The 60,349-nt window shown below is 36.4% G+C and overlaps 9 protein-coding genes across 9 annotated transcripts in view; 5 read left to right on the forward strand and 4 right to left on the reverse strand.

Annotated features, from left to right (window-relative positions):
• Positions 1-359, reverse strand: part of EV154DRAFT_481540 (uncharacterized protein) — a gene marked incomplete at both ends in the record, with an annotated part of 4,023 nt that extends 3,664 nt beyond the window's left edge. The window contains 2 exons of the mRNA XM_051598394.1: positions 1-175; positions 237-359. The exon at positions 1-175 is cut by the window's left edge and continues 29 nt beyond it. Coding sequence (XP_051457556.1) covers positions 1-175; positions 237-359 — 298 coding nt within the window. The remainder of the gene's footprint in view (positions 176-236) is intronic.
• Positions 360-3,599: 3,240 nt separating this feature from the next.
• On the forward strand, positions 3,600-6,001 carry EV154DRAFT_588843 (uncharacterized protein; the record flags this gene model as incomplete). Its single annotated transcript, XM_051606840.1, has 3 exons — positions 3,600-3,701; positions 3,768-4,205; positions 5,678-6,001. The coding sequence occupies 3 exons, from the start codon at positions 3,600-3,602 to the stop codon at positions 5,999-6,001; spliced, it is 864 nt and encodes a 287-aa protein (XP_051457557.1).
• Positions 6,002-6,115: 114 nt separating this feature from the next.
• Positions 6,116-6,417, forward strand: EV154DRAFT_563623 (uncharacterized protein; the record flags this gene model as incomplete). Its single annotated transcript, XM_051605796.1, has 2 exons — positions 6,116-6,335; positions 6,389-6,417. The coding sequence occupies 2 exons, from the start codon at positions 6,116-6,118 to the stop codon at positions 6,415-6,417; spliced, it is 249 nt and encodes an 82-aa protein (XP_051457558.1).
• A 5,482-nt stretch (positions 6,418-11,899) lies between these two features.
• On the reverse strand, positions 11,900-12,904 carry EV154DRAFT_481543 (uncharacterized protein; the record flags this gene model as incomplete). The annotated part of the gene is made up of 3 exons (XM_051598395.1): positions 11,900-12,493; positions 12,616-12,702; positions 12,881-12,904. The coding sequence occupies 3 exons, from the start codon at positions 12,902-12,904 to the stop codon at positions 11,900-11,902; spliced, it is 705 nt and encodes a 234-aa protein (XP_051457559.1).
• A 1,119-nt stretch (positions 12,905-14,023) lies between these two features.
• EV154DRAFT_481544 (uncharacterized protein) lies at positions 14,024-14,865 on the forward strand (the record flags this gene model as incomplete). The annotated part of the gene is made up of 5 exons (XM_051598396.1): positions 14,024-14,043; positions 14,144-14,181; positions 14,464-14,525; positions 14,597-14,676; positions 14,721-14,865. 5 exons carry the CDS (start codon positions 14,024-14,026, stop codon positions 14,863-14,865), a joined length of 345 nt encoding a protein of 114 aa, XP_051457560.1.
• An 8,391-nt stretch (positions 14,866-23,256) lies between these two features.
• Positions 23,257-23,871, reverse strand: EV154DRAFT_420865 (uncharacterized protein; the record flags this gene model as incomplete). Its single annotated transcript, XM_051595974.1, has 2 exons — positions 23,257-23,704; positions 23,762-23,871. 2 exons carry the CDS (start codon positions 23,869-23,871, stop codon positions 23,257-23,259), a joined length of 558 nt encoding a protein of 185 aa, XP_051457561.1.
• Positions 23,872-36,726: 12,855 nt separating this feature from the next.
• Positions 36,727-37,881, forward strand: EV154DRAFT_563633 (uncharacterized protein; the record flags this gene model as incomplete). Its single annotated transcript, XM_051605797.1, has 1 exon — positions 36,727-37,881. One exon carries the CDS (start codon positions 36,727-36,729, stop codon positions 37,879-37,881), a length of 1,155 nt encoding a protein of 384 aa, XP_051457562.1.
• An 11,362-nt stretch (positions 37,882-49,243) lies between these two features.
• EV154DRAFT_481547 (uncharacterized protein) lies at positions 49,244-50,257 on the reverse strand (the record flags this gene model as incomplete). Its single annotated transcript, XM_051598397.1, has 3 exons — positions 49,244-49,665; positions 50,092-50,155; positions 50,195-50,257. The coding sequence occupies 3 exons, from the start codon at positions 50,255-50,257 to the stop codon at positions 49,244-49,246; spliced, it is 549 nt and encodes a 182-aa protein (XP_051457563.1).
• Positions 50,258-50,572: 315 nt separating this feature from the next.
• Positions 50,573-52,158, forward strand: EV154DRAFT_481548 (uncharacterized protein; the record flags this gene model as incomplete). Its single annotated transcript, XM_051598398.1, has 7 exons — positions 50,573-50,621; positions 50,759-50,828; positions 50,964-50,977; positions 51,033-51,064; positions 51,143-51,247; positions 51,556-51,676; positions 51,731-52,158. 7 exons carry the CDS (start codon positions 50,573-50,575, stop codon positions 52,156-52,158), a joined length of 819 nt encoding a protein of 272 aa, XP_051457564.1.
• Between the last annotated feature and the right edge of the window lie 8,191 nt (positions 52,159-60,349).

The following is a 60,349-nucleotide window of genomic DNA, read 5'->3' on the forward strand; positions in this document are numbered from 1 at the left end:
TTGAGGCTTCCTTCAAGCAATTGTTGATGATGATTAACACTTCTGGCAAACCAAAGATGGCCTGTGGCTTTTCTTTTCTCCCGAAATATCCAATTTTAGAAAGTTGGTAAATGTACTGATGTACAACAAAGGCGAGGTTAGGTTCAAGTTCTAGGCTGGGATTATTAACTTTGGCCTGCATTACAGAATAAAAATTTGTTAGATTCTTCCAGCAACAATTATCATGGATGACTTACGAGACCAACTAAATGTGTGATTTCTCTAAACATTGTACCAAGCTGAATCTTGTCTTCAACTCGACCTATTCCGGTAATAGAGCGATAAATAACATAATTCTTTAACACATCTGTAAAAACCATGATTAGTTGTATGTTGTTTTAAGCAATAAATAATGCTATTACCAATATTGAATGAAAATCTAGTGAATGGTTCCAAAGGGGGTTCTGGAGGTACTTGTTCACTTCTTTCGGCATTTTTATCTTCAACAAATTGTCTATAGAGTGCATCCGGAGTTCAATAGTATAATTTTTTTTAAGCAGGCAGGTACTTTCCAATCAATCCAACCTTTTTTTTTCATTATTAAATTTTTTTTTGCTCACTATTATACGTTTTAAATGATAATTAAAAGAGTTCCACACAATGTTTTTGTGAGAAAACCAAGACAAATCCCCATTTTTACAAAGTGATTTTAGGTGAGGGGGCTTCAACTTGTCACATACAGCCAAAATTTGAACCAATTTATTTATTTTAGCCAATAGGATTGCTCCGGATATTTAATTCACCGTTTCTGACATTTAAACTAAAGCATCTGCCGCCAAAAATCTAATTACCGCCAGCTGACATACTTAAGCTGGCAAGAACTGGTGCGATGTACTTAGATGATTAAGTTTACAAACAAATTTAGACTTGTAATTAATATTCTCTTTGCCCAAAATTAATAAAAAAATGCCGTTATTCATTTCAGGTTTTTAAAGAAAGAAAAAATTGTTAAAACGCAACGATCTCTTATCGGATGTTCTTATTGACGGACAAAGGCTTTAGAATGTTCACTAGCATTTTTGTACTGATTATAATTCTTTGAAATTTAAGAATCTTGTAGCTTATTATGTTTTTATGCTGTAATATTAAGCGCGTTATACTAAAGTAAGCAGAAGGCAAATGTCCTTTCTTGGAAACATTTATGACACTGATCATCAAATCTAAAAGAATTGAATCACTGCGTTACATAATCTGATTAAATTTTTATGCTGAAGAAACTCTTCAAAATGTTCCCCGTGATTTTGATACTAATTAGAATCTTTTTAAAATTGATATATACATTAAAAATATTATTTTGAATCTGTTCTTGCCACCGCCAACAAAAAAAAAGTACATAAAGAATGAGAAATATGTCTTTCAATATTCCATAGCTTAAAAGACCAACTGTAACATAGGTCACTCCAATCCGAAGGCTGATATAAATAATTTTTTTTTAAAATGCTCCTCGTCATTTTGATACTAAGTAGAATCCTTGTTAATTGAAGATGTAGCTTATAATATATGTTTTAAATTTGTATTAGTCAACGCCAGTTGCAAGAAATATCCAAACAAGGTGCAAACTCCTTTTTAAGTGTCAATAACTGTCCCCCAAAATCTTTTATATTTTAAACGCAGCAAGGTTTAGCTGCTGTATGGGAAAAATCTTTGAAGTACTTGCCATCATTTTTGTATTAAGTATATTCTCTTTTAATTAAAAGAGTTTATTTGTAAATATATGGATATGTTATATTAGTCTGCGCCAATTGATAAATTGACTGAAAGATTAGTAATATTATATCAAAGTTCCATACGAAACTCTATAGGAGTTTGAATCATATAATTTTTAAGGTTTGGGATTGAGTGTTTAATTTTTGACGTTTTGCAAAGTTTTTATCATCTATCAAAACAAACAATAACATATCCAATGTCTAAATCAAGAAAAAGAATGAACCAAGGAAAAAAAGTTAGAGCTGCAACGTTAGAGAAAGCTGCAATGCTTGCTGCTGAGGCTGCTGAGGCTGCTGTGAGAGAGTTCAGCGATGTTGAAATTCAACATTCCGAAGATGTTCAAGGTGATGTCGAAGTTATGCCCATCTCGTGGAAAAACTCTAGTGAGACCACTGGTGCGCAGAGCTACACGCGTAAAATTAAATACGCACGCGAAACTATCAGTCGAAAGAAGTCTGCTTGGATAAAAGCCGCTGTGGGCACACGTTCCTTGCCCGATTTTTTCAAGTTGACAAAACAACTTGCACCCATTATGCAGACGAAAAAGAGGCCACACAAGTCCAGATTTCCTGATGAAGCAACATTGGAAAGAATCAATACAATGCTGCCACTCATTGATCCAAAATTGGTTCTTTGTAATGCATCTATTGGAGAAGAACATATGGAAGGTGTCACTCAGTATCTGAAATACAAGATCGTGAAGGAAATGATGGTGCTTCTTTTGGCGGGTGAAGCGTATTCTGATGCAGCAGATCGTGTGGTCAACAACTGCTGGCACGATCCATCAAAATTTTACCGTTTCCGCGTAGCCCTTATTTGGTTGGGGCTTTACTTGGAGACCGGAAGTATCCCTCTCCACCAACAAGGAACGCATGCGAAGAGGAGATCAATCCTGAGTGATCCTTTTGTGAAAGAGAAATGCGTGGAGTGCATTCGTGGCCAGAAAACCCCATTTACAAGTATCCCGGCTCTTCGACTTTATTTAAGACAGCACGTCTTACCGGAGGTCTTGGCCATGACCACGGAAGTACAGGTTGATGCAGATGTGATTGTAAATGATGAAGTACATCCTCTGTCAAATATGCTTTGTCAACTCACCTGAAGTCATGGGGGTTTGAATACAAGACAGGTAAATACAAGATGCAATTAATTAATAGTTATTAATGGTTAAACTTTAATGTTTTTTTGTGGTATGTGCATAGGAAAAGATCAATGCTACTTTGATGGACATGAACGGCCGGACGTCATTTCCTATCGTATTAAGTGGGCCCAACAAATGATGGAATGGCACAAACGTATGGAAACCTATACACTCGACGATGAGAATTCAGAACCAGTTCAGCCCAACCTGAAGGAAAATGAAAAGAAGATGGTTTTAGTTACTCACGACGAATCAATATTTTATTCAAATGATTGTAAAGTCGCTCGTTGGTGTGCGAAGAACGAATCCATGATCATTCCTAAGAGCCAATTAAGATCTGTTATGGTTAGCTCGTTCATGTGTCCTTGCCATGGAACAATGAGAGGTACCGTCAATGGTATTGAAATAACTTCAAGAGTTATTTTTCTTCCTGGTAACAGTAACAGCAATGGTTATTGGACGAACATTGATTTAACTAATCAATTAAAAGATGTAATTCCTCCTTTTAATCAATTACATCCTGATTGTATTGGTATCTTTGCCTTTGACCAGAGCTCTAACCACAAAGTCATACCTGATGATGCTCTTGTTGTCTTAAAGACGAGTTCCGGTGTCACCGAGTATAAAGATACAAATAAGTATAGGTTTTTGGGATACCACTTTTACTGATAAGGAAGGTTGAGTGAAGGCCCAGCCCATGTACCGGACAGAGATGGTGAATCTGGAAGCCGTGAAGAAGATTGTTGCTACCGGAAGGGCAAAGCAGCAACCAATGTCCTTTAAAGACCTCCTGTATCAATACAGGCTTCCAAGAGTAAATATTTGAACTTAATACATGATATGAAAATCTAAGTTTCAATTATTTCATTAAATTTTGTAGGCAGGTGAGGTCTTCAGAGGTACGCTCATTTTGTTGAGGGAGCGCGACTTGTTGGACAAGAATGCTTCGCTGAGCAAGGTATGCCCTTCTGGTACAGTTCATGATCCTGCTGTTCGACCTGGCAGCTGTGCGGAGTACCTGGTCTCTCAGCAACCTGATTTTCTGGCGCAGAAGAATATGTTGGAGACTGTGATGTTCGAGGCTGGTCACCTCTTTACATTATACCCAAAGTATCACTGTGAGACTAACTGGATTGAAAGACATTGGGGTGCAGCCAAAAGATATTCACGTATGATGAGTGATTACTCCTTTTATACTCTGACGTCTAGAATCCATGAGTTTCTGGACAATGATGAGGTTGTGCACGGTCCTAAAATCAATAGACGGTATTATAACCGTGCCTATAGATGTATCGATGCGTATAGCAAGTGTAAAGATGTCATGGAGGCTGATGAGATTATCAGAAAGCTTTCCAAAGAATATCGATCACACAGACGTGCTTTTATTCCATTAAAAAAAAACGAAAAAAAAAACCTTAGACTCCCCCCCCCCAAAAACAAAAATTAGACTCCCCCCAAAAATAAATAAACATCCTGAAATTTTTTTTCTTTAAAAAAAAACCTTCCCCCATATAAAATCTGGCTATGAATTTATTTCCTTTTCTATTGTTTGTACGAGTCCGAGTTAAATCTTTCAAAATGTCACAAAATTGATTTTGCTGTTGAACTCCGGATGCACTCTAATCCTTTTTATTTTGTTACAGGACAAGTGATGAAAATGGAAGTGGTGACACAGAAATAACGAAAAGTTTAGTGAAATTTTAAAAATTCTTTAGACATTGGGTGGTCTAATGGAGATATAGTTCTATCTCTTTATTTCTTATGTAAGTGTACTGTATTAATTTTGTCTAATACCAAATAAACATTGACTATTAAAATGTGATGACATTTGATTACAGAAATCATTATACAAGAAAAAAAAGGGGGGCGAGAGACTACATACCTGATATTGCGTACAATCAGGGATACGCCCTTTTTTTATTCTGCATTACTCCTTTTGTAAAAAAAAGTTGATTGTCTGTGCAAATTCAAAAAAAAGGAAATCTCGGTAAAAACCCAAATATAGCAAAAGACGGCTTCCCGAATCCTGCTGTACACATCTTTAAATTACTCCTCACGCAGTTCCAAAATACATGTGGGAGACACTTTGACTATTCTGGCTTTGCGGTCGGTAATAGTAATGGAGTTGGGGAGGTGTCAATCTTCACGAGTTGCCATCTTTTTCTCTTTTTTTTTACTATTGCTCATGACATGTTTTAGTGTTCTTAATGGAGAATGGGGGTGCCATGGCTAATGAGTCTTTTGCAAGAGTGCCACTACTTTATGACGTTTGTTTACTTGATTATACTTTTCATTTGTTTATACCATGTTATAGTGAAGGTGTCTTTGAACAAGGAAAAAAACGGATAATAGTAAAATGAGGTTACCACAAAAAACCACTTTCCAATATCTTTAAAAAAGGCACTCGATGTATAACAAAAAAAAATTATGCGCACCAAGATCGACGCTGTGCACGTAATGATTGGAAAAAAAAAGAGTGTTTATGCAGTGCGATATACCCCTTCTCCTAAACGTATCGCACGTAAAGATAAATCATGCAAAATACTTTTATTGAAAATTGAAGTGATTCATTGTTTTATAATCGGTATAAAAGCAATTGAATTGGATTACCTTTATTTCCTTCTTTATTATTATCTTTTAATAAATTCTATTTCTTTCAAAACAAAATCTATTTACTCCAATGCCATTCAACAGTGGTAAGACCTTTTTTTAATTGGAAAGAATGAAATATGTATCCCAATTTTAATCCTCTTTTTTCCCCGTAGCTATTCCTACCAAGTCTTTTTCTAGCAAGAGAGTTCATACTGGATCTTCAAGCAACAAGGTAAAGTTAACCACGAGCAAGAAGTCATGTTCGAAAAACATGAATTCAACGTTGGCAACACGCCATCCACCTCCATGTCCAATTCGGCCATGACAACAAGATCACCTATGCTACCTATGCCTCATGCAAATAGGATGCCCGTCCTTTCGGATGATAATGATGCTATGGATATATGCCAAGAGCAATCTACGAAAAGAGCTATCCCCATGCCAGAGTCACCAATTGCTAAAAGACAAAAGGCAACCATGCGAACACCACCTGTCGGCACTGTTTTTGGAAAGGCCTTGTAGGGAAGCCTTAATCAGGGCATGGTGCCTCGTCTGGATGTTTTTTGCGCTGCTCTTTCTTTAAACAAACAAGCACACACCCTTGTTTTGCGTTATTACGTATCTGACATTTCGTCCATGTTGCAGTCCAGCAGAACGTACGTCGCCGTGGATCTGGTGGAAATATTCCATTTTGAAGATGCCTTCTCCATATTGAAACTGGCAGAAAGAGATGACAGCGTTGAGGTCCGGGTCAAGATCAGAAATGTTCAGGTGGATAACCGCATCCAGTACTTTTGCTTGGTCTTTCCTGTTCCTGACGACCGACGTTTGGCATTCGCTCAAGCCATGGTGAATGGTAGGGTCCAAAACCCATTCACAAAGGTTGGTATATGGCGTACAAATGTGTAGTATATGCCAACCTGATGATGGATGGTTGAGGAAAGGGAAGCTACTCACTTTCATCAATTACTCCACCGGGCCTTTTTCGATACTTTTCGTATCATCCCATAAATTGGAGCTGATGGTAAGTTTGTTGTAGTGAAGGGCAAGCTGCTCTTTGCCCATATTCCTCCAGGTTGTCAAGAATAGTTTTTTTATAGTAAACAATCTCTTTTTCATTTATAAATAATAAACAATCCTTTTTCTGAGTGATGCTCCGGTGAGTATTTAATAAAATCTTAAAAAAAAAATTTCTTTTTCTTTTTATAAACCTAAAACCCACTACACATTACTACGAATACCTGGCTCTTTTAAACTGTAAAGCAGCTCGTTAGAACTGCCGATTTATAAAGACATGGAATCATTTCAACGATGCATCAGTTACGACGCAAATAACCAGACATACGGGGAACCTTTATTAGCATTGAGGGATTTTTTGCTGGCGACCGGTGGAGTGAATGTTTGTTTTCTAATTGTCGACCGGCCGATTGACTGGTCGTCATTTAAATCTTGACCGGCAGGTGGGCCGGTTGTTATTTAGACTCCATCACCAACAAGTAATGATACCAACACAAAATATTCGTCATCTCATAACCCGCCCTCTTTCGTACAGTCAAAGTAGCTTGCAACTGGTTCAAATGGGACGTAAACATTTGCAAGTTATCCGCCTGCAACAACGTCTCAAAGGCATCTTTTGTTCCAATTCTTTTTGTTACAGTATCCAACAAGGCAGCACGATTCGCCAACACAGAGAAGTAAGCGTCAGTCGTATTCTTACGCATTATTGTCACGAGCTTGATCGTCACAAGATGCATCTCCGCGTCATCCATGACATTAGAGACTTTAGGGGACTAGATTTTCAATAATTTTTACACTTTTTTTTTTTGGTAATAAATATTGATGTCATCGTAGATTTGCACTTTCCTAATAAAGCGTAACATATAATCCAATAACGTCAGACATTTATGAATCAGCGACTTAAATATAATGATAACATGAACTCATGGCATTACTCTCTTTTTCTTCTCAAATAATCTTTAAAACAATACATAAAAATGTCTGAATATATCATTAACATGTGGAGAAATAATTTAACCAGTGCCTACAACCGGCTACGTGAAGTAGAGGAACAGACTCTAGAAGAATTCGAAGACGAATATGAGGACGAATATGAGGACGATTTCGAGGACGGTTTCGAGGAAGATATGCCATCCACGATGTAGAATGATGGTCAACGTCTATATATCCAGTCCCTCACTGACGAGATGAGTATCCATCTATTTAGATTTACGTATCAGCAAATACAATCTGTAGTGATCAGCATGCATCTTACTGAGAGGATTACCTGTCGTGCAAATACATCCCAACAATTTTATTGGGATACCATTGAGGCATTTGCTATCATGCTTCGTAGGCTTGCCTATCCGTCTGGATTGATTGATCTTGAACTCCTTTTTGGTATAAGCTACTCGACTATTTGTACGATATTCAATGAAATGATTGTATTATTGTATTCGAAGTAAAACGAAGGTATACGTCTTACAAGAAATCATTTACGACCTTAAAACTTGAGACGATTCAGCGAAGCTATCATTCAGAAAGGCTCGCCTTATACTGAGGTCGTTGGATTTATAGATGGAACTTTGAATGCTGTGTGTAGACCTGGTGAAAATCAAGGTAGTGTATACAACGGTCATGTGAGAGGGCACGGGTTGAAATACCAAGCAGTTGTAACTCCTGACGGTATCACTGTTAGCCTGTGTGGACCATTTGCTGGGGCGATTCATGACATGAACATGTTGGATAGCTCAGATATCATTAGCGAATTAGATGAAATCTTGGTCTGTAAAGATATTGGCAATAAATTCGACGCTCTGTATGGTGATCCCGCATATCGGCCATCATCTTGCCTTATTAGACCTTTTTTGACTGGTTTGGCTCTAACAGATAATCAACGTACAACAAACGAAATGATGTCCTCAGTCAGGGAATGTGTGGAGTGGGAGTTTGGGCATGTCGCAACTCTGTTTGCTTTCGTCAGATATAGACCAGGACAAAAGGTGTTTCTAAGTCGCGTTGGAATGTTCTATGTTGTTTCAACCCTTTTGAAAAATATACATACCTCTATTAATAATGGAAATCAAACCAGCTTTTACTTTGGACTATCACCTCCTACGTTACAACAATATATCGACAGTATATCTAATATTTAATAAATTTATTTAAGTCGTTTTGTTTAAGTTGATACATTTTTTGACGTATTTGTTGAGGTGGTTTTGGGGGGTAAGGATAGACAACCTGCGGAGGGTATTGCTGAGCGTTGGCTTGAGACGATATTGCTTTATTTACAGATGTCAACAAGTTATCTTCAAAGATCTTTTGATTTATCTTAATGTCATCTGCAAATTTCTTTTGGCTTGCCTCTACAGCCGCAATTGTCTCCTCTTTGCCTTTGTTGATCAATCTTTTAACATCGCTCAAAAAAGCACGCTGGTATTGTATCTGCTTTTCCGATTCAGCAAAAGCAAAAGCATACTCATTCTTTCGTGCTTCCTCTACTGCACGCTTTCTATCAAAATGTTTTTGTTGTGTGAGACGTTCCATCTTGTTGTTATCGTCTTCGATCACATACATCTCCTCTCTTGCCTCTGGCTGCTGAGATATCTGTGGGTGCTTTTCTTTAATCTCACGTTTAGTTGCCTTTATTTTTTTGTTCACTCCTTTGTAACGACTGAGAGCATAACTCTGCCTGGGCTTCTCTTTTTTTTATGCGGGCAGAGCTGGCCTGAGCATCTTCTTCATCCTTGTTCGTCTCGACTTCAGTCATCTTAAGTTTAATCGATGGAAATCATTAAAACCTTGTAGTATATCAAATTTTTAAATTAATTACCTCATCATCCATTGAGCTCAGTCGATTCTCGAGAGTCGTTTCAGAATCATTTGTACCACTGGCAAGTCGATCCGCATTTTTCTTTTCTATTATTTCTTTTCTTGCTTTCTTCAAATAGTTTCTTAATGAAGTCAAACCAAGAGACCTCAAATGAGGGTCTCCTTTGTTGACTTCTTGGAGAACTAAATCCCATGCTACTGTTACATTGTTTTTTTTTTGTCAAAAGGACGATGAGATATCCTGGCCTCAACGGCTGCCAATTTTCTACTTTCTGACCATTGACCACGTTTCTCAGTAGACTTCGACCCAGTCAATTTACCTTCTTGAATAAAATTGATGTTGCTGTCATTGTTGCTATCATTATTGCTGTTTATATTGTTGTCTTTGTTACTGTTGCTACTGCTGTAGCCGGAATTGTTAGGTTCTGTGCTTTGTCGGGACATGTTTTATGTTTATTAAATGATAAAAGTAAGAAAAGACGACTAAAATCATGAAATTATAGACTCATAATAATGCAAAAATCGGTGCTAAAATAATGTAATATTAACAGTTACAATTGGCTTATTTCAAAGAAAGATTAGTGAAAGCGTTTTCACTAATAGTGTAAAAATTGATGAAAACTTACACTATCTTGTGCAACATCGGATTTCAAAATCGTGAAATTTACTTATTAGTACAGTGAAAATTAATCCCCTAAAGTCTCTAATAATAGCAATGGTGCTAGCTGAATTCCATTTTGAGTGCGTGTATGTGGTATCCGAAACTTAAAAGTGGTAGCAGTCTCCGTAACATCAGCAGTGGCAGTAGCAGGTACAGCCGGGGAAACGGCGGCAGCAGCAAGAACGAGGACAGGAACCTCCTGTTTTTCTGAAACAGTAGTATCATGCGACGGTTGATACCATAGGCTACACGATTCGGTGTCACTTCAAAAATTGGTGATTGATAGGGTTTTTGTTGTTGTTTTGATTGTTCAATTTAAAAAAAATTAAGGTAAGGAAACAGTAAAAAAATTTTATTCTGTATTTTGGCATTTTAGTAGTCCATTTTAGGACCGTTTATTTCTGGAGGCTTCACATTCGATGCAAACAAATTTTTCATTTTTAAGCAGTAGATTAATAATAGATTTATAATAAAAAAATATGACAACATTATTTTTGACAGAATTCAATTTAGGAAAAAAATATTGATAAAAAAATATTTAAAAAAAAAAAAAAAAACGGAGCTTGTCCATATTAGTACATCTCCTATTTAAGATCTCAATATATTTTGTTTCATGTCAGCAGCCTAAATCATACAAATCTGAAAATTCTGGTCCGTTATCCGTCAAGATCCAATAGGTTTGGGTACTCTTGTCCGTTATCCCTCAAAATCCTTTGATTTCAGGGTACTCCGGTCCGTTATCCCTGAAAATCCGTTGACTTCAGGGTAATCCGGTCCGTTATCCCTGAGAATCCGTTGACTTCAGGGCACTCCGGTCCGCTATCCGTTGTTATGCGATACTTCAGGGAATTCTGGTCCGTTATCAATACAGATCCGACACTTACGGGTTCACTGATTACATTTAACTAACAACCAAAATAGATTATAAGCAGTTGGAAACGGTTCAAAAATGGTTCAACCATTCTAAGCTTGTCTGGGAATTATCTTAGTTAATTTCACATATAAGATAAAACGCAAATCATATCGGAACGTCCTTAAACGTGCGTTGTATTTCAAAAACATATATACGGTGACCTCTAAACTATCCTAACTGGTTGAGGTTATTGTATTTGGACATCAATGATATCATCGGGTCGTGTGTTATTCTACACAACGCATGTAGGGCAAGAGAGGAGGTAGGATTCGATGGTGTGGTTCTAGAACCTGCTGGTCTTCAAGTTGGAGAGCAGGTTGAAATAAGTTTTATAGGTAACATTGCCCGCTTGCGCATCTTTAATGCAGCTTTTCCTTAAATATGTTAAGTATTAAATTATTTTTAAAAAAACACGTTTATTATTGAAAACAAAAGCAAACTATATTTTAGTCGATGTTATGAAGTTTATATTCATCGGACGAAGGACAAGTGACATCAAGTAAGTCTGACGGAATAGGAAAAACCGTCGTAACATTGACATCGATCGTCATCTCATTCGCAGAGGGGGTGGAGGTAGTGTCGTTGAGGTGGGTGCTGTTGGAAAAGGTGCTGCTGACGACGATGTTGCTGGTGTTGGTGTTGTTGGCGTCGGTCCTGTTGTAGGCACTGGTGCTGCTGGCAGAAGGACTGTTGAACTGATAGTCATAGACTTCAGGAATTCCATTGACATCAGGGCGGAAATAGTGGCTGATGTTGTTGGTGTAATGCTTGCCACCGTTTTCAAACGCATTGTAGCTGGTGCTACGGCTGCTGCTGCTACCGTTGTTGTTTTTGGGACAGTCGACGTTGTGATAGGTGCTACGTCTGCTGCTGATACCATTGTTGTTGTTGGCATCGTCGAGGTTGTTGTAGACGCCATTTTTGTTGTTTTGGCACCGTTTTTGTTGTTGCTGTTGTTGCTTGAGCCGAAATCCCCTCTCATTACCCTCAGCATCTGGCGCTGGATATCCAGACTGGCCTACATCTGATCAGCGATGCGAGACTGCACCTGTTCCTGTCTCTCCAAGGACTCTAACGTCTCACCAAAAAACATTCTCGAACGAGCAAGGTAATTATTGAACGTTATACGCTCAGGCTCTCCGAGCTCAAAACAACGTGCCTCAATCTCATTCATTGAGGTAACCAGATACTCCATCGTTCGGTTGACGGCTCTACTTCTACTAGCAGCCCCACGAGTCACACCCTCGTCAGCACCATTGTCTTCGACGGTCCTTTCTTGTCTAGCACCGACAACTTGGCCACGAATATCGATCGTCTCTCTTGCAAGAGAGGTATACACAGTAGGTAGGATTACAGTGGGCACCTCACGGGTGGCGTTCTCCATTGTGACATGGTGAGCCCAGTTTTCAAATGGTGCCGTACCAGTCGCACTCAACCTGTCATTTCGATATCTGAAGGCAGCACATAGAGCAGACCACCTAGACTTTAAACCACTCAAAGGTATTTTTCCATTGGTGCTGGAGTTGGAGTTGAATGCGTGCAATATGACACGGTACAACTCATTTCGTTCGGCTAAAGTACGAGTGGAATACAACCGGTTGTTGTAATTAGACTACAATTCAATCAGAGCAAAGGTCCAGGCCGAATTCCAGTTGGAGCGAGTGTAGCTCGTATCTGAAATATCATAAGTGGCAGCAGCATCCGTGGCATCAGCAGTGGCATCAACAGTCGCACCCGGATAGCAGGGGAAACGGCGGCAGCAGCAGGAAAAACGACAGGAAACTCCTGTTCTTCTGAAACAGTAGTAGCATGCGACCGTTGCTACCATATGCTACACAATTCGGTGTCACTTCAATAAATTGGTGATTGATAGGGTTGTTGTTGTTGTTTTGATTGTTCATTTTAAAAAAATTAAGGTAAGGAAACAGTTATAAAATTTATTTTGTATTTTGGAATTTTAGTAGTCTATTTTAGGACCGTTTATTTTTGGAGGCTTCACGTTCAATGCTAACAGATTTTTCATTTTTAAGCAGTAGATTAATAATAAAAATATATGCAACATTATTTTTGACAGAATTCATTTTAGGAAAAAAATATTGGCAAAAAAACATTTTTTTTAAAAAAAAAAAAAAAAAAAAAAAAAAAAAAAAACGGAGCTTGTACACATTAGTACATCTCCTATTTAAGATCTTTATATATTTTGTTTCATGTCAGCAGCCTAAATCCTACAAATCTGAAAATTCTGGTTCGTTATCCGTCAAGATCCAATAGCTTTGCGTACTCTGGTCCGTTATCCCTCAAAATCCGTTGATTTCAGGGTACTCCGGTCCGTTATCCCTGAAAATCCGGGGACTTCAGGGTACTCCGGTCCGTTATCCCTACAGATCCGATACTTAAGGGTTCCCTGATTACATTAAACTAATGACCAAAATAGATTATAAGAAATTAGAAATGGTTCCGAAATGGGTCAAGTATTCTTAACTTCTATGGGAATTATCTGAGCTAATTTCACATATAAGGTAAGTAGCAAATCATATCAGAACATCCTTAAACGTGCGTTGAATTTTAAAAAGGTATAAACAGCGCCCTCCAAAGTATCGTAACCGTTTAAGACTTTCGTATTTTGTGAAATGACATCACATACTGATTCGTAGGGAGACTTTCCAAACATTTTTATTTTTCTGTTTTTTGTTATTATTAAGTTATGGATCCGGTTAACAGCGCTTCATAGGAAATATATAAGCTATTATCACTCTTATAAGATGTTAAACCCTTTTTTTCCATAACCTTTACTGAAACATTTTTATTCAAAACATGTAACCCATTTTGAGTCTACCACATTTTTGCTTAGTCCAATGCTGCTCTAATCGTATCATTGCTTTGGAGACTGGTTTTAGTAATTGTGTATTTAACAGAGCTAGAAACAGAATTAATCAAGACGACTTGTTCATCTTAGTAGGCCTGTGAGAAGTGGAGCGGGGCAAGAGCAGAACAGAATAATTATTAAGGTGAGGACCAAAGAAACAGGCATTATATCAATTAGTATTAACATATATAAAATGGATGAGAGTAGAAAAAGTTTAATTCAAAGAAAAAGAAAAAACAGATAAGATCTTGGATACAGAAATAGAATTAAATAGACATGACTACAGTACCCGAGGAGTGTGTGGTGACCTAGCAAGAATATAGCCATATTAGATCTGACAAAGGCTTATCCACGCTAATACCATTTGTGATATAAGCTTTACAATAAATGTCATAGTAAGAACTATAAGGATATTACATCGCAAGTCCAATATAGTACGTCTGAGAAATAATTCAAATATAGTTTAAAGCAAGGAGATTTAAAAAACTTCACATTTATTTGAACAAGACTAAAGTAGTACTATGTAATAATCGCATACATTTTTGGTTAATCTAGGATAACTTCAAGACAGCACTTGAGATATGAACACAGCCGACAGTCTTTTATATAAATACTGGTACATTTCGTTTATTATTAAAAGACAATCTTTTAAATAGTCTCAAACTACTCCGATAGTCTTTTTATAATTTTACTTTACCTTAAAACATAACGTTTAGTAAGGAGTAGGATACAAATTTGCCGCTGTGTATTCCAAGTATATATTCAAATATTTGAAAGGGTAATCCGGAGTTCAAAAAGGTAGTGGTAACACGATAGAAACCCAAAAAGCCCTCAATTCTATATTTTTAGAACATCGAAAGAAGTGAACATAGTGGCGGACTATGTGGTAAAAACCCGCAACATGTGGTAAAAACCCGCAACATTTGGTGGTAAAAACGTCTATTTTATACCACCGAATGTTGCGGAATTGTAGTTCATTTACCACCCGATGTGGTAAAACTCCAAAATTATACCACCAAATGTTGCGGGTTTTTGCTACATATTGCGGGTTTTTACCACCTATTGTTGCGGGTTTTTTCCGCATGTTGCGTAATTATACCACTCGTGGTACTTACTAAAATCCACCTGTCGCGTCTTTTTACCGCAATATAGCGTCCTTTTAGACAAAACGTAGTACATCACTTTTAATTATAATACTATTGATACTGATGGATCTTATACATTTGTGCAATCAAAAAATAAATTATATAAGAAAGAAGCAGGATTTAAATGAAAAAGTTTTTATTTTATTCAATGTTTATTTTGTATTTTACTTTAAAAATAAGGCAAAGGTTTTGCCGGCTGTCTAACATTGTCGTAAGTTGCCGTGGAGGAGGGAAAAGAGTAATACCCAATTTAAAAAGGAGAGAAGTTACTGTTTAAGCATTACTATAAAACAAAGAGAGAGTGAGTATCATACAGCAGTCTACTGTAGTTTTAGAGAATTAAAATTACGAGGGGGTTTGATGATATTTCAACTTTTTTTTTTCTTCCAATCATGTAGTTGAGTGTGTATTGGTGCTTAAGTGTGTAATTAAGTGTGTTTTTGTTTAAGAGTGAATAGACTTTTGAAAATTATTATTTATTGTAATGTTTTAAAATTTGTATTGTTATTTATATGGTTATTAAATGAGTGATATATATTTATATATTTGTCTGGGTTAATTATAGATTGTAGTAGTTGTATTGACTATGACGTGTAAAGTGTTTGTTCGGAATACTGAATCATATCAATAGCATCAATATTCACACCGAACTTTCTTTTAATTCTAACTGGTAGATCTGCGCCAAAAAAATATAGATCATCTGCTTTTCTTACTCGAGACATTGCTACATACATTTGACCATGAGATACCATGTCATCTAAGTGAATAGCCACAGAGTCGATTGTAATGCTTTGTGCCTTATGGATTGTTGTAGCAAAAGCAGGGACAATTGGAAACTGGGATCTCACATAGCTTGTGCCTGGAATAGATCTTGTAATTCTTTGAATCCAAAGTGTTTGGTGGCTACCGTCAGAGTTTTGCTTTAATAATAATACATTCTCTTCGTCTACTTCTGATATTGTTGCCAAAGTACCATTTACCCAGCCTTGGGAAACCCGCAAGTTTTGAAGGAGCATGACCGGCATGTCGATTTTTAATTGTAATTCTTCAAGAAGTCTTGTTTCTTTTAGAGCCCTAGCAGCTGATTTTCTATTACCGCCATTGAAAGTATCGATTGATGGAATTGACATTGATTCGCCTGCAAGATTACAAAACTCCTTAATGTTTGCTCTGTCGACATTTTTTCTAGTTGTGTAGAGGCGCAAACAGTTGGCAGGAAGGTCACTTTTTAATACTGTCCGGGAATTGATGAACTTAATCACTTCTTCGTCATAATTACATACACGGACTTTGTTTAGAACATTGATAAGAACTTGATCAACTTGGCGAATTGGTGTGTACAGTGTAAACTTGGTCGAATAGTTGTATACAGCTGATTCCCAGATTAAACCTTCATTGATACATACGGGTAACAACTGTGCGACATCCCCAAAAAAAACTGTTTTTATGCCACCCATTGCTGCTGCTCTTTGTGTTGTTCTAATCAAAGCGTCATTCATGATATTCAAAAGCTGATTACTGATCATAGAAAACTCGTCTACTAATAGCATAACTTTTGGGTAAAGTTTTATCATTTCATCTAGCTTCACATAGTTGGGTTCCTGCGACGAAGGCCCCATTCCAAAAAAACGATGGATAGTAATTCCGCTTACATTGAATGCAGCAACCCCAGTAGGAGCCATTTTGAATATCTATTAATAAAAAGTTATTTTAGAGCTGTGGATCAAAAGATAAATACGCTATCACTTTACCTTGTATCCTTTTATCTTGTAATGTCTTTCAAACATCTTGAGCAAGTAGGATTTACCGGTACCAGCCGCACCAGACACAAATGTGACAGAGTTGTGAGCCAGCTCAACATTTACTCTATCAAAGATGCTTTTTTGAGTTTCATTAGCATTGGTGTACATAATTTCGAGTTCAGATTGAGTAACGTCTAGGCCTCTTTCAAAATCGTTCACGTCAGATAAGTTGCTAATATCGTAAGATCGATTAATATGAATACCGCCATTTTCAGGGCCGAGTGAAACCAAATGCTCAAAGTAATCTATAATAATAAGCTATTAGTTGACTTTTTTTTATTTTTGCGGTATGTATATTATTACCTCTCCAGGATGCATAGCTACCCTTTTTTGCGATAAAAGTAGTTCTAAATATAGGCTTATTGAGGACGATTTGTTGATAGTAGTATTTTTCGCCATTGTTCTCAGACTGATTAAATGTTCGCCAGAATGCTTGTTTCTTGCGTAAAACGTATTTGGTTTTTTTGGAGAATATAAACATGGGTAAAGGATCTGGGAAAAAGAAACGTTCAAACAGACCACCATTTGATCTATCAGTTATATTGCCTTCATATGGGGATTCGCGATAAAAGCTATAAAATTGGGTGATAGTCAAGTTGCGGCCACCATTGCGCTGTTCATATTTTTCTATAATACGTTTTAGCTTTTGATATCTTATTTAAATTTACATAAGAAAACTTACCAACATGAGTCCGAGTAAAAATCATGGCACTGTTAGGATCAAGGTCTTTGATATCACGTCGTAATAGTCTTCGCTCATCACCGGGCAAACTGGTATGTATAAAATTTACCACTCTTGAGGTTTGATGTTTATGCCATCCCATAATGTCGTATACAGCTTCTACAGCGCCAACAATTCTGTTCTTGAAGTGCTCTTGTCGGTCTTTTCGTTTCGAATTTTATAGTTACCCGAACTGCCTTTGTTGCTGATTTCAAAAACTGCATCCGTTTCGTTTTTGGCCATGTACTTAGCAAGGTATCTCACGGCTGCTTCACCTTTGTTGTACTGTATATCCATGTTTGCTCTCCAGACACCTAGCAAGTAGGGGTTGTACCCATTAACCTTCATGTCTTCCACTCCTCTTTCATAGATACAGGCATCCCCCACAAATTCAGGTCTTTGGTGCTGGCTCTTTTGGATATCCAAAGCGACATTTACCAGTGACATGCAGTTTGCAATACCTAAAATGTATATATTAATTTTTTGTAAAAGAAACGATGAAAGGATTTTTACTTACACATCTTGACATTCATGAATTTGATGTTTCAGGACCAGCCTATGCATCAAAGGATCATCATTAAAATTTTTTGAGTACAACTTGCAGGTAATTACATTCAAAGCAATCAATTCCTCAACAGATTTTTTTGTCCAAAGAACGCAATGAATATGAGGGCTGCCTCGATCCTGTATCTCCAATACCCAACTATAATCGTCAATACCTCCGATTGTCTTAGCAAAATGACCAAGCACATACTTGTCAAAGAATCGACGCCATTTTCGATGAAAGTGATTGGAAAAAAGAACCGGATCATCCCAAGGGTACTTAGTTCCAGTAGCTGCTGAGAAATCATCACTAAAATCGTTACAGCTGAAGGTCAAAAAAAGTTGTGGAGAGCCAAGATTTTGAAAGACAGTTGACAAATTCAGATAATTTTTTCTCTTGTAAGAAAACGATGAACGGACAATATAGGGTACGTTAGAAGTAATACTTTTGTTGTAGGTATTAGTGGAGGGGTCAATTACGTCGCACTGCCTGAGATTGCTTCTTCCTTTAGTACTCACAACCAGTCGATTGGATGACGCAATATTATTTCTTTCGATACAATCCAAAAGAAAAAAAATGAAAGCTTGATCTTGGGCAAAACGACGGTCAGCCATAAGTAATCTTAATCGTGTGTATCCTTTCAATGTTTCGTTGAAGAGTGTAGCCTTTGCAATTCCACCATGATTTTCTGCTTGAGACGTGTTTTCTTCGTTTGGAGTGCACATAGAAAAGTGGCCTTGGCATTTGGGATACAAGTAAGGAAACATCAAAGCAAGTAAACTTTCTGTGGACAGTCGAATGTAGGATCCAGTGGAGCCATTCTTTCCAATAATTAAATCAGAGAATTCAACACCAGCAGCCTCGGGATTGACATTGTTTTCAGCAAATAAACAATTGTCAGGCCATTGAATTTGCCCGTCAATTTTTTTGACACCGATAAACTTTGAGCTTTCTTTAATGTGGTAGTTTACAAGAGAAAACATCAATGGCGGAAGTTCATATCTTTGTAAAAGAGGATGAACATTTTTCAAAGCTTCATAAGCAGTAATAACCTTCTTCTTGTTAATGATTCGAGGATCACCACGCTTATAGTAAAGTCCAAGGGTGCTACCATATGCCATTTCAGCAAACTCAAAATTGTGTTTAATCCCAACAGCACCAGAGAGTTCATAATGACCAATATAACCTGATTGAATGTTGGATTTTCGTGTAATTTGAGTCATTAACTTTATAGGAGAGAGTGCACATCTTTCACGGTAATTAAGACCTTTAGTTTCCTCCAAGACATCACCTATTAATTATGCTACTAATTAGTTTTGAAGTTCACTGTATTTCTAACTAACTCTAAACGTACCAGGGTAAATATAAATTGGAAATTCAGTTTCCTCCATCATTAAATGGTCTTTACAAACCATGTATGTAGTTGTCCCTCTGTCATCAATATTTGTCAAAGGAGTGACACCCCACTGGGAACAATTACAGGAATCAATGTTATCTATTTTACGATAGAAACTTTCTTCAGGATAAAGTTTTCTTAAGCAGACGCAACAGACACCATCAGGTTTTTTAGCAGAAAAGGCTTGAAAATCAAGAATTTGTTTTCGTTCCACATGAGAAAAAGACATTAGAGAATTGTCTTGAACACGGAATCTGGACATGAAGTCTCTCATATTTGAGCTTGTAGACATTTTAGCGCTTATTGTAATTATGTATAATTAGAAAAGTTTATTATAATTGATTCACGGTTATTTATACTTTTCATGGTTTTTTTTTCAGGCACAATAAGTTGTTTGATCACCAATATTTAAAATTAGGAAATGTTTCATGTTGATATGTTTATTAAAAAACAAATATAAAAAAAAATAGAAAAAAAAATTAAATTTCCATGTTATTGGAAGTGGCAAAGAGGGCAGCGTCGAAAGGGAATAGTATCATCAGGCAAGATCGGACAAGATCAGAACTCTGACAGGACATTGGAGGTCTTAACTCCAGGATTTGGAACTTTTGTCACAACTTTCTTTTCCGCTCTGGCTACGCCTGAGTTCTTTTTCAATCGCTTGACGATTGATTCTTGGACCGCGATGGGATTGAACATTGGCAGCAAGAGTTTCATTACAACTTTAATTTTTGTTAGTAAAATCTGTGATACTGAAAACTATTTATGGGTTGGAAATTTGCTTACCCAAGTCCTCGAAAAGATCCTCAAGGGTCTCACAAAAAGATTCCTTGGAAATCTCCTTGTTTTTTCCCTCTACCAAGTGGATGTTGTTCCAGTTGTCCCAGACATACTTAAACATAATAAATTTACACTTCATGTACTCCACGGATGAAGGGTAAATATCTTCTGAGGCCGGCATACAACCCGCAGAAAAAGCAACACCAATTACATGACCATCATGATCAACTTCCCTAATTGGAGAGACAGAAGTTACTCCAATTCTTACCGAAGCAAAAGCCTTGTTGGAATCGTCGAACGTGTAGGCCGAGACGTTTAGACTCCCTAATAGTATTAAAATAGACTCTATCAGTAAAGCGAATTTCAAAGTGAATTGAAATCATATATTACCAATTACTCTATGGGAAGTTCCCTTTCTAAAAAACCTCAAAAAGTAGAACATCATGGGATAATTGAGGCCAGATACCACGAACACAAGTCTCAAACTGGCATCAACACCTTTGGACTCGAGCGAAATCGATTGTCCACTCAAAACTTTCATTTTTGGGACGCTTTCAGTCACGACAACTCTATCACATGTAGCTGTTACCATTTTTCTTGAATTAATTAATTTTTAAAGATGAATAGCAGCAACATTGCAAAGAAATGGTTTTTTATAGAAAAATTGCCATGATTTGTAAAACGTTACTTGTCTCAATGTGTTATGTAGCAATCTAGTTCATACAAAAAAAGTAGCACGATGTGAAAAGTTGATAGTAATCGAAGGTAAAGAATTTCTTTCTGTCATCACAATGAAAATTGAGGATTAAGATTTAGCACTGACTTTTTCAGACTTATGTGTGTTTTGCGTATTAAGAATTGAGTGTTTGGTCGTCATGAATTATGTGTGTATTTTGTCTTAAGAGCCCATTTTTCTATTATCGCTAAATTGACGTAAAGCTATTAAAAAGGGGCATCCGATTTAACATTGTATTAAAGCATTGAAGTTGTATTCAAGTTTTGAAGTTGTATTCAATTATCTGAAGTTGTATTCACTTTGTTTGCAGTCAATCTTCAGTCCCTTTCGTTATTCCTTTTTTTTTTTTATATCTTACTTTTTTCTTTTGGGTAGCTTATTTTCCTTCTTTACAAACTTTTACCTTATTAGATACTAAGGTAACATTATTCATAACTATTTGTACAAATTGATAGCAACGTTTATCAGCTAATATGCAGAGTTACGTTACAATAATAATGTATACCAGTAAAAAATTCAAGAATTTAGTTAGTGCCACTATATTGCGCAATGCTAATTTTTTGTGATAAGCAAAAAGAAAAACAATCATTTTTGCAAATAGTAAGTTGTTCTAGAAATCAAGAATATTTAGTGCCCTCCTTTTTGTTTCGCTTCTGTAATGATTTGCATATACAATATGGTTGGCGTTATATTGCTTTTGTGTAACTTTGATCCATGTGCTTGACTACTTTGTGTAATTTCAATTTTTAGCTTTAGACCAGAATTGGAAAGATATATTTTTTAATGTAGGCACATATAGCTCATGGGAAGAAAAAGTATATCTTGTTTTTCACATGCCAGGAGTCTGTGCGTCAGAGAAGAGTGAGCTGTGTTACAATAAAATTAGTATACACGAGTTGGTAATCATGATAACGATTTTTTTTATTGCATGATTCTAGGTAGTAAACTAATTGTAATACATTTGTCACATTAGGTATATTACAGATATGTTATGAGTTGCTGTATGTTTTTAAAAAAATTATGCAAGATATTGGAATTTACAGTTATATCGAATATTGCAATTACTAGGACATTGATAATTCAAATAATTTGAAACAGCTATTTGTTCGTAGTAATTTATATGCATATTTATTGAAAAAAAAAATGGCTATGTTTTAAAAACATACTGCTCCATAGAGCCATAACTCTTTTTGGATTTATCATTCTTATTAACTCCTGCCTTTTCTTTTCCTTTCGAACTTTCTTTTGTTCTACTGTTCCTTGCAGGATGTTTACCTTTGTTCCTAATTTTATTTCTAGGCATTTCGGAAGAGTATTCATTATCTGACGTAGAATTATCAGGATCGTTTGGCTGGTCGTCATGATATGGCACAATTTCTTTGTTCGAATTTATATCCGTATCACCTGATTCTATAGATCTTGTATTATAGGATTCATATGATCCTGTATTACTGTTGATGGAAATGTTTCTCTTTCTTTTGCCATACTGAATCAATTATAATTGTTAGTCTGTATTGATTGCTTTAATGTATGTTTGCTATCTCACGTTAGATTTTTTTATGACTGATGGCCCAGGATTAAATTGCCTTTGGTAAATCTCAGAGGTTTCTGAAATAACATCCTCTTCTACTTCTAACAATCAAAAGATAAATATTTTGTAGTAATACGCTACACATCTTATCAAGTTTGTCATACCTTGTGAATTACTGATTTCTTCTTGTCGCACACTAGACATTGATCTATTGTCAATAACATCTGCCTTTTTGAAAAATTTTGAAGACGACATAGTACTTCTTGAATTTGCAATGTACATATCAAGATTCTGTTGAGCTGTGTTGCTGCTACCAAAGCGGAAAGGCCTTGTGGTAGACGAGCCTTTGCTTTTACCAGAGGAAGAACTGTATTGGCTGCTATTTTGAAGGTGAGATTTTTTTAATGCAGCAATAATACTCAGAGTATTACTACTGGACAAAGTAGATTTAGACGTTTGGCTTGAATTAGAACTATCATCGTCTAAAATGATTCTTCCAAATTTTTGGAACCTCCTATTGGGGATGTTGGGTGGTTGTTCCTGAGAAAAGGTATCGGACCTCCCAGGGATTTCACTTTCATTTAAACGTGAAGTTTCGGATATTTCATCGTCCACTAATGATACATTATCAAAGTGATGTCTTTCTTCTTCAGAATCTTCAATAATAATGTCATTTACCGAGTAGCCATTTGTAGTTCCGCTTCCTTGGGTATCACCCATCATATCCACACTTTCATTGTTTTCCTGAGTGTTAGCATCCGATTGGCTTTCGATTTCATCGTTATCAGAGTGGAGGAAATTTCGATTATGTTGCATATTAACATCTACAGCAATTTCTTCTTCACTTTCATTTTCTAGATATAGTAAGAGGTAATACAAGATGGTATCAAAACCCGCAATTTAGAGTTACACATGATGATCTTTGGTAGCGTACCTTCAGTTGCATGAAAATCGGGAGGACCAAAGGTTTGATTTACGGAAAGGTTGACCATATAGTAACCATTCTTAACACCTTCTTCAAATTGGTTTGGAGATATGTCGGGATGTACCATTCTTTTCATGTGTTCAGGAATTAATGGAATACATGGCAAAATAAATGCAGAAAGACATTTCAGATGAAACTTTTCTTCGAAAATAGTACCCAAAAATGAATTGCCAAGTGCTTGTTGTTCCATTTCACCATTTACGACCATCATCAAGGGCTCTTTCTTTCCCAAAAAGGCATGGAGATCAATTTGAAAGTAGTCTCGAACGCATTTCTCTAATAAAACTATTGTCGTAATAACTTTGACACTGAATTTACTTTTTTTTTATCAGACGTTAATAAAAGTTTAGACTTTAAGGATTAATGATACATACGCGGAAGAAGCCTCATACAGGTGTATAAATGCCTCATTGTTATCTTCGTCACATACTACGGTATGTGGAAAGCAAACGCCGAAAAATGTGGAAACGATGGATTGAACCATATGCAATATATTAAAGTGAAATATTATCAAATTAGCAAAAGCAGTAAAAGAAAGCCGAATTTTCTTGGATACTTTTATAAGTAATTTTAATTCGACTCGTATGCACCAATAGGTTTTAGCCCACGTTGAGAGCTTTACTAACAGGTGCCACAGTTGATACATTCATGGTTTTCCAAATGATCGAGTTCAAACATGTAAAAAACACAATAAAATGTAAAATATAATAACAGCAAAATAATCGAATCAATATTATACTGCCTGTTTTTCTGAATAATTACATCAATAATTATTTAGAATGACTTCACTTTAAAGCTGGTCTTTGTTGGAGAAAATGTTTATTTAGGTGAATTTTTAATGTAGTACCGAGTCAATGAACCTTATATTTTTTTCATCTCAGCAAAAGCGTCTAATTATTTGGATTTAAAAAAAAATGTGTTACGACTATAAAAGTTTGATGACAGATATGCTTAAAAACTTTGGCAATCATACAAAATAAAAATGCTAAAATAATAGTCTTCATCTATATATTAGTAAAGTTTTTTTATCAGCAAGGCAAATTCTGCTTACTCAAAACGATAGCCTAAAGTGCCGATTATAATTGTAAAATAATCATAAGTTGAATCACGTTTATTGGAAATGTGCTTTTTCTGCTTTTCTTCTCTACATATATATTTATATATATATCAGTGGTTACTCTTCAGTTAACATTATATTATAATCAATGTAAAAGCTTCAATATTCTATAGCTACAGCATGTGCAGTGAGTATTCAGTGCCAATTGACAGAAATAGCTATGAAATCGATTTATCATTAGCATTTGTGGCATGAGATAATAACACTACTCTTAACAGTACACAAGTATATGAATAATGGCTTTAAATGTGTGTGTGTGTATCGGTTTTGTAATTTGCAATTTAATTATTTTTTAAAAAAGAATGTTTCGGCCTTTAAACCTTCTATTTCGACTGTGAGGAATACAAAAAGCTGATTGAGAAGTATAATTGCGACAAATAGCAATTCTGATGTGCAATAATTGATTTAGAAAAAACTTGTCTTCATTTTAAACAGAACTTAACACAACTACTGTTACCAATAGAATAAATATGAGCTGCTTTGAATTCTAATTTAAATGCAGCATTGAAACCCGTCAAAACGACATAAATTTACCAGATATACAAGTTGTTACTTATCTAATATACAGCACAATGTAAGCTTTTGTAACTTACTCAATGACTCCAATAATATAATGCATAAGGAAAACCTGAATTAACTATTCCACACAACGTGGAATATGGTTTTTATTGGCTGCAGTGGTTTACACTGTGTGTTTGTGGTTAACGGTGACAGATTAAAATAACTATTATTCTCCATACAGACGGCTTTGGGACAAAGTATTTTTTTAGGCCAGCCAACCTTTTTCCAAATTTTAATAAGATTTACAAAGCAGTTGATAACTTATTCTTCATGTATTTTTACTATGAATACAATGAATCAGAGATTATTTTAATTTGAGCATTAAACACTGGATCGATCTTACCACCTATTTACTGCCTCAAAAAGTATCATAATTTCAAGCTTGAAAGATTTGGATTCTTTTATGTAGTTAAATTGCGTTTGCTTTGAGTAGTAATAAGATAAATTTAAAGTGCAAGTTAATGACAGGCTATTATTATTTGCCATTTGTGACAGGTAGTTCTAAAAACATTTATCCACTGATTTGACTTTGGTTACCTCTTTTTTTTTAAATCGTTGATTAATAACATTAAATCATGACTATAATCACGTTTATCATTTTTTTTATCGAGACTTGATACTCACTTAACAGTAAGTAGAGATATTACGTATAGGAATTAAAATTAGCTTTACATTTACGCTGCAATCATAGAGTATAAAGATGCTTATTTTATCGTAACAAATTATGAAAATTGACGCACTTAAGTGGTTGCTATGATTTGTTTATAGACTGTTCATTATAAATGACTGAGTAGAGAAACATAAGCAAAAAATAAATAAAAAGATCTATTAGGTTTCTTAAATTTCTTTCTAGAAATTATTTTCGAAAATCTGTGAAAGCAAAAAATTAAGCGGTTCAAAAACTGTATGATTGTTGATTTAAGAATCAGGTATACATGGAAGGAAAAAAAAAGCTTTATCAACTCGTTAAAAAAGGCAATCTAAATAAATATTATGTTTTTTTACAATTAGATTCCTCAACACTCTTTAATTTTTATGCGCTCTTTACCTTATCTTATGTAACTTTCTTTGCAATAATATAGTTTGAAAAAAGAAACATTCTACATTATAATGGTGCTTTATAGTGTTATGTAATCTAAACGTCAGTGTAACATAAATTTCTATATACGTCGATTTTTAGAGTGCATTTTTGGTCTTTGTATTGAGCTGAAACTTTGCATATATCTTTAAAAAGCATTTATAAGACTTGGTAAAAGTCCCAAAGTGTCTAAGTAAAATCCTGTTGACATATACCAATTTATTGAATTTTGGTCGCCGTATATAGAAGGTATACAGATGACCATATACGGCGAGTAAATTTTGACCCCCTGGGATTAAGATCGTATTAAGCCACATTGCGTATCATGGTTTCAAGAAGCTATGGTCTTAGTTACAGGTTAATCCTGTAAAAATTGCGCTTTTAATCCTTGTTTTTATTTTTTTAAAAATTTTACTCGACATAGATAGAAGGTATACAAAGCCTAAAAAAGGACTAGTACTTCCTTCGGAAGTACCAAAATCTATAAAAGGCGATTTTCCAAGCAGGAAGGTTGAGAACAACTTACTAAATGTTAATTTATGTACATATCAGCTCCAGTTTGAAAGGGCACACTTACATTCATAATATCCTTTGCCACTTTCTATTGACTGGCCCAGTTGATATAACACTAACCAAACATCCACCAATGTATACAGAAAACATTCGCGAGCCCTCGAGAGATGTAGCAGCATATCGACATAAACAGTTTTATCAGCCTAAACGAATAAAACATTGCAGCCTAAAAAAATTTTATAGCCTAAAGCAAAATTTTACAGCCTAAAAAAAATTTTACAGCCTAAAAAAATTTTTTTACGGCCCAAGAGAAGAATTTTATACCAAAAAAAAACATTTACTACCTCAATCCGCCGTTATAGCCCAGAGACTAATCTATGCACTCTATTATTATACAATTTATTAGAGAAGACGTATTGGATATTCATATGACTATTACCTTCAGCATATGGCGGATATGTACACATAAATCTTAGGCAATTTAAAATATACAGAAATAATAAATATTGGTGTTTTGTACGCTACATTTATTTACGGTATATATTTTAGTATTGTCTACTACTACATGAAGGACAGTACTTACAAAATAAAAAAATGTTGGCTACAAAAAAAAAGAATACAAACAGGAAAGAAAGGCAGAAAAATTGTCATCCGCAAGTTTTTTATTTATATGAATTATTAAAAGTGCGAATTAGCCTAAAAGATTCTTTAATTATTGACAACCCTTCTTTTGCGACCACGTCTGGCTAATGGAGTATCTTTTTCCAAAGACACATCATCATTTTCTCTACCAGACTGCTCTTCATTGGGTATAGAGAAACTCTCTGATTGCTCTAGTCCGTGACCAGGAGGGATGATCTCTTCATCATCGGACAAAGAGCTTGACTTCTTTTTCGACACTCTCTGCAAAACAAATATTACATTAGTTGCTTAACAATAAACGAACTTCCTTTATTATAATGTACGTACCTTATCTCCCAATGTGTTTGAGCATCACTAGCCAGCAGTATTTCAGCTCCCCAGTGATCCAAGCATTGATCCTAACCTATCTTACCTCTTCTAGCCAGCGCTTCCAAAGCAAGGATATACTTCATCTTGAGCTCACGGGAATGCATACCCCATGTCTTTATGCTACGAACTGGGTTTGACTGGACCTCTGCCTCTAATTGTGTGATGCATGATTTAGCATAATCGCTCAATACACCATACTAGGATTTCAATTCCACGTTCTTCATTTCAATTTCTTCTTGACTTTCCTCAGGTGTATGACATAAATCAGGTCGAACACACAACAAGAACTCCCAGAGTGCCTCTCTGTCAGTAATCCTATTAGGTTTACCCTTTTCGGTTACAATACCAGTGTCAGGCTTTTTACCTCCAGGAAAACGAGCGATACTTCTAACAGCCGATTGCTCGGTCATCTGATCGACTGTTATAAACACGTGTTAGTTGTATGTCAAAGTATACCAATGCCATGTTATGATTACCTCTTCTCAGTGTCATGTCAGTCACGCTCCCTCCAATCAACCGTTCTTCCATGGCGTCAAGACGATCGTTTACCTGGGAGTAGTTCGATCGGATTTCGGTTTGCAAATCAAATACTAGCTTTTGAAGTTCGATGATGGTACGAACCATGTCATTTGTGTTATATGCGGGCATTTTCAAATTATTTTATGATGTAGATTGATAAAAACCGCTTTGCCAGAAAAAACGCGCTATATATATATTCTCCATATTCTTGTACGTCATGGTTTTTACATCATATCCATGAGATAAACCATGCCACTATATAAAAAAAATTAGCACTAGTTGCAATACGTAATGACAGCTGTCAGGGATTCAAAATTGGATCTAGTGGTTAATGCAACTGCGTTAAATACTTTATGTTGGGATTAGATTACGACATCTTTCTTTAGCACTTCCCTCGATTTAATTCCATGATTTTATCACGTAACTTTACATGCAGCTATTGCGACAGTCTTTATGAAAACCATGCTCGAATGGTCGAGCATCAACGAAGAGTAAAATTCCATTTGTTTGCAGTAAGAAGTGGAATGAACAATATCAATACCAATACACAAGATGATGCTGAAGAAGAGCTTACTTCCGTCCAAAATCTTGATGAGCATTATGCGGACGATGATACTGTAATGGAAGAAGCTGCAGGTAATAATAATTAAAAATATAGTAACGAATTTCTAACTTACAATGTATTGCTACAATAACTAGCACGCGATGATGCTTTCATCTTCGAAGATGCGATCAGATACGAGCACTTTGACCACGATTACAACCGTAACATAATCCAAAAGTTTGGCATACGCTTAATTAAGCTTCTGGACCATAACGGTGTTTCAAGACAGGTCCAGCGTGATGTCGTAAAGCATGTCAATGGAAACCTTCTTTCCTACATTGATCCTGTTGCTTTCTCAGGTAAATTAAATATTGACTCACAGACTTCCTTTCATACTAATTGCAATTTAGACTTGGGCGGGTTACTTCCTTCTCCAGAGGCTATTCATAGATTACTTGATAAAGGCAGAATTGATTCTGTGAAAATGTATGATGTGTGTCGCGAAGGATGTTTTCTTTTTGATGATAACGTGCAGCAATCACATTGTATCAACCCTGCTTGTGGTGAAGGGCGATACAAAAACCAAAATGAAGCTGAGGAATCAATTTGTGCAGGCGACATTGCACCTCCAAAAGCCTTTCAAACCATGGCTATGTCTTCTGTCGGAGCTTCACTTGCGGAACTACTAATCGACGACGAAATCTGTGAAGACTTCAAGTACGCAAGCCAATTCAGCGAGTATGATGAAGATGGCGTCTACATTGACATGTCGTCCGGTTCGGTGTACAAAGAATTTCTTCGTCAAAATTTGCGCACACGCAAAGACATCTTCCTTGTTCTTTACGTTGATGGGTTTCCCAACAAATACAAACCTGGAAGCTCTCAAACGTTAGTACATTGCCTGGTGATCAACATTCCTGCTTCTAAAAGGTTTAGAAATTAAATTTACTTGTATATGTTATTTTAATCAAACTTACCTTTTCGTTGTTAGAGCAAAGGAGTCGATGATGATTCCACTGGCTATTTTACCTGGCCCGACAAAGCCCAAGTATATGATGAGTTTTTTGACGCCAATCATCGAGGAAATCAATTCGTTGTGTGCAAGAGGATTCGTCGTTGAAAAAAACAATGACATCGTGCACGAAAGTAAAGTATTTTTGCTCGCAATGACTGGTGATATTCCAGGAATAGCTGATTTAATAAATCATCGTGGACACACGAGCAAATCTCGCTGCAGAATTTGCAAAATTGCTGGCAGACATCACGGAGGTTGCCGTTACGATATGTACTTCTTGGATGCAGGTGACATGAGAACCAAAGACGAATTAGTCAACGGCAATACGGTAAATTATTCAAAGTGTGCAGCAATATTTTTAAGATACTAAACGCAGTATGAATTAGCGATTCGATATGCTTGGTGTTGATCCTGTTATTAGCTCTCTTTCCACCTTCACTGGTACATCTTTTTTTCTTGGTGACGAGATGCATTTGATTGGTAGAGGGCTTGGTACTTTGGTGTATAATCTTTTGGATCCCAAGAAAAACAAAAAGTTCCCTGAAATCATCACTCAAGATGCACAATATACCTTTGGTTTGAACGCACGTAATGACACTATCATCAAAAAGATTGACGAAAAGGTGAAGCAGAGCAGGGTTTACATACCATCAGCTTTTTTAGGAACTTGGGATGGCGGTGTAGGTATCGGAAGAGCTGTCGATTATTTAGACTTTCTCCTGTACATTGCCGCGACTATTATACTTCCATTGGTCCAGAACAATGAAACCAAATGTGCGTTGATGGAATTGGTGGAGGGATGTTCCATTGCTTTGCAGTAGCGCATTTCTTTTAGGGACAATGCAAAAATGAAAGGGTAACATGACAATCAGAGACTAGATATTAAAAATTAGATATTTGTGATAATTATGGGTCAAGAAATAAAATGAAACTTTTGATAACTTTATTGTTTTTTTATAATGGATGACTTCCAAAATACAAAATAGAATTAAATAGAATAGAATTAACTTCGGAAATTTGATTGTCCGAGTTAATTTTACTTCTGTTCCAAAACACTGAAAATAGAATTAACTTTTTTGACCCGTACCATATATGCAAAACTCTACCTAAACAGCTACATTATCAGATGACAATGATGTTTGAATACATCCAGACACCGGTAACCAAGATAGTTTAACTATTATCAATGATGCTCCTTCCGTTCGCACTAAAACCCATCATTTTTATATGCACAGTAGCAACTCACTGTTACTTCTCCTGAAAGGGCAAAAAATACGGTCCTCAGAAGCGTAAAAGAGCCAAATAAATAAACTGTTTTGATAAATATTATCCATAGATCTCATATTTATTATCTGAATGTTATTAGCGTTTATCAGAAATGAATTATATAATAGAAAGACGATTTTTTTGTTAATTTTTTTTTAATTCGGGGGGGTAGGGGGGTCGAATTAACTTCAAAAATTTAAGCGGTGAAATTTAAGGTTAATTCCACGTTACACAACCCAAAAAAATTAAGTCTATTCTATTTAATTCTATTTTCATTTTGGAAGTCATCCAATAATAAAAAGACAAGAAGGATCCCTCTAGTTGAATAGTTAATTTCTGCTTTTATATGAGGTTATTAGTAGTCAAAATAATGTCAATTATTGTGGATTGTGATCGTGTAACCTAATTCAACTACGTTATAATATGGCTAAATACCACAATATTAACGCAAACATTTAGATGTTTTAGTAGCTGGCATACGTTTTTGAATCGAGAGATTGTTCCAAGTCGTATCAATGCGCGAGTGTTCACAGCAAATAACCATTATTTGATGCATCTGCCGTATTTGGTTGAACAGATGGGGCCATTAAAATGCTACTCTTGCCGACCAATGGAGCGGACATTTAAGAAGTTCACAAACTTGATCAAGTCCACGCATCTTATAGGGGCAAATGCTTCGAACGTCCTTCGTCAGCAGGCGAATTATAACAAAATGGCGGTTAGATGTCTGCAGTCTATTCAATTCCCTAAATCTACGGATCGTTCAGACACCTACCGTTCGCATTCCTCTGGTGCCCAAGTCTGGTGTCCGTTTATTCCTCAGTCTTTGCTTGGATCAGATTCGGAAGGAATATGCTTCGGTGTCCCGAGATCGAAGGTGATTGATGCATTGATATCATATTATGATCATGTCATGAATGACGAACTTTGCACTTTGCCCCTGACCACGAATCCCCAACTATTGGAATGTTCTGGAATCTCATGCTGAGGTTCAACAACGCCAGTGTCCAGAACCTTCCAGGACCTTCCAAGACTATCCACGCAACGAACCTCCGCTTCAAAGAGATTAGTAATCATGACTCGTTTCCAAGTATCTCCGACGCCAAGCAATTAGTAATCATGACTCATGGGTTTCGGCCACGTAAGCTGAAACCAACACTAAGACTAATTAAGTAAGCCAAGACATCCTTAAATGCAAACCCATGTTATCTGAAAAGATATAAATACTCCCCCTTTCCATTGCCTTCCCCGTTCCATGTCGATTATCTTGTATCCTTCCCCTTCCCTGTATAATCTATTATTATTATTAAATACTTTGTAAACCACTCTTCCTTTGTCTCGTATAACTAGTAGGCATCTTCTGATATTATTGCTATAATATATTTCTAGCCACGTTCCTGACAGATCATAAGGTTGGGGATGAAATCGAGCAATTGACCTCGTCATCCATTGTGATTGCAAGTCGAGCTTGGAACGATGACTTGGTATTTTCTTCGATTATGGACATAACCTTGAAAAACTTAAAGACAAGAGCAAACAATATTGTCCTGTTTAAGGCTCCCAAAAGTACTGGTCACAGGTAAGCAAAAGACATTTGACAAACTTTATTAGTACTTACAGAATAAAATTTAGATCTATTTCCATTTGGTTTGTCGGTGTGTTTCACTGCTACTTTACACACAAGCAAGAAGGTGAAGAAAATTTTTTGGCTATCGTTGAAGTAATGAAGCAGCCGCAATTCGACGCTCACAATGTTGTGACAGTTGCTCGGAATTCCAGGGGTGACAGATACAAGAAGTACGCTGTTATTTCCATTACAGACATTCTCCAAGTGGTTGGTCTTGTACGGTATTCCGATTCCGCTAACTTTTTCAAGGTCGTTTGGCCGTACATTAAACATACTGACAAGGTTAATCATCTTTCTGCTGGTTCTTTAGCTGATTTGTAAGTTGGTCGTATCTTTTTCTGTTTTGCGTAGACAAGTTTTATTGTAATTAAACTCTCTTCAACAATTCATCTAATGGAGTGATTACTATTTTATTCAATCTGATGTGTTAATTAGCAATGTGTTATTTGGCAAAGCTTGTAAAAGAAAAAAATTTAAAAAATAGGAAAGGAAAATAAAATTAAATAAAAATATTATATTCCGATAGTTGCTTATTTTATCCACCATGTTGCCTCTTTCCGCAACGTGTCGCGGAATTCCACTACGGAGTCCGCGGCTGTGATAGTGTTTACATTTTTTGGTGGATCTTATACTCAACTATGATTCTGATTGAATTATAGTTTGTGGTAAAGTATACTGGTTTACACAGAAAAACTAAAATAAGTTAAACCATAAATCCAGTGTGGTTTTATTCTAGATTAAAAAGTTAAAACTAAACCAAAAGAATAGTATCTCTCTAGAAATTTAACTATCTGTATTAATTGGTAGATAATAAATATTTATAATTGTGACAAGCAGTTACTGTGCTTATCATTGTTTTATGATTGAAAAACTAGATTTTGTGAATGTTATGAAAAACTGAGGGTGTGTCTCAGTATAATTAAAATAGGTATATTTGGATCCCAAAACAATCTGTAGGGTAGCACATAGTATTCGATTTCAGTTTCCTTATTTTAAGATTTTGTCCTGGTCTCTGACGAACGGTTGTATAGCGATAAAGGTATTTTACCGATTTTCTTTTTCCTTCCGCCAAATGGAATGGCTGAAACTAGTTTTTACAATGCGAAGTTTTTTGTTTACCTCTTTATTAATATGCTGAATATGCCATCTAGAACATGGGGTTTTGATAATAAACAAACAGTAATTAAGTTTTTTTCAATAGTAATATATTCAAGGAAGAATATACATGTTTTATTTATTCCATTGCACGTAATATACTGATTGAAAGTAAAAAGTACTTGTTAATTGTAAAAATGGACTATGCCATTGTGGATAATCCTGACTAAACGATTGTGATTGTGATTTTAATATTTAAAGAGTCACGGACTGTTTAATTAGCTCTTCCATGTTATACCAAAATGTATGTCAGCATTCGGCATTACATAAAGCATTACGGAAGTAAACACAGATTTTTTTTTATTATTGTAAATGCGAATATTCTTTGTTGCTTAGTTCATGTCATTCAATTTTAGCGCATTTCTTCTATGCTATGGTCCTTGAAGTCATTTAATTTTGGAAGAAGTAAACGTATCAAATGTACATTACATTTACGTCTATTGCGACTAATTTTAGGTATAATTGGCGTAATTAGCAGTTTCAAAACAAAGTACAATACGTGTAACACTGAGATCAAAATTCGAACGAAGCAAGTGAGAAAGTCTTGCAGACCTGTCTCACAAATCAGAAATTGTCAAAACAAAAAAACTATTCAAGTATCGATTTTAGAATTTATTTTTTATTTTCCCTCTTTTTCTACTTCTTTTCATTATTATAACGTGGCTGAAGATACTGCTAAGGATAACATGTGAACCACTGCATTGCCAGCTCGTCCCGGTTCTGATGTGCTCACTAGGATGCTGTTCAATGATAACTACGTAAAGGATATTATAGTCAAGACCGTCATTGGGAAAGGTATCTGCGGAGATGCGCAGTATGTTGGCTCTGAAAAAGAGGCACCATGGGAGGAGGAAAGATGTCGTCTATTATTAAAATAAGAAACGAGTCGGTAGTTAAACGGAAGCCTAGTGATTAGCTGGAGAGATTATGTAGTATTTAAATAAAGATGTTATTTAAATGGAATAACCTAGTTAACTAAGACTTATGATTAAGAAAATAAAAGATAATGTTTATTGAATAGAATTGGAGAGGATATTTATATGTTATGGATCATAACCGCAGTTACTGCGGTTATGCCGCGGTAGAAGAGATATTGTCAGGAACGAGGGAGGAAATGAGACAGGCAGGACAGGACAGAGAATGAATAGCTTCTTGAAGCAGGTTATTTATTTAAGAATAAAAGGGAAGAAAGAAAAGAGAAGATGATTATGAAATATATCTGATAAAGAAAACTGGGAGAAGTGAAATTTATCAGCTATATTTATAGAGAAAGAAAAACAAGAAATTAAATAAAAGAATAAGCAATGACAAAAGTTAGTCATAGCTTATGTGGATCATGACAAAGGATTTAAAGAGCTGACCGATCAATGATAAATATTGAGTCTGAAAGCTGGTTACTCATATTGCATATTTGGGGCATAAGATGTAACAGGATCATGACAGATATTGACTGCGGAAGAAGTTACAATCGCCGATTACTGAATTGATGACATAACGGCTTCATGACATTATCCTTTGGCAACATCTTCGGAAGAGCTTTGTTCTGTTATTATTGAAATCCAAATGAATGTCACGAAGGAGTTTGTTTGGTATGTGGTACAGACACACTAGCATGAAACAGCCATTATACGTAGCTCAAAACTGTCGGGCGCGCATTTTTTCGATTTTTAAAAATTATGTTAATCGATGAGTTTTAGTGATAAAAATAAACCAAAAATACGGATAAATAGGGTAGACGTCAGACTATCGGAAACAATTGAAAACGCCCTGGTTAGAAATTGATTTAAAGAGTAAAATTGAAAAAAACGGTTAAAAGTGCCATTGTTGGTAGTGATACATTGTTAAGATGACAAATATAACCGGGTTTACTCAATTTGAAAATGATGTATTGAAGAGAGCGCGCAAAACAAATTATTGGTCGAGAAAGACGCGTTAAAACATGAGTGTTGTTAATACGGGTGGAATTTGAAAGGGAAGGTGGCGATATATTGTCGTGCGGAAAAAAAATTAATTTTTTAATCATTTTTGAACATTTTCATCATTCTTCTTTTTTTTTGAATCTTTTTTTTTTGTCTTTTTCTCTTTTTCTTTTAAATGTTTGCAATAAAAACAAAGCTAACCAAACTATTCAAGATGCTCGAGAGGCAGAAAAAGGGGATGAAAGATAAAATAGAGGATAATACACGAGGATATACGCTTGTTGTCTGAAAGTATAAGTTCAGATTATAAAGTCGTGATGTATGATTCAAAGTGAATATGCACCATGGACAAGTGGGCAAGAATATGTGCATTGAAATAAAACCTAATATAGACGGGATATCTTGGTGTGAATAGATGAAGAACAGCGTAGAGGGTATGGATGAAAGAAGGGTTGGTTGGCTAACGACGGTTTTTTCTGTCGGAAGAAGGACTGTATATGTTTGGTGTGTTGCCTGACAGTCGGTGTTGATGTCTTTACCATTAGATGGAGTAATCACGAACAGAGGATAAGCAACGACAAGTGGATGATGCGATTTGACTGGAATGGGAAACATTGAAAGTGCACTGACAGTAAGAGCGACACGATGTGATCACTAAATGAAAGTGTTGACAATAGTAGAACGACGTCAAGTACACTAGAGAGAATATACTTGTAGTAGCAGACGTGCATCAAAAAGGGAAGACAGTCAGGATACGATGCCTTCAGAGTATAATCGCTTACATTTTGTGGTAACAAAAGTAACAATGCAGAGACGGAATAGTATGGAACGCAATAGAAATAAAGAAGAAATAACGTGTAAAAAAGAGAATAGACTTATTTTGGTTTTTTGTTAATCTCCTTTTTGAAATTCTGGATGTGTGATTGGTGCGTTCTAGTGGATCTATATAATTTAGACGAAGATAAAAGTTGTCCGTTATCCTTTTCTTTTGTTTTTTTTTGCGAACCAAGAATCATGGACTCAACTGATAAGCAAAACATTATCGATATTATTAATAAGGCTTTAGCCGTTAACCCTGGTCGTACTATAGACGACGTCCATAATATCATGGACAAAATAGGTCTACAAATAACACAAATTTGCCATTACATTGTTTACTTGGGTGCGAATACTAATGTTGGCTTCGAGCGCAGCCCAAAGCCGATGCCGGTAAAAGACATGATTGACCCCAATCATTTTTTGGTGGACCCGGAATTTCGTTCCGCGTGCCTGAAGAGATGGGGATTAGATAGCCAAACGGCTACTACCAGTATTACTTCTGGAGAGGTTCCAGCATTGACTGGTAAAGAATTTGGTGTTGCTGATCTTGAAGAGGATCATCATGATCAACGACAGGATGTTATTGATCTTGTTGATTCTGATAGGGAAGGTAGTACAGAATCAATGATTATCATTGAGGATAACGAAGAGACAGCGGTGGATGTAGAGGATGTGATAGATGCTGTTTTGGTGGAAGGAAGACGAGGAATGACCAGACGATTGGAAAAAAATAACTATGTCGGCGGTTTGACAATATTATCGAATAGGGCCAACGAGTTGGACCAACTCACTCACCGTATTGGTACGGGTGAAGCATTTGACCAATTGTTAGAGTCAACAACCTTGAACGAATTTACTTTGGACTTGCGTGAAATGAAAAGAACAATTAGTACCAGGTCTCAATTAGGGTATTCTTTTAAAAACATTACCTGTCTGTATCATTACTTGCTAATTACGGAATACCATGTATTCAAGGGATTCGATGAATGGGAGTGCATGGAGATCATAGTGCTTAATGATGCTGATCCAGTAGGTTTTATGGATTGTAGAACGCGTGGTGAGCATGTGTTTCGTGTCTTTCAGTTGTTGGGAATGGCAGGTATTTTGGCTGTAGAAGTAATGACGGCCAAAGCATACTCCAGATACCACCGAAGTTTTGAAGAACAATTGGAGATGTTGATGAAACATCTGTTGGCGGTTCTCATGCGTTGGTTAAGTCTTCCTGTGGTTAGGTGGATCTACCGAAATATCCAACAAAAACTTGTTGTTTTAAACCAAATACTTTCGGAGATAGATGTTGTGGGTAACATCAATGGGAAGATAATTTTGCAGACCTGTAGTTTGATTTAAGACTCCAGTAACTTTTTTTTATTTTATCTTTTATATTTACACATTCTTTGGTTAATAAAATTATGTATTTCATCATTGTTGATTTACTTTATTCGAGTGTTCTAACCAATTGTTGCTACTCCTCGCCATAATCCCCGAGTCCGTCTCATACCAGATTCGCGTACTTGATTGTGATCATTCGGTAACTTTAATTAGCATACTCTAAAGTACCGGATGCGGACAAATAACGAGCCAGAGTTTCCGAAGCCCTCCCTACATTTATTTGTCTACAATTGTAGACTACGCCTTGAAAATAAAGTTGTATGTCGTTCCTTGTTGTATAGTATATTCTGTTAAGTTTCGCTGGTTTATTGGGGCTATATTTTGGTAACTCCAGTTTGTTATCCGTCTAAATCATAAAAATCTGAGAATTCCCGTCCGTTATCCGTCAAAATCCCATACGTTTGCGTACTCTGGTCCGTTATCCCTCAAAATCCGTTGACTTTAGGGTACTCTGGTCCGTTATCCCTCAAAATCCGTTGACTTTAGGGTACTCCGGTCCGTTATCCCTGAAAATCCGTTGACTTGAGGGTACTCCGGTCCGTTATCCCTGAAAATCCGTTAACTTTAGGGTACTCCGGTCCGTTATCCCTACAGATCCGATACTTAAGGGTTCCCTGATTACATTAAACTAATGACCAAAATACATTTTAAGAAATTAGAAACGGTTCCGAAATGGTTCAAGCATTCTGAACTTGTATGGGGATTATCTGAGCTAATTTCACATATAAGATAAGTCGCAAACCATATCAGAACATCCTTAGACGTGTGCTGAATTTCAAAAACGTATATACAGTGCCCTCAAAAGTATCGTAACCGTTTAAGGTTTTCGTATTTTGTGAAATGACATCACATACTGATTCACAGGGAGACTTTCCAAACATTTTTATTTTTCTGTTTTTTGTTGTTATTAAGTTATGGATCCGGTTAACAGCGTTTCATAGGAAATATATAAGATATTAACACTCTTATAAGATGTTAAACCCTTTTTTTCCATAACCTTTACATGAAACATTTTTATTCAAAACATGTTACCCGTTTTGAGTGTACCACATTTTTGTTTAGTTCAATGCTGCTCTAATGGTATCACTGCTTTGAAGACTGGTTCCAGTATTGGTGTATTTAACAGAGCTATAAACAAAACTAATCATGATAACTCGTTCAATTAGCGGGCCTGTGAGGAATGGATCGAGGCAAGAGCAGAACAGAATAATTATTATGGGGAGGACAAAAGAAACAGACATTATATATCTATAAGTATTCATACTTATAAAATGGATGAGAGTAGAAAACGTTTAATTGAAAGAAAAAAAAATAGATAAGATCTTGAATACAAAAATATGAACAAATAAACATGATTACAGTAACAGAGGAGTGTGTGGTGACCTAGCAAGGATATAGCCATATTAGAGCTAACAAAGGTTTATCCATGCTGATAACATTTGTGATATAAGCTTTACAATAAATGTTACAGTATGAATTATAAGGATGTTACATCACAAGTCTTACTTAGTACGTCTGAGAAATGTTTAAAATTTAGTTTAAAGCAAAGAGAGTTAAGATGACTTGACATATATTGGAACAAGACTAAATTAGTGACTATGTAATAATCGTATACATTTTTGGTTAATCTATGAAAACTTCGAGATAGCACTAGAGATATGAACACAGAAGACAGTCTTTTATATAAATACTGGTACATTTCATTTATTATTAAAAGACAATCTTATAATCAGTCTCAAACTACTCCGATAGTCTTTTTATAATTTTACTTTTCCTTAAAACTCAACATTTACTAAGCAGTACGATACATATTTGAAGCTGTGTATTCCAAGTATATATTCATATATTCGAAAGGGTAATCAGGAATTGACAAAGTAGTGGTAACAAAATACAAATCCAAAAAGCCGTCAATCGTAAATTTCTGGAACATGGAAAGAAGTGAAATATACTTGAAATACGGATCCAGCAAAGGGAAAATTAATAAAATAAGAGGGAAGTCGGTCGTTAAAGTGATACCAGATGATTGGTTGATAGTTTATAGAGATAGGAATTTGTAGTTAAATTCCTTCGTAGCTAAACTTATTAACGAGACTTTTTGATGAGAATAAAGATACTGTTTTATTATATTATTTTGTTGGTTTTTATATGTATTGAATATGGTACTAAATTAGTTCTTTGACTAATGTTAACACTAAAGTATACTAATTTAGTGTTGGTCATCTTTTGATCTGTCTAATTTAGTAAAAGGTTATTCTAACGCCGATCGCTCAATTGATGACATCGAGGCTCACGACATTAATCGATGACGTATTCAAGATAATTCCTCACTATAAAACCAAGAAAATAACACTATCAACAAATATTATTTTCCTGACACACTTTTAAGTATGCTACATTCTACAGATAGCTAAAAAAACTATCTCTTACGCTGCTATCAAAATTTATAGAAAAAAAAATTAATTTTGTCCGAAGCCGAAAGCTATTAGAAAAAATGCATTACAAGAAAAGGATAAAAAAATAGTTTTCAAAAGTCGAAAACAGTTTATAAAGAGTTGGAAATATTTTTAATAGCTTAAGACTCGTCTTTGCTGAGTATTTAAGTTGTTAAAAAAAGTATATCCTATAAAGCCGATCCGATACAAGACAATCAGATATATGAACGCAAAAGATAATGATGTCAACAGGCAAAACGGCAGACAGCAACGGTAACAGGCCCTGTTATAATAGTTTTAGAATCATATCAATTAGCCATCCACGAAATAATATTGACAGAGATCTATAATCGAACAGATAACCATAGTTGCTTGCAAACAAATGCCCAAGTTGAAGATTAAGTCTTATTTATAGCATAAGTTTGAAGAAGTATTATTTGTAAAAGTTTTAGCGGTAACTAGATCATTTCGAAATATGATATTTATGGACTAGCAAATCTAATAACAGTCAGCTTTAAAAATAGTATAAATAGTCCCCATTATTTCGTAGTTAAAACTTCAGTCAAATAAAGTGACAAGGACTTATAATCGAACCTATAGTACCATTGTTTTTTTTATATACTTCATATTTCTTTTCTCAAATCGGAAGTAATTGATTTGTAATAGTGCTCTTCACCAAATTAGCAACCTTGTGTAAATTACTGGTAGACACCATCAGTCTTCGCTTCAAGTTGTTATGAGCACCGTCAACTCTGGATGTATTGATGGTGCCAAGGTAAAGGTGCGTATTGATCCCAGGGTTGGCAAAATGTTCTTTCAACGGCACCCATGTTGACTCACGATACGCAAACAGTGGGAAGTATCTTGCGTTCAACCCGTAATTATCACTCAGGACATTCACGTTTCGCTCCCGTTCTTCTTCATTGAAACTGTTCATACAGCGATTCCATCTGACCATAAACGTATTCCAGTCATCATCTTTTTAAAAAATATTTTTTGCATTTCGCCAACACGTTCTTGCTGATATGCCAACGGCAGATAAGAATTGTGCTGGATTTAAAAACTGTCTCTAAAGCACCTTTTAATGCCAAATCACGGTCAATAGGAATAATGCTAGTATCGAACTCCTCTAAATAGCACCAAAACAACTTCATACGTAATGTTGAAACCGTCCACTCATAATTGGCTCGGGTTTCGTGTTTTAAAAACACACCGCACCCAAAAAATCTCTTATTGAAGTAATCCATGCCAACAAGGTGCAACAATGGTATACCAAATTTGTTGGTTTTATAAGTACAATCCATCAAAAGCTCTTGAGGAAAACGCCCAATCACTTTCAAGGAATGAGAGTGCGCAAAAAAAGGTTTTTGATGGTACCGTTTCATTCGAGTTGTACGCGTAAATAAATCCAGACTCGGATTCAGAGAATGGATCCAAGAGAGCTTGCAAAGGAGAGCGAGAATCTAAATACTCTTCACGAATCTTCTGTCTGGCATTGTAAAGCGTAATAAGTCTGAAGTAATCACCAGGGAGGTTTTAGCGAGCGTCAATCAAGATATCTTGAGGTGAGCTATTAGCAATCGTCATATCCTTGATTACCTTCATGTGATTATCTCAATCGAGTATGCAGTGGAATGACCAGCGAGAGAATTAGCAGATTCATGATTATGTCCAGAATGGTTTAAGTGCAGGGTGAATTTGCAGTATAAACACCCTGATCTTTTCTCCCACTGCAACCGACCACCCACTTGAAAGGGCAATTGATGCGTCCTGTCTTCGAAAGTATTTTACCGGTGGACTTACTGCTGTTTTTTTCATTGCGAACGCACTTGAAATCCAAAGACTTAAGTCGACGATCGGGGTAATAACGAGAACGGCTTAAAGAAACAAGGGAGCCGTTGTCCTTGCAGTGATCGATCACATACTTTTCAGAGTTTCGCAAGAGCTAAACTCAAGTTGAAAAGGGGCAGAAGTAGACAAAACGACGAAGGTTTCGCCCTCGAGTTTTTCGTCGAGATCATTGTCGTGATCATCGTTAAGATCATCTACTTCGTAGACGCTTTCAAAATTTCTTCTGGTTCGAAAGGGAAGGGGCGCCTGCAAATCATCGTCAGAAAGGTAAGAGGTGTTTTCGTTTGATAAAGAAATTAAAACAATAAAAGTCAAGACAAACGTAACGGGATTGGGATGAAAGTAAAAAGGTACAATTTATTAATGCTTTGACAGAGCAGTCCCGCCGAAATGTCAAAATATAAGTGAAATCAAATACGCAGTTCCATAGGTCAAAAAAGACCAAAACAAATCGAGGGGGTAAAAATAAGAAAAGAAGGGGTGAAAATAACAATTCCCTTATCAGGTCAAAGATTCTGTTTGTGGTGATCTGCTATATTGTTGCTAAATTAAATAAATCCATATCTATGACATCAATACATTAAGAATGATGAAGGAATCAATTACCCATTATAGATAGTTAGTACTATCATATCACAAGGTTACAAGAACACAGTGACTAAGGCTTACTAAAGTTATGGAAGGACAATGTGTCTAAGATGACAGTACTTTCTACGTGTAACATATCTACAAAATAAGCAGTTAAAGCTAACAGGATACACACTGAGAAAATGATAACAACCTCAAAGATACACTAAAGATAGTGGCACAGCATATAGTGATTTTATATAAGTACTTGTTCGTTTTATTTCATAATAAAGTCAATCTTATAAACAGTCTTATATTACTTATATCCTGCCTTATAATTTTACTTACCTATAAACACAACACTGTGTTCAAAAAAATCGGTTTTCAGGTTAGAGAATCTGGTACCTACCTCAAGATCTTTGTCATTGTCACTCAGTCTCTCACTCTCTGTACTATGAATGTCGTCAACAAAAAAAAATGATTTATTTTTGTTTTAAAAAAACTGATTGTAGAAGTCCCACAATGTTTCGACACCGTAAGCGAGAACTGCAGGCCTCCGTTGATTTTGGAATAACTCACGCAGGTTTAAACCAGCAAAAAAATTCTATAATTCCCAAGGACTGCTGCTCTTGCCGGTTGTAATTTGGATGCAGGGAACAAGTCCAACAACAACAAAGCGGTAAGACCTGCGTCCTCTACAATCGGAGCAAGAAAGGCTCCAAGTTTCAACGCGAGTCGGATTGATTCTAACTCAGAACGTGTTGGGTTGGGTGAGTGAAGCACTACATTTTTGTTTGATAAAGATAAATAAGTTAAGGTGATTTTGAAAACATCATTGAACAACTTACAAGCATGTTGGCGCACGGTGAGCACCCCATCATTTATTAAAAAAAGGATCAAAGCCAGAAGAAGGTCTCGAACCTGTGATGCGGCCATGTTTCCTTGTAAGAAAATATACTCCCTTACGACCGTATTCAACTCCAACTGCCCTCTAGCAACACGAGCAAAGGGCAATCGAATGGCATTTGTGGTGGTTGTGATTGCGTGTACAATAGCACCAGGAAAACGTCGAAAACGGTCACCAACTAGAGAGAGATACAACATTAGATGCAGGTTACTTTTATCGAGTAACCATTACCATGGTAACAAACTTACCTTCATACTGACGAGCGAAAACGTCAGGGGGAGGGGCCGCGACAAAGGGAGCCACAGGAGAAGCCGCAGGGGAAGTCGCCCCAAAGGGTGCCGCAGAAGGAGCCGCAGACAAGGGCGCAGGAGTAGCCGCAGGAGGAGCCGTACCAGGAACCACAGGCGAAGCCGCAAGGGTAGCCGCAGGAGAAGCCACAGGAGAAGCAGCCACAAAGGAAAGCCGCAGGAGGAGCTGCTGGCAGAGGAGCAGGAGGAGCTGCAAGAGTAGCCGCAGAAGAAGACGCCATAGAAGCAGGGGCGGCAAAAGATGCAGCGGCAGAGAACACCGGCCGAAATAGGGATCGATAAGAGCAAGAACGCTATCAGAAGAAGAAGAAGAAGAAGAAGAAGAAGAAGAAGAAAGCAGAGAGAGAAAGAAAGGGACTGAGACAATAGAAGCAAATTAGCTACAAGCAATTTGATTTGGACGCATATGCCAGTTTTTGATTTAGATGTAAAAACCGAGAGCTATCCAATGGTACTAGTCTTGAAGTCTAGACATCGGTAGCCATTGTAAAAAGTACGTTTAAATACCAGCATCTACACACACCTCATTTTCCCGACTGGGTTCGATTCCTATAAGAGACAAGTTTAGGCTGCTTACATCGAATAAAATAAATTGGGATCTTAAATACATGTACTAATACAGACAAGCGCCGTTTTTTTAAATATTTTTTTTTGAAGGCCAATCTTTTTCCAAAACCTGCTTTTTAAAAAAATATAAACAATAAAATAAATATTATCCTGGAACTAGTGCAATTCGATTTTACTAAACTATCGGCAAGATTTTTTTTTATTTTGTTCCTGTTTTACCTTTTCTTTTTTCCTTTTCTCTGTTTCAATTTAATTTCTCTATGAATTCTCAAACTCAGCAACAAATTTTTCTCATCTTCAAAATGTTAAGACAATAACAAACTGTTCTTTATGCATTTAGTGAAAACATTGCTACCAAGAACCAAGAAATTGTAGATTTGTTGTACCTTACTGTCATTAATGTGCGTTTGCGAGGAGAACAGCAATTGCAGTACGACTTTTTTGCAGCCGATTTCTCGAGGAACTTGGAATGGCTATTACTTCCATGCCTTTGTTAATACTAGAGAAATTATCAACAGAACGTGAAATAACGGTGTGGGTGCCACAAGAGTGTCTGAAAGATACACTTTTTGGGAGGTACAACATCCCAACCTTAGCGACGACGACGAAAAACAAGTAGATTGCTTCCGTACCCCATATCAAATGGGAACGGACTCTTTAAATTGGTTTGTCAACAGGCTGTCTACTCATCCTGAATTTGATTTCAAGACACCAAACAACGTTCCTATCTCCATCCCGATAGCTACCTGTCTTTTAAGACTGGCCAATTGTCCTTTTGGATACAAAAACATGTATGTCCTGTATGGTTTTTTATATGGCAGCTATACCAATTTCACGAGGCGTACGGTAAAAACCATCAAAGATGTGCTTAGCTATATGATGGATTGGCCTACCAGTTTAGCCATAGCGAGTGCTATATCTGCTGGATTCAACAAAGCCCTCGGTGTGAGTATTCTTGATGCAATTGGTGCTATTGATGGCAAAAAACTTTACCATTCATAAGCCAACTCCAGCCGATTATGGAGCAGGGTTCCGTGACAAAAAAAAACAACTACACCATTAAACTTACCGCTGTTTGTGACGATACATGTATGTTTACTTACATTCGCCAGGGAGACTCTGGTAGTAATGACCAATATAAAGATAAGAGTTGGAAACTAATTTACTTTGAATACACTACGGAGAAGTCACGATGCCTCAGCCTATAATTCCAGTTATCTCAGCTGGAAGATCATGAACAATCCTGGGCATTACTTCCCTAAATGAATTTATTTTCTCGGTGATTCGGCCTATCGTACCATTGCCAATTCGGTTACACCATTCCCTGAAAGTGAATGTCTCCGGGATCCGCGCAAGAGGTTAGTCAACTATCTGCATTCAGCCAGAAGAATGGCCATTGAAAGAACTTTTGGTAAGTTCGTTCATCAGTGGAGATTCACACAATTCCATATTTACGTGTATAATAATTTGGATATCAATGATATCATCGGGTCGTGTGCTATTCTACACACTGCATGAACGGCAAGATGGGAGCTAGGTTTCGATGGTTTGGTTCTTGAGCCTGCTGGTCTTGTAGTTGGAGAGCAGGATGATACATGTGTTATAGGTAACCGTGCCCGCTTGGGCATCTTTAATCCAGCTTTCCTTAAATGTGTCAAGTACCAAATTTTTTTGAAAAATAAAACAAATTTATTATTGAAGAAAAAAGCCCACTATATTTTAGTCGATGTTATGAGGTTTATATTCATCGGACAAAGGATAAGTGATATCAAGCAAGTCTGACGGAACAGGAGAAACCGTCGTGACATTGCCATCGATCGCATGTCATTGGCAGAGGGGGTGGAGGCAGTGTTGTATGGGAGGGTGCTGTTGGAAAGGGTGCTTCTGACGACGATGTTGCTGGTGTTGGTGTTGTTGGCGTGGGTGTTGTTGTACGCGCTGGTGCTGCTGGCAGAAGGACTGTTGTACTGATAGTCATTGGCTTCAGGAATACCATTGACATCTGGGCGGAAGTAGTAGCTGGTGTGGTTGGTATAATTGTAGTCACCGTTTTCAAACGCATTGTAGCTGGTGGCGTTGTTGTTGCTTGAGCCGAAATCCCCTTTCATTACCATCAGCATCTGGCGCTCGATATCCAGACTGGCCTTGCAACAGCACGGCGATGCGAGACTGCACCTGGTCCTGTTTGTCCATGGACTTCAACGGCTGACCAAAAAACGTTGTCGAAGGAGCAAGATTTCTCCTGAACGTTCTACTGCTCAGGCTCTCCACGCTTAAAACAACGTGCCTCAATCTCCTTAATAGAGGTCACCAGATGCTCGATCGTTCGGTTGACCCCTCTACTTCTACTGGCAGCCCCACGAGTCACACCCTCCTCAGCACCATTGTCTTCGACGGTCCTTCCTCGTCTAGCACTGACAGCCTCACCACGAATATCGATCGTCTCTCCAAGAAGAGAGGAATACACATTACGTGGGATCACGGTGGGCACCTCATTGGTGGCGTTCTCCATCGCATCATGGTAAGTCCAGTTTTCAATTGGTTCCCTACCAGTCGCATTCAACCTGTCATTTCGATGTCTGAAGGCAGCACAGAAAGCAGAACACTTACACTTTAAAGCACTCGTAGATATTCTTTGTTTGGTGCTGGTTTTGGTGTTGAATGCGTGCAACATGACACGGTACAACTCATTTCGTTCAGCTAAAGTACGAGTGGACTCCAACCGGTTGTTGTTATTAGCATACAATTCAATCCGAGTAAAAGTGCTGGCTTAATTCCACTTGCAGTGACTGTAGCTCGTATCTGAAACTTAATAGTGGCAGCAGCATCCGTGAAATCAGCATCTGTGGCATCTGCAGTGGCATCTGCAGTGGTAGTAGCAGTGGTAGTACCAGTGGCATCAGCAGTGGTAGTAGCAGTGGCAGTAGCAGGAGCAGCAGGGAAAACGGGGGCAGCAGCCGGAACGACGACACGAACCTTTTCTTCTTCTGAAACAGTAGTAGCATGCGACGGTTGCTACCATAGCCTACACCATTAGGTGTCACTTAAATAAATTGGAAATTAATAGGGTTGTTGTTGTTGTTTTGATTGTTCATTTTAAAAAAATGAAGGTAAGGAAACAGTAATAAAATTTTATTTTGTATTTTCGCATTTTAGTTGTCTATTTTAGGACCGTTTATTTCTGGAGGCTTCACATTCGATGCCCACAGATTTTTCATTTTTGAGCAGTAGATTGATAATAAAAACATATGGGAACATTGTTTTTGACAGAATTCAATTTAGGAAAAAAATATTCATAAAAAAACATTTTTTTTAAAAAAAAACGGAGCTTGTCCATATTAGTACATCTTCTATTTAAGATCTCAATTTATTTTGTTTCATGTCAGCAGCATAAATCATACAAATCTGAGAATTCTGGTCCGTTATCCCTCAAAATCCGTTGATTTCAGGGTACTCCGGTCCGTTATCCCTGAAAATCCGTTGACTTTAGGGTACTCCGGTCCGTTATCCCTGAAAATCCGTTAACTTTAGGGTACTCCGGTCCGTTATCCCTACAGATCCGATACTTAAGGGTTCCCTGATTACATTAAACTAATGACCAAAATACATTATAAGAAATTAGAAACGGTTCCGAAATGGTTCAAGCATTCTAAACTTGTATGGGGATTATCGGAGCTAATTTCACAACTAAGGTAAGTCGCAAATCATATCAGAACATCCTTAAACGTGCGCCTGAATTTCAAAAACGTATATACAGTGCCCTCCAAAGTATCGTAACCGTTTAAGGTTTTCGTATTTTGTGTAATGACATCACATACTCATTCATAGGGAAACTTTCCAAACATTTTTAGTTTTCTGTTTTTTGTTATTATTAAGTTATGGATCTGGTTAACAGCGCTTCATAGGAAATATATAAGCTATTATCACTATTATAAGATGTTAAACCCTTTTTTTTCATAACCTTTACTGAAACATTTTTATTCTAAACATGTAACCCATTTTTGAGTCTACCACATTTTCGTTTAGTCCAATGCTGCTCTAATGGTGTCATTGCTTTGGAGTCTGGTTCTAGTATTGGTGCATTGAACAGAGCTATAAAAAAAATTAATCAAGATGACCTGTTCAATTAGTAGGCCTGTGAGGAGTGGATCGGGGCAAGAGCAGAACAGAATAATTATTAGGGTGAGGACAAAAGAAACAGACATTATATATCTATTAGTATTAATACATATATAAAAAGGAATGAAGGTAGAAAAAGGTTTATTCAGAGGAGTAGGAAAAATAGATAAGATCTTGAATACAGAAATAACAATAAATAAACATGCTGTTATTTATCTTTATTGACAGATTGGGTAAACAAAAGTTGGGGGATCAGATTAACAAAGACTGACTATTAGTCATAGGCCGTTCCCAAGCAAAACTTTTTTTACGTTTTGCGAACAAAAGTATTTAGCTCAAAATAGTAATTTAAACTATAAAAAAACATTTTACCAGCCAAAATTTATGGGGGGTTGGGCAATTTACAAATTAGTAATTTATACCCTCGTAGGTGGGGGCTATAAATTACAAAAAAGTAAAAACATGTGAGACATGACTTAAAATAATATTTCTAATTACTAAATTAGCATGTCTTATTTACTAGTTGTATATGGGCCACATTGCTATCCTCAGTATACTAAAATTATAAGCTAGTACTTATACTGGGGGGACCAAACCTTTTTACAAATCGAGCGATTTGTTTTTGAAAATAATGTTTGCTTGGGAACGGCCATATTTAGTTTGGGACATCTTTGGGGTAGCGGGAATGAACACATATAATTTCGCAGATAGATACAGAGGATAACATGAGCTGATATTATTAATGTTTTATAAGGGAGTTCAAAGGCAGAGTTACCAAGGGAACGCATGTTAAATGGTTTTACAAGCACAAGGGACAACGGGGATACATTATTTGGAACACAGGCGTTAGACAGGATACAATAGTGATGTTTGACAGTGACATGTGTGACAGGAGGCAGAGAACAGGGAACAGGTGGAACAGGTCGAACAGGACCAATGGGCTGGTCGGGTTTCAATAATGGTCTCAGACATTTTGCATGATTATCTGCAACTGAAACATAGGCGGTTCATGACAGTCTTCTTACTATCAACCGGCGGGCTGACCGATCGTCTTTCAGTTTTCGATCGGCAGGTTGACCGTTCGTAAATTATTTTTTGACCGGTCGGTTGACTGGTCGATGTTTAATTGCTAAAACGTGGCTGTAGTGTTTGTTATTTCAAAATATATGGAGCTTTTACAAAAACTGCAATAGCAGAAGGTCAATTATTGTGTCCAAGGCCTATTTGTATATTGAGCTGAAATTTTTATGGCTAGAAAAGTAAACGCATTTTCAATTTTTTTTTACGCAGTCTTTGCCATAAACTTGATATAGTCATACTCCTGATTATTATTCCGCCTAATCACGTGTGCAAGGAATGTCCAAAAAGACAGAAGTTTACTATTCTGGTTGCCATGGAATCTCCTGTAAAGTCTTACCCAACATAATAATTGCCTGTGTTGAAGTTACGCAACTCCTTGTAAAGTATATCACTACAGGTGTCTAGTCCTAATGTTGTATTTTGTACGCATTATAATTAACCTGACTAAGTATTTCGATACCATGTCTTATATACCAAATAATGCGATACGAATCATTTCTCATGGAAAACAATTAATATAACCTGTCCCTAAGCTTGAACCTGATAAACGTTTTGCTCTTTTTTAATTAAAATTTTATACCCCAAAAAACGTTTTGCTACAGATTTCTGACAGACGAACGATTGTAACATTTCTTTGAAACATAAGCAATTAGTTTAAATATTTAGTTATAAAAACGTTTTGCTGATAGTTATCAAACATTATTAGTGCTAAAATATTAAAGCGGGGGAGCATAGGGAAAGCCCGTCGTTTGAAAGAAACAAAAAGAGCAGACAGTAATTTTTTAACACTCGACTTCGATCCAATCTAAGGCTATAAGATGACAACGAAATGCTTTCAATTTAGACATCCCACCCGTCTTTTGAAACGTAAAACAAGGAATGCTTATCGGTTTTTTTCTTATGATTTTGTGCGTATACAATGATCGTGGAATAGACATAAAACAGCTATTTCTGATAGTAAAGTAGCGATAGTATTTAATATAGCTCTCGGCTACTATTAAAAGAAGAACGCGAAAAAGAAAAACAGAATAATTCGACTTTTGCACCTACATACAAAAAGTCGCTTTCCGACAGGTACGCGATTGAATCCAAAATGCATATTGAAAGGTGGTGATGGACGACAAATTTCTTTATCTCTCACCCTTTTCATTGTTCGACATCAAACACAAAAAAAGCATAAATAACTGAATTAAATAACGTGCATGTTAGTATCAAAAGCGAATGTAAGTACAAGGTAAACCAATCATCTTGTAACGGATAACCAATTATTTTTGTTAGATCTAGAAAACTATGCCATCTTATTAGTCAAGGTTTGAGAATGTCAAATATTCAATTACCAACCGAAGAAGGTGAGCTCTTTTTTATTTTAAAAATGTATATATATTAAGATGTACATAATCAGAACAATCTACGCCCTTGCCCATTGGGAGGAGACCGATGGCAGTGCCAATGAAAAAAAATGGCCGGAGAAAACCAAGACGGTAGCTCTTCCGGTAAGAAAAAGAAATCGTACGCCACCAACCCGTACGTCGATGACGCGGTCTCGTTTTAAAATGACACTCAAAAATCCGATGAAACCAATGTGGTCAGACCAGTACAGGTGCCTACCACCTCTGCAAAGGAGGCTGATGCAATTGTAACGCCCACAGTGGCGATTAGACAAAACAAGTCTATCTTAAATTAGGAACTTCGACTTAAGGCGATTAGAGTATGAATAATGCCTACTCTGACCTAAACTACCCAGCACGAAAATATAAATAAGTTTTTAAAAGACATCTTCTTTTATTTTAATGCCGGTCAGACATACTATGTGTTGCGAAAGTGTATCCAATACGTTGGATGCTATCACTTTTTCTGTTTCTTGGAAGAGTCACAGTTTCAAGGCAAAGGATTACCCAAGAAACACATGCAAACAATAAAAGGTAAAACATACATGGCCTATTGCATACTTTAAAAATTTAACCTTCTTTTAATAGACGGTCAACATAGTAAGTACCAGACCAGACTATTAAAAGCTGCTGGTAAAAGATTCCATGTCTTGTTCAAGGAGTTTAAGTACGGGGCTCTTGCTATTGTAATTCCTTACTCCGTTGCAGCCTTTGAACGATGGAGCAGGGAAAAATTCAAGAAGTTCATTAGTGTTATTAAGCAGGATAAGGCCTTAACGAAGGAACTACAAGATCTTCAGCTTCGCTCGACTTCTTTGAACAAAACTGGAGAATTACACTACATACATTATAAAGACAGCGACTACATATATTATAAAGACAGCGACTACATATATTATAAAGACAGCGACTACATTTATTGCAATGATATTCAAAATAATAAAGAAGTTCACTTTTGCTACTTGGCTTTCATTCAAGGTCGTAGTGTTTCATTGATCCTAATTGTGACAAAATGAAATATTTATACGAAAGACCAGTATTTTATTTTAAATTTTCTTCCTTTCTTATCAATAACAAGAGTCGCGGCTCTTTAGAACGTAACCCACAAGCAAAAGATAGTAATGTAGTGTGAGAGACTAACGCGGTGAATCGTTCTATTAGAGTGCCAAGACCTATAAGAAGGAATCAGTACGACATTCTTCTTCCATGTATAGAGTCATCAGTTTGGGTAGATAAATTGAAGTCAGCAAAGACAGAGTTAAGTGATAGACAAGGAACACAAACCCCGAGCTTCTTCAAAAATGAGTCAAACTAAACAAAAAAAAAAGAGAGAATGTATCATGGTGGCCTGTTCATGGTAAGTGCATTGATTGATGGCCAAATCAAGTAGATTCTTTATGAAGGGGGTTGTCAGGAACGAGGGAGGAACGAAACAGGAAGGACAGGACAGAGAATGAATAGCTTCTTGAAGCAGGTTATTTATTTAAGAATAAAAGGGAGGAAAGAAAAGAAAAGATGATTATGAATTATATCTGATAAAGAAAACTGGGAGAAGTGAAATTTATCAGCTATATTTATAGAGAAAGGAAAACAAGAAATTAAATAAAAGAATAAGCAGTGACAAAAGTTAGTCATAGCTTATGTGGATCATGACAAAGGATTTAAAGAGCTGACAGATCAATGATAAATATTGAGTTTGAAAGCTGGTTACTCATATTGCATATTTGGGGCATAAAATGTAACAGGATCATGACAGGGGTTTCACTTTAAACAGTAATGATAGATTCATTTTGTTTACACAGAAGGATGATGAACAAGTAAAGAATAATATTGTACAATGAAAGAAAGACTCAATGGAGTATAGTAAAGGGAACAACGCTAGCAGTAAAAGGATGTATCCAATTTTGACCGAGAAGCTGATCTTTTTAATACAGGTCTTGGTGTAATTTGTAAAGATGAACGTATGCTACTATCGTGTATGTCATGATAAATAGGATGAAGGCGTATTGGCTTTAAACACGAAGCATAAAATGCATTTTAAATGAAGGAAAACAGGAACAAGAGTATGTCACGTCTTTTCTATGTTAAAAAAAAAGTTGAAGCTAAGTAAAGATATAAGTCTTTGTAAGGAACAAAGGACAGCTGTATAAAGTGGAAAATAAATGACAAGTCTATGTATTCTTTTTCATTTATTTTTATATTGATAGTTTAATTTATATCTAAAGGGCCATAAAATTTAGAACGTTGATGTAACCTCTATGACTGATAAAAGGTGTATGGGAGACATGTCGGTACGTAAAGAAGGAACAAACGAAACAAGTAGCAAAGAATGTAAATTGAAAGTGGTGTATGCGCACGGGTGCAGGCAAAATCAATGGTCAGCAGAAAATCTCCGCACACGTCATCTATCCCCCCGGTTCTTTCTTTTGCTTTATTCTTTTCTTTCATCTGCCACATTATTCAAATCTTCACGTATCCTTTAAAATAACTAACCATCTACACACTTTGTACTGCCAGATATGGTATACGAAAACAGCTTGATGTGTAAAGGAGGAATCTAGTGATGGGACAGGGGTTTTTAGGTCTGCGTCCTTTATTATAAGTTCTGATGCGCCACGGTGTAAAATCTGATGTGAAGAAAACGAAAAGGTAAAAAGAGAAACATTTAAAAAAGGCACGTTTGAACACGTTTTTCACCAACACTCTCTACAGCCATATCGCTTTTGTGCCAAACCACATAGTGTATACGTAATAGAAGTAGATGTAATTGACATAAATGGAATAGTCTGTATCACAGATCTATCGGTAAATAAAGTAACAAGATCCAGTGATATTGAAAGGATCTGAATATACCCATTCCGACATAAGAACACAAACTTGACTTGTGTATTCGACAGTCAAAGAAGAAATTTATTGATGACTAATTACTGTCAAATATGAAATTAGTTTCCAGCTGTCATTTAGTATAAATAAACCCCAAATTATTATCTTAACATCTTGGTCAATAAATTTATAAAGGAATTCTAAACGTACTTATGTACAGTCCCCTCCAAGATAAAAGTATCATTTTGCAACACCGCGTCATTTTCTTCAAAGGACCCCCCGAAATAAGAAAGCTTTTATTCGTTAAGTTTCTCATTTTTAAAAATAAAGATCTTTACAATGCCTCAATTAAGTCCCACTCAAAAAGCCTATGCAGTCGCGAAAAAGAATGAAGGCGTAACTATTGCCCAAATTGCTCGCGAACTGAAGTTTACCCATGCTGCAATTAAGCGTGCGATTGAACGTTGTGAGAAATCAGGTTCATTTGAGAGAAAAAAAGGCACTGGTAGACGTACGATCTTTACTGAAAGAGACAGACGAGCCTTACGATACTATGTGATTACTCATAGACGAAGTACTCTTGCCGAGATCATGGCTAATGTGGCGGTTAAAGCTACAAAGAACACCTTTAGAAAAGAGCTTCACCGCCTCAACTTGAGAAGTCGTATCGCGAAGAAAAAGCCTTTTGTGAACGAAGAACAGAGGAAAAGACGTCTTCAGTTTGCCAGGGACCACGAAAGTTGGACTTTGGAAGACTGGCGTCGAGTAATCTGGACAGATGAATGCAGCTTCCAAACTTGCTGTTCTTCTTGTCCTATTAGAATTCGACGAGGCCCAAAGCAAAAAAATGCTTCCTAGTTGTTTAGCACCACATTTAAGAGTGGAAGGTTGTCCTTGTCTATTTGGGGAGGAATAACCTATAATCGTCGAACCAGTTTGGTTTTTTTCAACAAAGGCCAGCGATCTAGCAACGACTTCATAAAGCAGGTTTATGAACCAGTGTTGTTGGATTTTTACAACAGCTGCAGCACACCAGTATTGATGGAGGATTATGCTCCAATCCATACTGCAAAAGTTGCTCGTGAATGGAAAGACAATCACCAAATTCTTCGATTGAATTGGCCACCTCAATCACCAGATTTGAACCCAATCGAGAATCTTTGGATGATCTTGAAACGAGCAAAAGAAAGACGTTTTGAGTATGTTCGAAACATAGAATCATTGAGGATTCTCGTAGAATCTGAATGGAACTTAATGGGCGTTGAAAAGATTAATAAGTTAATCGATTCAATGCCAAAACGAATGAAGGATGTGATCCGAAGTAAAGGATACCCTATCGATTATTGAGTAAATGAAAAAAATGGATTTTTTATTTTTTTTTGTAAAAAATTGTATGAACACATTTAGTAAAGGTTCCTTATGGATTCCATATACATCTCACTAATTTTAAATATTTGAATGTCGAGTATATCCTTCAAAGTATATTAATCATACATCTGTGATGTATCGCAAAGTTGTAAAATGATACTTTTATCTTGGAGGGGACTGTACATGGCCAAGAAGAAAGTTTAATTTGACTGACAAGAGTGACGAGAACGCGGGTAAAAGAAGAGCAACAATGTAACCAACACGACAAAGTAACCATGGGACGCAAAATAAACGATAAAGCAGAAAGAATATCAGTGAGGTTATATAAAGACATAAAAAAGGGGAAATTGGAAAGCGCAGGGATTGTTGTCATAAAAAAAGGAGGTATTTTTTTAAGTATCGAGGGGGGATAAAAAGGGGGATTTTTTTTCAAAAGTGTTGTTCTTTATCCTTTTCTTGTATTATTTTTGAAATGGTTGAACAAGGTTTAAAAGAAGTTGGAAATTTATTCAATAATAGGGACGCTCAAATAAAATCGAGCCTCCAGGTTCCAGCTTCCAGCAAATTTTTTTCTTTGTCCGATGTCCAATAAAGATTTGCATAAAAAACTATAAACTTGAATGATATTTTTTTGTGTCCAGCTTTTAGATTCCAAACTTTTACTCAGAATAAGATTTGATTGGAGGAGGTCCTGAACATGATGTAATGAATCAATGAGGAACGTATGATGAAAGATAGTAGAGAAAGATGTACTAGAAGAGGCCTTATGTCATTACAAAGTATAATTTTTGGCTCCCGATATGATGATGAGTGTTATATAAAAAAAAAAAAAACGTAGCGGATTGTCCTTCATTTCATCTTAAATATCACATAAAATTTTAAAAATGAACCAAACACCTGTCAACATTCAGCCTAGACCTCAACAAACTGAGGAACTGGAAACAACTCCACGTCTGTCTGCAGCTACCCCTAGACCCCAGGGAAGCTCCACGACTAATAGTCGTCCTGGTGTTACAGACAAGATCCCGAATGCAAAGAGCTGGATCAATGACTTCGATAGTAATGGCAAGTGCTCAAAAGATATTGCGGTTGAATGGATGCTAGTAGGAGATAATTGGAGTAAATTCAGCGGATGTGAAAGTCAAAAACCAGGTGAAGCCGAAAGCCAAACAGGTATGGCGAAAAAGCTGGCCCAAATCCTCGTCAACAGAGGACATCGTGAAAGAACCACAAAAAGTATCATAGAGACGATTAGATATTTGAAAAAATCGTTTACCGCTACTTACAAGACGGTAACCGCTACTGGATATGGTGTTGATCCTGCTGTTGATGGTAACGTCACTGTTGAAGGTAAGAAGAAAACTACTAACTGCTAACTATTATACCGTTAAATTTGTTTAACTTACTATATCTAAACTTTTAGAGAAAACCACTCATTTGTTTAAGTGGTATTATGATCTTCTCCCTTTACTTGGCTCGGATCCACTTGTAACTGGTGAAGGAATGCAGTCGAATGGGAATATCGTCAGTGGGACTCCTGATTTAAGTGCGTATGATGAACAGCCTGATCATGAAGACGATGTTCATTCAACCAACATGGATGATGTTGATGATGTCAACTTGGATGATGATGATGATGATGATGATGTTTTGCCCCTCTCTTCCACTAGACCACCTTCGCCTAGACAAAGTAGAGGAAAAAAGAGGAGTCTCAATGAGTGCATTACCGACTTCTTTGAGAGACAAAGAAAAGCATCTAAGAAGTATGAAGATCGCGAGGACGAGCTATTGGAGTTTCAAAGAGAAAAGAGGGATGACGAGAGAGTAGCAATGATATTCGAGAGACAAAAGCAATGGCTGCTTTTGAATAAAGAACTTCGAAACGAAGAAAAAGGATCTGAAGGATATGAAACCATAAAGAAGTTTATGAAAGACCTTGCAGATTATTAACCTATTTTTTTTTAAAATAAATGTTTATTAATTTTGAGCGTTGTTATGCAATATATCATTCTTCAACTGATTTCTTCTGAAATTTAAACTACTATCATCATCTGACCTATTCTGCGAACTACTGATGAATCTTCTATGTCCACTGGCCTCTCTGAACTCCTCTATGTCAGTTGAATCTTCTAAAAGGAAATTATGCATAATGCAACAAGCACGAATCCATCTTCCCGCTTCGATCAAAGTTTTCCTGTCACGAATTGTAATACGAAGCTCTTGAAGGCTTTGGAACTTTCCTTTCAGAATTCCATTGCAATGTTCAATTGCGATACGAGTTTGAGCTACATACAAATTAAATTTCTCTATTTCTTCTTTTGTAGCCTGTACTGAACCGGTTCTGTATGATGAGATGACAGTCGAGGTAACACTGTATGCACTATCAGCTAATATATATTCACCAGGGGAGAAATGTCTATGTGGGGATTTGGCCAGACTTGTTGCTTGATAAACATTATTATCATGAATAGCACCAGGACATCCAGTGACACAAACACGAATTCTTCGTTTGTGATCACAAACGAGCATTGTAGAGATACCATACGCACGTTTATAAGAATAAAAATTATTCTTGGCATAGCTGGGACTACGCTCGGTTCTTATAAATGTACCATCGACAAATCCGACGCATGACTTGAAGTGGCTTCTTTCGCCTATCTTCTTTGATATATGTTCCCTTTCTTCTGCCGCTGGCCAGTAAACATACTGATCTTCTTTAGCCAGAATTGCGTTTATGGTTCTCTTGGTGTAATTGATCACAGTACCTTCTACTTTTAATGTTAGATCATAATAAATCTGAGCGTTTTTTTTGTCATACCAGAAACACCAAAGTAATCGGATACCTGCGTGATTGAAGCAGCATTTCCTTTACATCCCAATCGATGAAAAGTGATCAAGAAATGGAGCTCAATTTTCTCTTTCGTGAAGTTCTCGAACTCCTCATAATTACCAAACGCTCTGACTGCGTCTTTGAAGGCTTCTTTACTCATCCTTATTTTACTTTTAAAGACACTTTCTCTACCTTCGTTTAATAAATCGAGATATGTGCCAGTACGAATACGAGTACCCCAGTTTTTTTTTACGCTGTATCTTTTGGTTTGTAAACCAAGGTAAAAAGCTGCCATTGTTTCCAGATTCTGTTTTGTCATTGCGATTATGCGACGATCTACTTCGGTCGACTTGGTTTCTCGTTCATATTTTGTAATGAAGAAAAACAGCATTTTTTTAACGTCTTCCATGAGACGTTTTTTAGTTGACAAGAGAGGCATAATAATAATAAAAGTGTTGTTGAAGTGGAAAAGACTAAAGAAATAAATTATGTCATGCTTGATAGCCTTACATCATGTAACGAAATACCAAAATGTTATTGGACGAAAAAAAAGCTGGAATTAATTTTTATTTTGCTGGAGCAAAAAGTGCTCCAGCAAATTAAGAAATCACAAAAAGAAATCGGAAAATGCTTGGCCAATAGAATTTATCTAAAATTTTGCTGGAAGCTGGAACCTGGAGGCTCGATTTTATTTGAGCGTCCCTAATGACTTACAAAAGAAACCGAGGGAAGCAATTGAAATGTTCAAACGGTTAATGACAAGAGCCGGGTTTATTATTGGTAAGCAAGGGGAGACGACTTTTCTTGGAGGATTCAGCAACCATTCTGTGGTTTTCGATGGTGAAGCATTAAACAAAAGAACAGCCTCCACTTTAACAGCACAAGTGAAGCGTATCTGTGGTGCAGACACACTAGCATGAAACAGCCATTCAGCGTAGCTGGAAACTGTCGAGCGCGCATTTTTTCTATTTTTGAAAGTTAGGTTAATCGATGAGTTTTAGAGCTAAAAATAAACCAAAAATACAGATAGATAGCGTAGACGTCCGACTATTAAAACCAATGGTAAACGGCCTGGTTACAAATTGACTGAAAGAGTGAAATTAAAAAAACCGTTAAAATTGAGATTGTTGGCATGGATACATGGTTAACATGACAAATATACTCTGCTTTACTCAATCTGAGTATGATGTATTGAAGAGAGCGCGCGAAACCACTTATTGGGCGAGTAATAATCGTTGAATGTCATTAATGTCGGAGTAACTGACAGAGGAAGCGTAGAACCTACAGAAGAAGATTAAAAGTGTTGAGAATAGGAATATGAATTGTGTTTTATGCTGCTCTAATTATAATGGAATACATTGATGTAGATTAGGTGTATAGAGTAAGAAGATATGTACATGCGCAAGAAGAAAGTTTAATTTGATTGACAATAGTGACAAGAACGCGAATAAAAAAAGAGGAACAATCTAACCAATATGACAAAGTACCTATCGAAGGCAAAAGAAAGGATAGAGCAGAAACGATAGTAGTGGCGTTATATAAAGACATAAAAAAGGTAGAATTGGAAAACGTGGGGATTGTAGTCATAAAAAAAAGGCGTATTTTTTTAAGATTGGAGGGGGTATAAAAAGGCCGAATTTAAAAGTTGTTGTCCCCCTTTTGTTTCTTCTTTAAAATTTTTAAATGTCGAACCTTTCAATACAAGAAATAATTGAGCATTTCAAAGTTGTGAATGAAATGGAGCCATTAACACCAATTGCCTAACTGAAGCACATAATGGCCGAAGTCTCATTTAATGTCAAGACAACAGAACAAGGTGTTCTTCTTGGCATTCCACTTTAACAGCACAAGTAAAGCGTGTCTGTGGTACAGACACATAAGCATGAAACAACCATCAACCGTAGCCATAAACTGTCGGGCGCGCATTTTTTCTATTTTTGAAAGTTACGTTAATCGATGAGTTTTAGTGCTAAAAAGAAATCAAAAATACTGATAGATAGGGTAGACGTTAGACTACCGGAAACAATCTTAAACACCCTGGTTACAAATTGATCGAAAGATTAAAATTGAAAAAACCGTTAAAAGTGCGATTAATGGCAGTGATAGATTGTTAACATGACAAATATAATCCGCTTTACTCAATCTAAGTATGATGTATTAAAGATAGCGCGCGAAACCAATTATTG

This window comes from Mucor mucedo, assembly GCF_025094135.1.
Source record: "Mucor mucedo strain NRRL 3635 chromosome Unknown EV154scaffold_46, whole genome shotgun sequence".
NCBI lineage: Eukaryota > Fungi > Mucoromycota > Mucoromycetes > Mucorales > Mucoraceae > Mucor > Mucor mucedo.